Raw genomic sequence first — 72,089 nt, forward strand, 5'->3', positions numbered from 1 at the left:
TTTAAGGGAAAATGGGTTTGTAGCTGGACTAGCAGCAAGAAAGGCAGAATCAAAGAAAGTGGATAAGCACGCTAAAGCTTGCGCAGAGAACCAACATGTTTTTATCCCTTTTGCCTTTGATACTTTTGGCTCCCTAGCGCCAGAAGCCATTAACTTCTTGACGAGGGTTCAACGGGTTATCCATAGCAATTGTTCGACCCCAAGGGGGCAGGGGTTTGTGTTCGGGAGGTTGGGGTTTGCAATTCAGAAAGGGTTGGCGGCACAGCTTGTTGCCCGTCTACCTTCTGTTTTGATGTAACTTAACAAGTTTTCTGGTTATATCAATCGTTAATTACTACTTAAAAAAAAAAAAAAAAAAAAAAAAAAAAAAAAACATTGAATGAAATAGGCGCCAGCGCATCAACTTAAGGTCAGGAGCATGTCTCACACAAATCGTTATAAGGAGACATGGTAGATTTATAGGAAAACAAGCAAGAGATTTTCAAACGTTGGATAGTAAAAGGTTTCATTTTGAAAGTGTTTTATGCAAGTGTAGAGAGTTATTGTTGATAGTGGTAAGATGACATAATCTTAAGGCCATGTGTAGTCATAAAGCCCTTTTGTGGGCGTTATGCGACACGTGTCGTGCCACGTCACACAGGGGCTTTATGGGGCGTTATGTCACTAGAGCCCGTAGTCATAAAGCCCCTACCTCATCATAACCAAAGTGTAAAATGCAGGAACCAAAGTGTAAAATGCAGGGACCAAAGTGTTTTAATGCAGGGACCAAAGTGTAAAATGCAGGGACCAAAGTGGAAAATGCAAACAATCAAAACGCCGTGAAAAAACTCGCGCCCTCCCCCCATTTTCATTTATAGCGCCCTCATAAAGCCCCCCGTAATGGTGTTCAAGGGCCTTATGGGGCTTTATGAGGTGAGATGGCGCCCCACTACACAAGGGCTAATAAGTATTGAAAAAAATGCATCTAATTTAAATTGGATAAATAAAGTAGGTAGAGGAGTTTTATAAAAGAAGTATGGTTTCGTTTATCATATATAAAATAAAGGATCAACTTAAAGATTGGTGATTAAACATAGGTTTATAATACATACGATATAAATAAATTTGTGAATAAATAGTCAATGATATAATTCAAGCATGTATGTATAGACAAATGCAATGATCAAATCTTAGATGACTACTATCATAAGATTTAGTTAATGTCAGTTTAGATACCCAAAGGCCTCGGGCGGTTGTCGACCAATAGCGCTATTATCTACTACCTTAGGCTTAGTTAATGCTCATCCTAGAATTAAGATTCTAGACTTTGGCTCACATAGACATATAATGAATCACATGGTTTGAATATAAAGATTTTAAATATTGATACGCCCCAAAACATAAAAATGAAAAAAAAAGGGCTATGAATACTCACATGTAGTGAATATAACAAAATACAACTTAGCACAACTTCTAGCCTTAATATAGCCTTAATATACAAGGTTTTTTTAGGGAAAAAAAAATAATTATGAATGGTCATATAACAAGCCCAGGCCCCCACACCGACTAGACTTACAGACTTATAGTTGTGTTGAAATTAATTAGTGGGCATCTTTCACATGGACAAGAAGTCCGTTAATAATACATGTGACAAAGGAGATCCCTTGAAAGGTGTGGGTGGTCTATTATATGTTCAAAACACGGCACCCCAGTGTTTGTTTGTTGTGTATCTTTGGTCCTTAACTAATAATTAGAGATGCATCTTTCACTCATAATCTTCATTAGTGCTCTTCTTCTTCTTCTTCTACCTCCATCATATAATTCTTCCAAAACCCTGAATTATGAAAGCAGCAGGTCTTTTTTACAACATCAAAATGATTCAGTGAAGGATCATATTCTAAGGCTGGCAAATCATGTTGACTGGATAAAAAGTATAAGGAGGGAGATTCATGAGTACCCAGAACTGTAAAATGGTATAGATCTAAACAATAACAGCAATATAGCGACAAAATATGACAAAATCTTATTATTGACCCAAACCAGAAAAGTACCCAAACCAAACCCTAGATCTCAAGTAACTGAGATCTGTATGATACAAAGTACAGATTCAACAGATTATTAGATCTGTGATTGAACTCCTTCTCTCTCTTGTATTATATAGCTGGATATGACACCTGTTACAACAGCCACCTTGCACTTTCACCAGAATAACAACAATAACCCTTATAGTTACATATTAGCCCTTGAGCCCATACGGTTATAACAAGAGCCCAATAACAAACTTTATAACAAGTCCAACAACTTGTAACCAAGCAGTCCACAACAACTTGTAACCAAGCCCAACAGTTTAATGTATGAATTAATAGTAACAACCAATACCTCATTTTAACATCCCCCCATAATTCATACATTAAACATGTCAAATAGTCCTAACTTTCCACACATTTCATTGTGTTGACTGACACTAAGACCCTTAGTAAAAATGTCTGCTATCTGAATGTCAGTAGCAATTTTCTGTGGTTCAATTAAGCCTTTTACAATTTTTTCTCTCAAAAAATGTAAATCAAGTTCAAAATGTTTAGTCCTTTCATGGAAAACTGGATTGTAAGAAATAGAAATAGCTGACTTATTATCACAAAAGAGTTTAACAGGTAAAACATACTTTGATTTCAACTCTTCTAACACATTTTTAATCCACATAATTTCACATGTGGCTGAACACATAGCCCTATTGTCACACCCCCAAATTACCACCTAGGGCGTGTCCCTAATGGAGGTGTAACGATCCAACAAAGAGCCACCAATCATATCAAACACAAGTTATGATGTACTGAAATACTCAATTAAAAGAAATGTATTGTTTGAAAGTTAAACCAAAAACCAAAGTACTGAGCGGAAGCATAAAAGTATCAATGTGTAATATATCAAAAGCAAATTAAGATAACTGTTTATTATGACCACAACCACTCCAGCAGCATCAGACAGCAAGCTCCCAAGTTCCTTCAGTAATCACCTACAAGCATGTAAACAAGTGTGTCAGACTACGCTGGTGAGTTCAAGGTTTGTGTTTGTTTACCAAGTTGTGTTACCGATCAAGTGAGTAAAACAGTTTGCAAAATGATGTGTTGTTTGTTGTTATGTTGTTTGACGTTTTGATGTTGCTCATGTTAGATACCCTAGGGAGTGTGCCCATAAGTATCCGGGGAGTGGTTACCCCTTAACGACCGATTGCTATGTTGCCTTCGTTAGATACCCTAGGGAGAGTGCCCATATGTATCCGAGGAGTGTGCCTCTAACAACCATAGCCATACCCAGATAATTAGTTCACGCCCGTCCTTACGGCCCGGTGTGAGGTTTCCCACCTAATAGCGCTATCAACTAATTACCCCCATTGCCCTCCAGGCAATCCGATGATAGATCCCATGTTCAATAACCAAAACCGATTAAGTTGTTTACCCAAAGTTTCCCTTCCAAATGTTTACCAGTTGTCCCAAACCACCGGGACGCATGCTTGAGAAAAGTGCAGTGAACTCACCTTGGGTTTGCTCGGTATGATTAGTTACTTGTTTAACGGCTGATTACCCACGTCCTAACATGTTACCGGTAACAATCAGTTTTTACTCATGAATCATGTGGTCTTTATACACATCACACAAGTGGTATACAAGTAAAACACATTTCACAATGCAATTCATCACAAGAAGTCGTGCAACACATTGGTCCGATATTAGTGTACCTTTGCATAACAGATACCCATACGCTATACAAGTTCACATCACAACCCATGATTTAAACAAACACTTAGCAGTCCAAAACGTCAATCATAAAAGTGTGCAGTCTCATAAGTCTAAGGCCCATCGTTAGCGTGCGATCGAGTGGCAAGGGTGCGGTTCTAACAAGTGTGCAGGTTGTTTCTTTGCGCAACCCAAATAGCATAACTCGGTTCAATAGTTCAGTTAGTGGGCCCACAACAACACTAATCATCGATTATCATGAACACTTAACCATCGGTTTCCGTTAGCAAATAATTATTCATATACACATTCAAGTCCGGTCACAACAACTTAGAAATCGAAGGCCACAGAATCGTTAACCATTAACATATATCTCGGCCCATTTAATATGTATATATATATTACTGTGATTAATTTGCTACATAACAACTATTAATTAACACCCCAACCCAATGTTCCCATGATGGTTGCCAGCCCATCGGTCAACATTCCTTTGCTTATAACCTTAGCAACATCAAACAGTTCTAGGACCTAACAATAAATTCATATTGTTTGATTAGATTAAACCCAGCCGCCACCCCCCATTGGACCTCTAAGCAGGCATTGACTAAGCATACATATCACATGATTTAAAGTCTCATGGGATTGCATCAAAACCACAACCCCCACCTAGCCGCCATTTGTTCACCTTGAGTTATCACATCATTCAGCTTTTACTTAGTTGCATTAAATTTCATTGGACCTCCACTATAATAATTACGATTCCCATGTGCCTTACATCAATTTTAATGTAACATTAAATCATATATTATGCTATTATGTGATTGGACCAAAGATCCACTAAGCCGACCATAAATCAGTTAACATAACTATCTTGTTTGTGATAACATCATGCATCCTCTAATACTTAACCAAACATCATACAAGAATACATAACCAAACATCATGTTAATTAACCCACATAGACTCATGATTACCACAAAGTTTCCTATTCTCATGCCAAGAAACATTAACCAAGAATCGTACACATAACCATGTATAACAAATAATTTGACTCGGGCATTGATCACATACCGGGAGCAGAAGAGATACGAACAAGTGAAGGAAACCTTGATGAGACCCACTGTCGTCAGTCGTACACCCGAGGAGAAAGAGTTGGGCAATTAGGGTTAGTTTATGTGAGAGTTGTGCGATGGATATTAGATAATGGAGTCATGCAAGTTTACGTAACATATAAAGAGGAAACTTAGGTGGGGCGGTTTTGGGATTGTAGTGGGCCAAGGATACTTGAGGGGCCGGTTCCCTTTTCTTCAACAACTCGCACAAACAATAATTGGGCCAGTGGGTTTGTTTTGGCGAACATGATATATGGGCCTCACCCGTTAAAGAGTATACGAGGCTTGCACAGGCTTGCTAAAGCCCATAAAGTCCGATTGTCACATACAACAAGTGGGTCGGTTATGTGAGGTCCAACAAATGATTTCGAGTGCACGCTGAATAAATGGATTTGTAGGATCGCGAATTACGGGTTGTCACATCATCCCCAACTTGAAGGAAATTTCGTCCCGAAATTTAGCAAACAGTCACTGAGGAAGCTAGTTTTGTTAAGCGTTTTCGCGGGGTGTCACATCATCCCCAACTTGAAAGAATTTTCGTCCCGAAAATTGATCTAAAACAATGGTTTAAAGTAAGTTCCGACGAACTCGATCAATAGATACTTTACAACGCCCGGGGGCTAATCTTGTGATCAATGGAAATCACGGTATGGTGGTTAGCGTTTTGTTATATCAGTTGCCGATCAAAGAAACAGGGGATTAATGAGGTTCGTACAAAGATTCGAGCGAAATAGGGGTTCATTAAACATCCGAAGGATTTGGTCAGCAGATTTGTTGTCAAGAAGTAATTTCCAGTAGTGATGCATGGCGGCATGACACAACAGGGAGGTCCGTTACATTACAGTCGCGCGAGGGTATCATTTGTTCAAAACAGAGGTTGGGTGGGTGGTTTCAAAGCACACATACAACAAAATCACGCAAGGGTTATCGGAACATGATATGCATATAAAGCAAGATCAAGAAATCAGATTATTATCCACGACAACTAACCCTATTCACTCAATGCACAAAGATTCACATCTTATCACATGATTAATCCATCATATATGAAAATCACACCTTCAATATCACACATGAACAATACCATACAACGATGAATATTGCAGGCAAGAATCAAGAATTACTAACCAAAACCAGTCACACAATAACATTTAATAATTACTGGGCTCTATGCCCTAAAACGTTATGGTTCTCATTCATCAAGCGACATATTCACATGATATCAGAACACAAACCACGCATACACCATGTATAACACAATTAAGTATACATATCATGCGTCAATCAATAATAGTTAACTATGATGGAACACTAACCCGACAAACGACACACGGCGACCCGTTATCTCGCAAGAAAGGGTTACGACTAGGCTGGCTTATCTTGATGTTGTCGTCGACCTCAGGGGGGGGGGGGTTTGAGAGAGATGGGGCTACCGTCCAAGATCGAGAAAACTGACAAGAGTATTGCATCAACCAATAGACACCGGATAGTTCAAAGGCCAGCGAGAGATTTACCATAATTAAGGTAACTGTTTTAGAGTTAAAGGTGTGACTATTGTGGTGCGAGGGTAAAAAGAGGTAAGGTGACGACTTAGCACAAGAAATATCCCTTAAACGATAAAATAAGAAATCCATTCAAACCAAACCATATAAGTCACTACATTGAACATTTGTAAAAGTTTTTAATCACCACGATTGTTTTTACGAAAACAACTGAAAGAAAAGAAAGAAAAAAAATAACTAGATAAACGATTGAAAGACGAGTCAGTCATCCACGTCACCATCCCCGAGGTCACTACCATCATCATCGTCTCCGTCATTATCCGAGACCTCCTCTGGCTCTTCTTCCTCCTCTTCCGGATCTTCTTCCTCCTCTTCGGGTTCTTCATCAGACCCTTCCGCCTCTGGTTCGGGAGGTGCCGGGACTGGGGCTGGTTCGGGTTCAGGTACGAAGCGGGCTTCCTCCAAGTGATGGACCCTCCAATCTATCGTACCTATCTGTTGGGCCTGCGAGTTAAGCCTTTCATGATCCAATCGAGCGTCTCTCAGTATCAGACCCTGCACCTCACGCCCTTTTAGGGCTTCTGCCTTCAAGTCATTAGTCCTCCTAATAAGTTCCTGTATCTGCTTCTCTTGAGCTTCCAATCGCCCTCCTTGGGTATCAACCTTTCTTAGTAATTTCTGATTCTGCTCCATCAAGACTTGGTTTTGTTCTATTAGAATCTGGTTATAATCTCGGAGGGCCTTACTCACAGCCGCCTCGGCCTGAGCGCTGAGGGAGTTAACTGGTAGGGCATGCGTAGGTCGGGAGGACGACTCCCCGCCCTGCGCGAGTCTCTTCCTATAAGCAGCACGCGTCTCCATCTGACGCGGGGGTGGGTGAGTATCAGCGGGTGCCTTCCCTGGCGCCCGGGATTGGTCGGAAGATGCGGACGATGTAGACATACCTGTCGAGTTGACGACGTAACGCAAGTTAAACGAGAGAATGCACACTCACAACGTTTCAAAAAGAGGGTATTAACGCAGAAAGGAAAGATGACAGAAAGAGTAAGCACACAAGGTTTCAATCAATAGTTGCTACGTCCGTTTCCTCGTCCACTCATGTTTCTATATATGGGAAATGAACTAATTTAGGGGTCGAAAACGAGGAAAGTGTTCAGGTTTATCATGTTAAGAACGATTAGCTACCATGTTCATACACAAACTGGGAAGAACCCCTCTTACACTCGTTAAGCCTCATTGGGATTTGCATGCACCACGCGTTATTATTATGTGTGCACCCATGATAATAAGGCGGTTTGCATGCTCCTCTCGATGTTTCTTAACTTATGTTTGAAGTTTCTCCCACTCCAAATAATCACAAAATAAGCACTACTAACGAGATGAGAATTTACTAGATGTAAGTGTGATGTTACACTATCAACGTGTCATGATGCCTACCATGTCATATCGTGCATGCTATAAATATAGTTACGTTTACTAGGCATATAAAGCATAAGCTGAGGAGGAACAAACCTTGCAGTCTGAAGCTGAGTGTCATGGTCATCGTTTGGATCAATTCGGTTATAGTCTGGTTTTATGAAAACGTTTTAAAACCGAGTTCTCTATAACCAGTGGCTCTGATACCAAACTGTCACACCCCCAAATTACCACCTAGGGCGTGTCCCTAATGGAGGTGTAACGATCCAACAAAGAGCCACCAATCATATCAAACACAAGTTATGATGTACTGAAATACTCAATTAAAAGAAATGTATTGTTTGAAAGTTAAACCAAAAACCAAAGTACTGAGCGGAAGCATAAAAGTATCAATGTGTAATATATCAAAAGCAAATTAAGATAACTGTTTATTATGACCACAACCACTCCAGCAGCATCAGACAGCAAGCTCCCAAGTTCCTTCAGTAATCACCTACAAGCATGTAAACAAGTGTGTCAGACTACGCTGGTGAGTTCAAGGTTTGTGTTTGTTTACCAAGTTGTGTTACCGATCAAGTGAGTAAAACAGTTTGCAAAATGATGTGTTGTTTGTTGTTATGTTGTTTGACGTTTTGATGTTGCTCATGTTAGATACCCTAGGGAGTGTGCCCATAAGTATCCGGGGAGTGGTTACCCCTTAACGACCGATTGCTATGTTGCCTTCGTTAGATACCCTAGGGAGAGTGCCCATATGTATCCGAGGAGTGTGCCTCTAACAACCATAGCCATACCCAGATAATTAGTTCACGCCCGTCCTTACGGCCCGGTGTGAGGTTTCCCACCTAATAGCGCTATCAACTAATTACCCCCATTGCCCTCCAGGCAATCCGATGATAGATCCCATGTTCAATAACCAAAACCGATTAAGTTGTTTACCCAAAGTTTCCCTTCCAAATGTTTACCAGTTGTCCCAAACCACCGGGACGCATGCTTGAGAAAAGTGCAGTGAACTCACCTTGGGTTTGCTCGGTATGATTAGTTACTTGTTTAACGGCTGATTACCCACGTCCTAACATGTTACCGGTAACAATCAGTTTTTACTCATGAATCATGTGGTCTTTATACACATCACACAAGTGGTATACAAGTAAAACACATTTCACAATGCAATTCATCACAAGAAGTCGTGCAACACATTGGTCCGATATTAGTGTACCTTTGCATAACAGATACCCATACGCTATACAAGTTCACATCACAACCCATGATTTAAACAAACACTTAGCAGTCCAAAACGTCAATCATAAAAGTGTGCAGTCTCATAAGTCTAAGGCCCATCGTTAGCGTGCGATCGAGTGGCAAGGGTGCGGTTCTAACAAGTGTGCAGGTTGTTTCTTTGCGCAACCCAAATAGCATAACTCGGTTCAATAGTTCAGTTAGTGGGCCCACAACAACACTAATCATCGATTATCATGAACACTTAACCATCGGTTTCCGTTAGCAAATAATTATTCATATACACATTCAAGTCCGGTCACAACAACTTAGAAATCGAAGGCCACAGAATCGTTAACCATTAACATATATCTCGGCCCATTTAATATGTATATATATATTACTGTGATTAATTTGCTACATAACAACTATTAATTAACACCCCAACCCAATGTTCCCATGATGGTTGCCAGCCCATCGGTCAACATTCCTTTGCTTATAACCTTAGCAACATCAAACAGTTCTAGGACCTAACAATAAATTCATATTGTTTGATTAGATTAAACCCAGCCGCCACCCCCCATTGGACCTCTAAGCAGGCATTGACTAAGCATACATATCACATGATTTAAAGTCTCATGGGATTGCATCAAAACCACAACCCCCACCTAGCCGCCATTTGTTCACCTTGAGTTATCACATCATTCAGCTTTTACTTAGTTGCATTAAATTTCATTGGACCTCCACTATAATAATTACGATTCCCATGTGCCTTACATCAATTTTAATGTAACATTAAATCATATATTATGCTATTATGTGATTGGACCAAAGATCCACTAAGCCGACCATAAATCAGTTAACATAACTATCTTGTTTGTGATAACATCATGCATCCTCTAATACTTAACCAAACATCATACAAGAATACATAACCAAACATCATGTTAATTAACCCACATAGACTCATGATTACCACAAAGTTTCCTATTCTCATGCCAAGAAACATTAACCAAGAATCGTACACATAACCATGTATAACAAATAATTTGACTCGGGCATTGATCACATACCGGGAGCAGAAGAGATACGAACAAGTGAAGGAAACCTTGATGAGACCCACTGTCGTCAGTCGTACACCCGAGGAGAAAGAGTTGGGCAATTAGGGTTAGTTTATGTGAGAGTTGTGCGATGGATATTAGATAATGGAGTCATGCAAGTTTACGTAACATATAAAGAGGAAACTTAGGTGGGGCGGTTTTGGGATTGTAGTGGGCCAAGGATACTTGAGGGGCCGGTTCCCTTTTCTTCAACAACTCGCACAAACAATAATTGGGCCAGTGGGTTTGTTTTGGCGAACATGATATATGGGCCTCACCCGTTAAAGAGTATACGAGGCTTGCACAGGCTTGCTAAAGCCCATAAAGTCCGATTGTCACATACAACAAGTGGGTCGGTTATGTGAGGTCCAACAAATGATTTCGAGTGCACGCTGAATAAATGGATTTGTAGGATCGCGAATTACGGGTTGTCACACCTATACTCAGCCTCAGCTGTAGATCTAGACACAACATTCTGTTTCTTACTTTTCCATGACACAAGTGTACCACCCAGGTAAATTGCAAACCCAGTGACAGATTTTCTGGTCACAAGACATTTTCCCCAGTCAGAATCAACATAACCTGTGATATCCAGGTTATCTGTTTTCCTAAACATAATACCTTTCCCAGGAGATTGCTTTAAATATCTCAACAATCTTAAAGCAATATCCAGGTGAACTTGAGTTGGTTTATGCATAAACTGGCTTAAAAATTGAACAGAGTAGCTTATATCTGGTCTAGTTAAAGACAAATATATTAACTTACCAATAAGTTTTTGAAAACCAGTGATATTATCCAAAAACTTAGTATCTTTACTAGTTTTACTAGTAACAAGATGAGATTGTTCAATAGGTGTTCCAACAGGCTTACACCCTAAATAACCAAACTCACTAAGGAGGTCTAAACAATACTTCCTTTGTGATAAACAAACAGACCCATTGGAATACAAAACTTCTATGCCCAAAAAATACTTTAACACCCCTAGGTCTTTTATTTTGAAACTATCACTTAACCCTTGTTTCACTTTTGTTATTTCAGTCATATTATTACCAGTGATAACAATATCATCAACATAGACCAATAACACCAAAAAAACATCATTTTTACACATAACAAACAAGGAATAATCACACAAACTTTGAACAAAACCCATATCAACAAGAACAGAAGTCAACTTCTCATTCCACTGTCTAGGAGCTTGTTTAAGTCCATAGAGAGACTTTACAAGCTTGCACACCTTAGTTTTTTCATTATTAAAATAACCTTGAGGTAAGGTCATATAAACATCTTCAGACAAAGACCCATATAGAAAAGCGTTATTTACATCTAACTGATACAAAGGCCAGCCATTATTAACAGCAAGTTTAAGAACAATTCTAACAGTTACCATTTTAACAACTGGAGAAAAAGTCTCTCCAAAATCAATCCCTTCTCTTTGATTAAAACCTTTGGCTACCAACCTAGCCTTATACCTTTCAATTTCACCACTAGCCTTATATTTGATTTTATATACCCACTTGCACCCTATAGGTTTTCTACCTTTAGGCAAATCAACAACAATCCAAGTGTTATTTCTATTTAAAGCCTCCATTTCACTATTCATGGCTTCAACCCACCTAGGGTCTTTAACAGCCTCATTAAAGGAGTTAGGTTCAACAGACTTATTCAAGGATGAAACAAAACTAAAATTGTCAAAAGACAACTTAGCATAATTAACAACCTTTTCAATTCCATACCTAACTTTACCCTCAACAACATATTCATTAAACTTTTGTGGAAATAACACTTTTCTAGAAGATTTCCTAACTGTATTCTGTCCCTCAGATTGGTTGGTATCATCACTTGACCCTACAGTGTTGCCTGCCCCACCATTATTTCCCATACTACTACTACCTAACTGCTCATTTTCAGGTTGTATATCCTCAACACTTTGAGCAGCAGCAGATGTAGAGGGAGACTCTGGTTGCTGACCCTCACTATAGGGAACTTGAGCACCAGTAGTACCCTCTTCATCATTGGGAGCAGTTAGAACTTCAGACAATAGTGTTTCAGTAAAATCAAAAAAATTAATATGGTTTAGATCTGTTTTATTAAGTTGTTCTTGAGTTAAAACAGTTTTAAAAGGAAAAACACTTTCATAAAATTTGACATCTCTAGAAAAGAAAACTTTTCTATTTTCTAAACTTAATAATTTGTATCCTTTTTTCACATTAGAGTAACCAATAAAAACACACTTATCAGCATGATAAGCAAACTTATCAGTTTCATTTAAAACAGTACTAAAACACAAGCATCCAAAGTTCCTTAAGTGACTAAATGAGGGTTTAAAACCATGCACAACTTCATAAGGACATTTACCTCCTAACACAGAAGTAGGTAACCTGTTAATTAAATACACAGCAGTCAATATACAATCAGACCAATATCTAAGAGGTAAACCACTCTGAAACAATAATGCTCTAGCTGTGTTCAAGAGATGTCTATGTTTTCTTTCAACCACACCATTTTGCTGTGGTGTATAAGAACATGAGGTCTGATGTAATATACCTTTATTTTTACAAAACAAGTTCATCTGATTATTTACAAACTCAGTACCATTATCACTTCTTATAACTTTTATCTTTTTTTCAAACTGAGTTAACATAAGTTCATAAAAGCTACACAAGTTATCAAACACTTCTGTTTTATTTGTTAACAAATAACACCAAACTGTTCTTGAAAAATCATCCACTATTGTTAAAAAATATTTAAAACCCTCATAACTTGTAACTTTATATGGACCCCAAAGATCTAGATGAACTAACTCACCTACTGTTTTAGACTTATGTTCACTGATAGAAAATGGAACCCTAACCTGTTTTGACCTATGACACACATCACAAGGTCCATGTTCTATACTTTTAACACCAAACATCTCTTTTAACACAGTTAGAACTTGATCAGATGGGTGACCCAATCTGCTATGCCACAGACTTGATTTAACAAAACTATTAAAACAAACATTCACAGAATTACCATTCTTTCCCACAAAATACAACCCACTATCTTGACTACCAGTCACCAGGACTTTCCTTGATTTGGAATCCTGTAACACACAACTATCTTCATTAAACACAACACTAATGTTATTATCTTTTGCTAATCTATGAACAGATATAAGATTAACATGATAACCTGGGACATAGAACACATCTTTTAAAATAATACCATCTATTAATTTGACATTACCAATTTTTAAAACTTTAACACTTGTTCCATTAGGATGACCAACTTTAAGATCAAAATCAGAAACATCAACTATATTAAACATATCTTTATCACTATTAACCATATGTTGACTAGCCCCAGAGTCAACTATCCAACTAATTATACCTTCAAAAAACATAGAACTAGAACAACTCACACCACTAGTAACAAAACATGACTCACCTCCTACATTTGTAGACTCCAGCCCAGTACTTGACACATTAGTTGACTTTTCCCCAACTAAGGTTAACAGCTTAGCTATCTGTTCAGGTGTAAAAGGCAAACCAGCAGTAGATACACTAGAAGAAGACCCAACAGCAGCATTGGATTTACTAGTTATATTTGTTTTACCAGAAGAGTTATTAGATTTCTTTTTAAAATTTGGAGGATAACCTATCAGTTCAAAACATCTATCAACTGTGTGACCTATCATATTACAATGTGTACATTTAAAAACAGAATTAGGTCCCCTTTGATTAGATGCTTTCTTCCTTGATTCACTAGACTGATTGGACTTAGACACAAAAGAAACACTTTGGCCTTTTGACCCACTACCACTTGACATCCTATGAGACTCCTCCCTAGATACAACAGAAAAAGCAACCTTGACAGATGGAAAAACTTCTCTGGTTAAAAGATTTGTTCTAACCGGTTGATATACATCATCCAACCCCATAAGAAACTGCATTAGTTTAATTAACATTGAAAAATCATTATAGTCTTTAGCAGCCTTACATGAACATGTAGGCAGTTTGAGCATAGCATCAAACTGCTTCCACATAGTAGTAAGCCTGTTATAATACTCAGCAACAGTTGAACCATTTTGTGAAATACAATTGATCTTTTTAAACAAATCATAAACCACAGAACCATCTATCTTGTCATAGGTTTCTTTTAGATCCTCCCAAACCTCTGAGGCAAGTGTAGAAAACACTTGTCCCAAAAATAACTCCTCTGACACAGAATTCAATAACCAAGTTAACACAACAGAATTACACCTATCCCATTGACTAGCAAGAACATCATCCTCTGTGGATTTTTTACATTTACCATCAATAAAACCAAACTTATTCTTGGCTTCTAAAGCCAATTTCATAGAAGTAGACCACACAGAATAGTTTTCAGTACCCTTCAATTTAACACTAACAATAGTAAGAGCACTAGAATCACTAGGGTGTAGATACAGTGGATCTCCTATATCCAACTTACTTATTAAGGTCTGAGACGTGCTAGCATTTGGCTCTGGCAGAACCATGATAGCAAAACACACAAAAGACACAAACAAATAAACACAGAAAAACAAACAAGAAATAACCAAGATCACAGATATACACACAACCTAGGGCGAAGCTGTATCAGTGTCCAGATTCCAGGTTCATCACTTATAGTGCCTGGACAGGTCTTAATACAGGAGCCAAACTATGTAAGTCAATACACTCTCAACAGCCAATAACCAAACACCAAATAGCCAACAACAGATAGAAAAACAAACACTCAACACAATAACAAGCATACAACAGATAAACCACAAAACAAGTAATGTGCCGGTCCTCACTACCCCGACTTCAACTAATCAACCAACCAAGAAAAACAGTAACAAGAATGAGAAGAAGATATCCTCACAGTGGGTGCAACAGCTTCCAGAATATTGTAACCTTCTAGGGTTACAAATACAAAAAACCTTAAACTGGTTAGTTTGCCCTGAACCTTCTTGGGTTCAGAGACCAACACAGCCTTCAAACAACCAGATCTACACCGTAATACTCCCAAGATCAAAGACAACACCAGATCTACAACAAAGAAACTAAATCAGTACACAAGAATCACAACCAGAAACAAACAGCGGAAGACTTAGATCTGATGTTCAGAGCCTAATATGCTCTGATACCATGTAAAATGGTATAGATCTAAACAATAACAGCAATATAGCGACAAAACATGACAAAATCTTATTATTGACCCAAACCAGAAAAGTACCCAAACCAAACCCTAGATCTCAAGTAACTGAGATCTGTATGATACAAAGTACAGATTCAACAGATTATTAGATCTGTTGAATATGAAAAACAAAATACAAACAATACAAGAAAAGAAACAGAGATCAATATGATCTCAAACACAAACAATGATCTCTAAACAGAGATCTACAACACTGGAGAATGAAGACTCTTCAAGCACCAGTCGAACTGAACAACTGATCAACTGATCAGTAGAACGAACAAGATGAACACGGAGATGAACAGATGAAACCCTAAGAAATATCTGGAGTGAATGATTGAACTCCTTCTCTCTCTTGTATTATATAGCTGGATATGACACCTGTTACAACAGCCACCTTGCACTTTCACCAGAATAACAACAATAACCCTTATAGTTACATATTAGCCCTTGAGCCCATACGGTTATAACAAGAGCCCAATAACAAACTTTATAACAAGTCCAACAACTTGTAACCAAGCAGTCCACAACAACTTGTAACCAAGCCCAACAGTTTAATGTATGAATTAATAGTAACAACCAATACCTCATTTTAACAAGAACTCGCTTTCCAAGAGACGAGAACAAGTTCAGTTATCCGGCGAGAACTTGAGAAGATGGGTATTGGGTACAGGTGGCCTGTCGCCAAGACCGGAGTAGTCGCAGAGGTTGGCTCTGGATTACCGCCTTTTGTTGCACTTAGAGCAGACATGGATGCTTTACCCATTCAGGTTAACATTTGAAATTAATTACATCTCTGTTGGTGATGTCATAATTCTTCTATAGTAGGCATGTAGTAGGGGCCAGTCTTTTAAGAAATTCTTCTAAGTATAACAAATTGTTCTCTGACATAGTTTTAGAACATAAGTTATAAGGTGTACGTTGAGATGTAGGAACTGGTTGATTGGGAGCACAAAAGCAAAATTGATGGCAAGATGCATGCTTGTGGACATGATGCTCATGTTGCAATGCTTCTCGGCGCTGCAAAAATCTTGAAACAACTGGAAAAACAATTACAGGTAATTATATACTAGCTAAGCTAGGGTTTCTTCATAAGTAGATAATTAATCAAGGGATGCCGATGGTCAGGGAACGGTGGTGTTGATATTTCAACCAGCGGAAGAACAAGGCGAAGGAGCAAAAGCGATGATCAAAGAAGGTGTTTTGGAGAACGTGGAGGCCATTTTCGGTCTACATTTAGTCCTGAGCTCTGATTCTGGTGTGGTTGCAACCCGGCCAGGCGAATTTCTGGCGGGATGTGGTACTTTCAAGGCCAAGATCCACGGCAAAGGAGGTCATGCCGCACTCCCTCAAGATTCTATTGATCCCATTTTGGCTGTTTCAGCATCCATAATTAGCTTGCAACATATTGTTTCTCGAGAAGCCGATCCCTTGGATAGTCCAGTACGAAACCTGACATATATAACTGTCATTTTCATCTTTGTGGTTTGTCCAATTATGTCAGTCCAAGCCAAATTTCAAATTTCAAATTTGCACCATTTCCTCCCAAGACATTCTTGAAACATGTCAGCTTAATCCAAAAAGTTCATAGCCATTAACTTGGACTGTTAAATGAGGGGTAAAAAAGGTAACTTTGATTGTTGGATGTGGTCGGAAAATTACCTTTTTACTCCTCATTCAACAGTCAAAGTTCGGGCTAAAAATTGAAAAAGCAAATAAAAATGAAAAATTACCTTTTTACCCCTCATTTAACAATCAAAGTTAACGAGCGTTAACTTTTGGATTGAACTAGCATGTTTTAAGAATGTCAGGATGGAAACGGTACAAATTTGAAATTTGATTTGGACTAGCATAACTAGACAAACCACAGGGACGAAAATTAGCAATTCACTCATACATATATAAAGTTAGCCCCTATTTAGTTTGATGAATGATTAGTTATATATGAAAAATGATGTTTTGGCATGCAGGTGGTTTCGGTGGGGATGGTGGATGGTGGAAGTCAGCTTAATGTGATTCCTGACTCGGTTTCCATTGCTGGTACTTATAGAGCTTTTAGCAAAAAGACCTTCTATGCACTTGGAGAAAGAATACAGGAGGTAACTATTAACTAATTAACTCTACTTTGTGTGTTTTGATCGTATAAAATAACATTGAATGTATGTATGTATGTATGTGTTAGTAGGTTATAGAAGCACAGGCGTCAGTATATCGTTGTTCTAGCTCGTTTGAGGTTGATTTAGAAGGAAGTGAGTACTATCCTTGTGTGCCCCCAACTGTGAATGACGAGAGGATATACAAGCACGTGGTGAAAGTCTCGAATATGATGGTTGGAAAAAGTAATATGAATATGGGAGCTGGTCCTTTCATGGGGAGTGAAGATTTCGCGTTTTACTTGGACATGATTCCGGGGACGCTTGCTTTTCTTGGCATGAGAAATGTGAAGAAAGGGTGTGTCCATTCACCGCATAGTCCTTACTACACGGTTGATGAAGACGTGCTTCCAACTGGATCTGCGCTTCATGCTGCTTTCGCCTATACATACCTGCTACCTAATTGGCACGTACATTAATTAGCGTTTCTAAGCACCACACACTTTGAAAACCTTCCATCAATGCTAAGATATTTGTGGATGTCATTCTTTATACATCTATTCTCTATATTTGGATGTCGACATAATCAATATCTACAATCAAGGCCATATATATACATTAACACTAACATACATAGGCTTATATACCTACATTTTTAAACAAGCATGCAAATTAGATCTTGAAATAAAAAAACAAAGGCGGGAAACAGCCTGTTGATTAAGAAGGATGACGTGAGTGAGAAGGGAGAAAATGGCAGTGGTGGTTGTGGTTGTGGTGGTTAAGCATCGAGATCGTTAAGAGGGATGACGGGAATGAGAAGGGAGAGTGATCAAAAAGGCAGTGTTAGCTGCGGTTGTGAGTCGATAGTGGGGGTGGTTGGGCAACAGTGGAAGTGAGAAGGGAGAGTGGGGGAAAAGGGAGTGATATAGGAGAGTGAGTGAGAGACCAACTGCTTATTAAAGTCATCCAAAATACTGACATAATTTACCAACGGATATATCCATCGCAAATGTAATGCACTCCGTAATCCTTCAGCAATCACTAATCACCAATGGATCTTGTTACATACCCAGATTCGAATGATACAAAAAATAACATACTAATTGTTAGTCTGTCCTATAAAATTTCAGCAAATGAATCAATCATACAGAAGGGACCATCTATAATCTATTAGTCTGTTTGTCAAAATCTTGTTCTCACTGAGCATATAAAACGTGAGCAACTAACTATGTCTTAGTCAATGGCACTTTACCCAACCACTGACTATCATTAAGTAATGACAAGTTGTAGTGCGTCATGACTTATAATTGGGGTTGAATAATCCATCCAGACTCTGATTAGAACAATTTGGTAAGTGAATAGGAGCCACTAGAAAAGAAAAGAAAAGAGGCTGAGCGTTGCGAAAAAAGTATTGCGGTTGTTCTAAGAGGTTGTTATCGTTCAACACAAGACACTCTTACCAAAGCTGTAACATTGTTAGGAGGCTCATTACTACACTTGTTTTAAAAATAATCCGGGTGATGACTTGAGAAGAAAATGAATGACATTCTGCGTGCCTGTCTTCTCTGATTGCATGCTTTCAGGTCATGAATTATTAATGTTAACAAATTAGTTAAATTTATACTCATTAGTAAATAGAGTTGATTATTATGAATGCTTGTTGATGAAGATGCAACTTGGGAGTTTGAAGATCATATAAATAGTTTTGTAGGAAGAAAGGAGCATACCTTTCTGGCAGGCGCAGGCCTTCCAATTTCTATTACAAATAACAAGATGTTCCTGCAACACCAAATATTGTTATTAGAAGAGCAGTGCTACTGAGTTGGTTGGTGGAAATAACAAGAAATTTAGAAGCTACCTGTTATAATAGATAGATAGATAGAAGAGCAGTGCTTGACGTTCTCGTCATCTTCATCTGTGTCATTTTTGTGTACCGGATCCATCAATCACCTTTACCGATTTGTCTCTGAAAATACTGTTGATCAGGATCTACTGAATTACTCTCCTATCCTAAGTGCAAAAACATACATATATACGTACCAATTTCTTTTCTTCAATCCTGGATTAAAATTAATAGTTATCCTATGGGGCTTGCTTGACATACTCATAAAAAGCAAATTGTGAGTTTATGAAATCAAAATCCGATTCCAATTTTACCTTTTTTTATTTATTAAATAAATAAAAGAAGATCTAGCAAAATTAACCCTGTAACTTTTATCCTAATTCACTACTCTACTCTCAATCTAGTAAAGTAAAAAAGTTGTATAATTTCTTTTCAAGAACAATTTTAGTGAGATAATCAACCATGTGTTCATATTCATAAATTGCTTTAAGAGAGCTGAAGCTTGGTGCAACAAACCTACCATTTATTTTGCAATCCCTCCCAACCTCTGAATTTCATTAAATACATTAACCTAAGGTCATGAATCAATGTACGTAACAAACAAACATTAGAAAAATATAAATTTTTAACAAAAATGTTCCCCTCAATCACTAGATTTGCCTCCATATTTTGAAAATACACCAGAGAGCAGAGCCTTCTCCTTCATCTTCAACCTGCATCCATCATCAGTAGCATCCATCATCAGTAGCATACACACACTGTTAACCACACACATACATTAATTATGAAACTAAAAACAAAAACAAAAATTAATATTAACCTGTTTGCAGATCCAGGAATAGTGAGTTTAGGTGTAGTCTCTACTTTCTTCTTGGCCCTTGTTGTCTTCTTCCCCTTTTCCATAACCACCTTCTGTTTCTTTAATGACTCTGAACTCACTTCAGCTTCATGTTTTTTTTCAACCACATTTCCAAAACTGTTGTCATTGTCATCATCGGTTGCTGATACAAGGTCATCATCACCAATTTTCAACTTATCAAAAGCGGCCTGTTCAACTTCAAGAGATGGGTCAAGTGGTGTTTGAGTAACAGGAGGAGCCATAGTGGCACTGAAAACTGGCAGAGGGCTTTCTTTTCTATCAACAACCGATGGCATTATTTCACATCTGATTTGCTTCTGAACCTTACCAAAAGTGATGGGCTGTGTTGAAACTATATCCACAAATCTGCAAAAATACTTACTTAGTTGAGCATCAAGACGTACTAAGTTTGACTTTTGAGAGGTCAAAATGACTAGTTCTCTCTCTCTCAACTGAAGTGTTTGGGTTTGAGAAAAGTTTCATTAAGCTCTATAAACGAATAGTATTCAAGAAATGAGGTGAGGTAGGTAACCTGTTAGCCTCTTTGTGAGACTTGAAATGAAGAAAGGCAAAGCCTTTACAAACAGGGTCTCTGGTCTTTTGGTTACCGGAAACGGCTGGAATGATGTGTGTAATTCCAGTAAAGGGTTTAAAAGCTGCTTGCAAGTCTCTGTGGATGTTCTTTTTCTTTGGAAGATTAAACAAACGTACACGAATTCCACTTGGAACCACTTCTGAAATAATAAAATTAAAAAAGGTTTATGATTTTGCAAATGAGACTGACTGACTGACTAGAGAGAGAGAGAACCTTTGGTTTGGGGAAGGGGGTTGGGGTTGGGGTTGTTCTTGAGGTTATTGATATTGACAAGTTGAGCGGCCCTACTCTGCTCCAGCTCTTGCAATAACTTATCTTCGAGGGTGGTGTCATAGACTTTGTCTTCACCAAAGCCTCTGGGCTTGTTTCGAGTCCACTGCCTCATGTTACTCAACGGAACATATACATCTTCCTCTTCTTCTTCTTCTTCTTCTTCATCTTCATCTTCGTCGAATTCGTCATCTTCTTGGAAATCGAATGTTGCGGGGGTAGGGGTTTTAGAGGAGGATGATGGTAATTTGAGATGAAAGGATTTGTTGTGTTTGGGAAGTTGGAGTGAGAATAAGAAGGAATGAGATGTTGTTTGGTTGGAGTGGTGGATAAAGAGAGAACCGAAGAGAGTATTGGTGGTGGTTTTTAGGAGGTTCATTGTTTGCTTGCTTGCTTGCTGCTTCTATGGAGGCTTTTTTGTTTTGGATAGAATACAAGAAGAAGAGAAGCGATACGATATCCATCCCAACCTTCCACTTTTATACCTTCAAATCGTCAAATCTACTCCTTGTGCTTTACCAAATTTCCACACTTAAACAAAATAAACTAACAGAGTTAACTATATAGATGGACCCTTTGTTCCTTAAACCAGATTACACAACTAAAAGCTCTTGTTAATCTAGTTAAATATGAGATAAATTATATCATCTGCCGCTTTCTAAGAGAATCAAGATTCTTTGTGGGAAATCAGATCATTCCAAGCTTTACACAACAACCAAATAGATAATGTTTCAAGCAAACCATGACTTTTTTTCAACCACAATAATCCTTAACACTAGGGGTGCTCACCAAAGAAGACACCACCACCCGCCACCACATCAACTACCCGCCGTAACCAAGGGTGCTCACTGATTGGGTATCCACACTCACAACTCTCTATCTCCTCTGCAAAGCATACACACCCTCTCTCTCCCCACTCCTAAATCAATAACAACCACCTGATCTTCATACGCGAACCGCCAGCAAGGAGAAACCGATCACAGTACCCTATGTTCCCTGGGTAGCCTAAAGGTATAGAACAATTGAGGAAAAGCTTGATTTACATTCACTTCTATTTGCCTTATATAGCATTAGTGTATACAAATCAACGTATGAGAAAGTTACAACTTTGACTATACAAATCAACCTATTTATTTAAAATTCAAATAGACAATTGACTTGGTTGTGTTGAGCCATTATCCTTAATACGTCCTCGCAAGATGGAGGGTCCTTTGGAGACTCCAATTTTGGAGCGAAAAAATTTTAGAAAAATGTGCCCGAGGTAACGTAACGACTTTGTTAACATGTCGGCAGTCTAATCTTTTAAGTTAATGCGTCCGTAGATATTGTGGTCTAATAAAAAACAAGTTTATTTTGTTCACTTAAATACCTATATGAGTACAGGTAAGTAAAGTCATTTTCACAGGGAATATGTAGAAGGTGTTGAATTAATCATTCAAATACTAAAGCAAATTTGACTCTTTTATTTATTTTTAGAATTTTGATTAATTGTCTCTACAAAAGTTATCAATTTAATAAAAAAAAAGAGTAAAATGCACGGATAGTCCCTGTGGTTTGCTGAAATTTCACCTTTTGTCCCCAACTTTTTAAAATTACACTCTTAGTCCATGTTGTTTGATAAGTTGTTACTCGGATGGTCCCCAAAGCGGATGGAGGTTAGTTTTTCTGGTTAAGTGGGTGTAAAATGACAAGGACTATCCGAGTAACAGCTTGTCAAACCACAGGGACTATCCGAGTAACAATTTGTCAAACCACAGAGACTATCTGAGTAACCTTCATCCGCTTTGGGGACTATCCGAGTAACAACTTGTCAAACCACAGGGACTAAGAGTGTAATTTTAAAAAGTTGGGAACTAAAGGTGAAATTTCACCAAACCTCAGGGACTATCCGTGCATTTTACTCTAAAAAAAAAGTAACCCCCTTTTAGGTTATAGGTTTTACACAACACTTGTTTAGTTAATTATCCCCAATGTATGATATTTTTTTTTCAAAAATAAACATAACTAACTGGATTGGTTAACCAACTACTAACTCAAAATCATCAACAATCATATTACCAACCATAATCATGTTTTCCCTAAATAAAATTCCCAACCACATTATTCCAAACACATAATTGTTCAACAACCAGACACATCCCAAACCTCCTCATGACCATCCCACAAATACAGTGTTTAACAAACCACATCAAAAGATGTATTCATAACATATTTTGCATGAGACGCCCTGGGGTCATAAGTCGTCGCTGGTGTGTATTGGTACGATGTATTCATAACCTATTTTGCATATTTGTTATTGTGTTTCTCTAAGAATTACTTATTGAAAATTAGATGATTTGTTGTTTTGTTGATTTTTTTTTTTTTTTTTTTTTTTTTTTTTTGCAATGGAAACTGACTGGTGGGTACTAGGTAAGGTAAAGAGGGGTGTTTCATATGATATGATGTGAGGTGGATGATGGTGGTGGTGGTGATGGTAGATGGTGGATAGTGGTGGTAAATGGGGGAGAGAGGTAAGAGATATATCTCATTTTTTATTTTTTATTTTTTAATGGATAGGTATTTAATTTATTTACACAACTAGTCTTTGAGAAGTGAAATAACAATAATACCCTTATGTGCAAGTCACATGACAAAATTTAACAGAAAAATCTAACTGGGTTAGGGCTAAAAGACATAACGTGCAAGATTTTAAAATATTAGAGTTAATTGCCATTTTAGTCCCTGTGGTTTGGGTCATTTTGCAAGTTTAGTCCAAAGGTTTCATTTTTAACATCTGGATCCAAAAAGGTTTCATCGTTGTCATTTTGGTCCAACTGACTTAACTCCATCCATATCTGTTAAGTCTGCCAAGGGCATTTTAGTCATTTCATTTTTCTTTTTATCAACCCTTTATTCTTTATTGTTTTTTCTTTTAGTTAAAGCTTTATTGTTTATTGTCTTGCTATAAATAACAGTCACCTCCTACATATATCTGGTATGAGGAACCGACAGATCGGACAGATCACAGATTGGAAAGATAATGGTGGTGGTGAACGGTTCTCTCTCTCTCTCTTCTCGGTTCTCTTCAGATTTGACCTAAATTTCATCTGAATCTAACCTGCTATCTTCTTCAAATTCATTTAACGACAATCAAACAACAAAATCTACATAGAAATTTCATGATAATATGATGCAATTCATATATAAGCAGTTCAATTGAAACAATGCAAGTGATTTGAAGAATTTAGGATGAACATATCAATTTTGAACTAAAATATATTCAAATCTTACTGGCGATCGTCTTCAAATTCATTTAAGCATCGATTAAAACAACAAAATCTTCATAAGTTCATAGAATTTCAAGATAAGATGACGCAACTGTTCTTGATGTTCATGGTGTGTACCCTTCAACCGCTTTCTGGAATGAGATGGATGACGGTTTGATGGTGGTGGCAGTGGATAGTGGATAGTGAAGGACGGCGATGGCAAGGGATGGTGACGGACGGCCGAGAGTGGTGGCGCAGCCAAAGAGAGTGGCGGTTGGTGGATGACGGTGAACTAGCGGTGGAGTACCAGTTTGATTCGATCTCTCCTTCTCAAGTTGTGTTTGTGGGTTTGAGAAAAATGGGGGTTAGGGTAAAGCTTTAATAAAAAAAGCACCCTTGAAATGACAAAAATACCCCTTGACTAACTAACAAATATGGATGGGGTTAAGTCAATTGGATCAAAATGGCAACGATGAAACCTTTTTGGATCCAGATGTTAAAAATGAAACATTTAGACTAAACCGACAAAGTGGCCCAAACCACAGGGACTAAAATGACAATTAACTCAAAATATTAAGTACAAGACTTGTCATTTTGAAAAATAAAGGACATCATCTAAAATTCACTGTAAAAATAAAGGAAAAAAATTGAAATTCAGTCAAAACTTAAAGAGTAAACTGCCATTTTGGTCCCTGAGGTTTGGTTACTTTTGCCACTTTAGTCCAAAACTCAAACCTTTTGCATCTGGGTCCCTGTGGTTTCAGTTTTATTGCCATTTTGGTCTAAAAATGAAATCAGGTCATACTTGTCTTATAAAAGCCTGCAATTTTGTCATTTTCTTCAGGGGCAAATCAGGTCATATTTGTCTTATAAAATATGGTATTTATTTATAAAAAATAAATGATCATTTTGCCCCTGCGAAAAATGACAAAATAACAGGATTTTATAAGACAAATATGACCTGATTTCATTTTTGGACCAAAATGGCAATAAAACTGAAACCACAGGGACCTAGATGCAAAAAGTTTGAGTTTTGAACTAAAGTGGCAAAATTGACCAAACCACAGGGACCAAAATGGCAGTTTACTCAAACTTAAAAAAAACAAAGATTAGGGACATGTAAAGGAGCATAAACCATATCGGGCCTCGACCCGAACCATCTATCTATCCATCTAAATCACAAATTCACAACGCCATCTCCATCTTTCGTCTCTTTCTTTCTTTCTTTCTGGTGTGCTTTCTTTCTTCCTGTTCGTTTATATTAAAATTCCGATATAATAAACCAGAGCCCTAATCGCCGTATGGAGCATCAGTCGTTCCACAATCTCTTCGAACGCCGCCCATTCATCAAGTCCAAAACTCCTGCTGTTAAGTGGTTCAAAGAATGGTACTAAACTAAACCCTCTTTCTTTCTTTCTATATTTACAAGCCCTAATTCATACCTTTAGGAGACTTCGATCTTCGTAGCTTAAGTTAATTACTCCTGTTTCCTTATTTCTGTGTACAATTCTTACTTTTTTATATCATGTTGTTGTATCCCCTTTCTTACCTCTAATCTAATCTAGGATATGCAAATTGCTCAACTTCTATGTGTCTTGTTGTTTGTCTGATTATTGATCAAACAAGCATAATTGGATAGTTTTTCTAATGTTCTGGTTTAACCTCCAGGGTGCCCCAGGATGTTGTAGCCACAGGTGGTAAATGCTTGGTTTTGAAATGGGTCACAGGTACAGAATGAAATATTACATTACATGCATTCTCAACAACAACATTAACTAACATAACTCTTTTCTTTCTCAGAAGATCAAATCAAGGCCCTGCAAGACAAGACAGAAAATCCCGTGACTTTAGTAGAACCTGAACCTGAACCAACTACTGAAGTTCTTTTCCTCTGCAGCTATGAAGGTTGTGGCAAGACCTTTATTGATGCTGGAGCTTTAAGAAAGCATTCTCACATTCACGGCGAAAGGCAGTATGTTTGCCATTATGAGAATTGCGGCAAGGTTCCTCTTTTCTCTATAATATATTATCAACACCGGCAAGTATATATATGGTTTTCTGTGGTTTTTTCATCAAGGCAGGCAGTGAATTCTTTTTGCAGAAATTTTTGGATAGCTCAAAGTTAAAGAGGCATTTTCTAATCCACACGGGTGAAAGAGATTTTGTATGTCCACATGAAGGTTGTGGTAAGGTAATTACTCTTACCTTCCCCCATTTGTTACTCATTTTCAGAAATTGATTTTAAGTAACCATTAAAGGACATAAACATTATTTTCTGGGATAAATACACAAGAATAAAAAAGCGACTCACTTTCACAGTTTATCTTTTATAAATAATAGCAATGAACCAGTGGAAAGAAAGGTGGGGTTTTCCACATCCAGTGGAAAGAAAGGTGGGGTTTTCCACATCCAGTTGAAAGAAAGGTGGGGTTACCCCCCGCTTACGATATGCTCATATAATGTATATATGTGTGGGCGCTCGGGGGGCAAAAGTGAAAGTGCACTAATTTTAACGTTATTTTACTAATTTCGTGAAAGTAACGTTAAAAGATGGGATGGTTAATCATGCATCATGTGGTGGCGTTGATAGCCAAAAGACAAAGGGGTACATGCACTAATCGGCATTTGTCTTAGACTCTCAGTTGCTGAGTGTTATGTGCCTTATGTCCAAGGCTTGATGCAAAACTACAATCGAGCCGGGGGTCTCATTGGAAGCAGCCTCTCTATTCCTACGGGGTAGAGGTAAGGCTGTCTACATCTCACCCTCCTCAGACCCTACCTTAGCTTTGCTATTGGTGGGATATACCGAGTATGATGATGATGATGATTCGCACTTTCAAATCGTTGCTGTAATTGGTGAAAAAAAATGAAATTTTGTTGTTATTTCTAATGATTTTCAAAATTGTACAGTTCAAGTGTAAAAGTTTGTTGTTATCTTAGGGACGGTTATCCTTGTCTTATAAATACCAATTAGACGATTTTAATATATTTTTATTTTGGAGTTAATTACTGTTTTCGTCCCTGAGGTTTGTCAAAAATAACGGTTTCAGTCCATTAGTTTAAAAATTGCGATTTCAGTCCGTTAGTTTCATTTTCGTAACCATTTCAGTCCACTAACTTAACTCCATCCATTTATTTTGTTAACTTTGAGTTAACTAACTAATTCAGGGACGGTTTGCGTCAGTTTTAGAAACACAGGGACTTAAGTGTAAACTCTAAAACATTAAAACAAAAAAATAGTAAATTCCAAAAAATTAAAAAAAAAATCCAAAAAAACCAAACAAATTCCAAAAAATTCTAAAAAATTCTAAAAAATCCAAAAAATCCGTTTCGGCGCGAACTGTTTCGAACCCGAACCGTTTCGAGCTTAACCGTTTCGACGCGAACCGTTTCGACCCGTACCGTTTCGACCCGAACCGTTTCGAGCTGAACCGTCCGTACCGTTTCGAGCTGAACCGTTTCGACGCGAACCGTTTCGACCCGTACCGTTTCGAAGCCGAACCGTTTCGAGCTGAACCGTTTCGAACCGAACCGTTTCGACCCGTACCGTTTCGAAGCCGAACCGTTTCAAGCCGTACCGTTTCGAACCGAACCGTTTCGAGCTGAACCGTTTCGAACCGAACCGTGCCGTATCGAACCGAACCGTTTCAAGCTGTACCGTTTCGACGCGAACCGTGCCGTATCGAACCGAAATGGTTCGGCTTCGAAACGGTACGGCTTCGAAACAGTTCGGGTCACGGTTCGATACGGTTCAGCTCGAAACGGTTCGGTTCGATACGGCACGGTTCGGTTCGAAACGGTTCAGCTCGAAACGGTTCGGTTCGAAACGGTACGGCTTGAAACGGTTCGGCTTCGAAACGGTACGGGTCGAAACGGTTCGGTTCGAAACGGTTCAGCTCGAAACGGTTCGGCTTCGAAACAGTACGGGTCGAAACGGTTCGGCTCGAAACGGTACGGACGGTTCAGCTCGAAACGGTTCGGGTTCGAAACAGTTTGCGCCGAAACGGATTTTTTAGAATTTTTTAGAACTTTTATGATTTTTTAGAATTTTTATTATTTTTTAGAATTTTTTGGAATTTGTTTGGTTTTTTGGAATTTTTTTGATTTTTTGGAATTTACTTTTTTTTTGTTTTAGTGTTTTAGAGTTTACACTTAAGTCCCTGTGTTTCTAAAACTGAGGCAAACCGTCCCTGAATTAGTTAGTTAACTCAAAGTTAACAAAATAAATGGTTGGAGTTAAGTTAGTGGACTGAAATGGTTACGAAAATGAAACTAATGGATTGAAATCGCAATTTTTAAACTAATGGACTGAAACCGTTATTTTTGACAAACCTCAGGGACGACGAAAACAGTAATTAACTCTTTATTTTGATATCCGATAATCTATTGCAGGCATTCTCATTAGATTTTAACCTGAGGTCACACATGAAGACTCATTCGCAGGAGAACTATCATATCTGCCCATTTCAAGAATGTGGCAAGAGATATGCTCATGAATATAAACTTAAGAATCACATTCTGTCTCACCATGAAAAGGTTTCATCCTACTTTATCTTCATATTTAATCAATTGCTGAACATTAATATTGTGTTTAGTTTGACCTTTTGACTATCGGAATTTCAGCAGAATTTGAATAACTTGTCTGAATTTCCGCCCAAGTACGTCCAAGTCCAACATGTGGAAAAACAGCCACCCAATACCAAGCCGCCAAAGGTGGCTGCATCCAGCACTTACGCCACAGCATCATCTGATCGCCCTTACGCTTGTCCTTATGAAGGATGTGATAAGGCTTACATTCATGAATACAAGCTTAACCTCCATTTAAGAAGAGAGCACCCCGGTCATCTCCCTGAAGAATATCCAAAAAACGCCCCACGTAACAAAAACAACACAGATGCTGACATGGATGCTGGTAGTGACCATGATGGTCAATATGCGGTAAAACGTGGGAACACCAAAAGCCAGAAACCGAGCCGCCCAAAACCCAACATAAAGCTTCCTCCCACGAAAGCTGTGAAGCGTAAGGCACCACCTGCTGCTGCAGGCAAAAAGCAGCCATGGCCTGTGGTGGTTAAGGCCGTGCAAGAAGAAGAAGAAGACAGTGAAGAGACGGAAGAAGATAGAGACAACGGTGAGGATGGATGGAGGTATGGTGGTGGTGGCGTTGATAATGATGACGATGACGATGAAGAGACCGAAGACGAGGATTAGTCTGGGGGAAAATGTGTTTGGTCCATGTATGTTTTTGGTTAGATTTTATTATTTTGTAAATGCTAAATAAGTGTCATCCCCCCTTTGTATTAGAAACCTTTTTTCGATATAAGAATCGTACACTTGTATTTTAGGATTTTTTTTTTTTTTTTTTTTTTTTGACATGGCTCATAAATTTTGTATGCATGGTGAAGACTATGGTATAGAGAAGTTAATGTGTGTCATATGATATGAGCAAGCAATTAGGTAACAAGGTAGGAGTGTAGTTTGGAGATGTCTTGTTTTCACAATAATGATGACCAGTTTCATCAACTCCTAACAAAGCCACTGATTTGAAAATATTAAAAATTTATAGAATAGTTTAAATATATAGCATTCTAGATAACAGTTAGATAATTTTGGCACCATAATTTCTTAAAAGAATTAAATTATCTATATGTTTGGAAGAAATGAGGTATATACACAAAATAAGTATTGTGTTTTTTTTTTTTTTTTTTTATGTGGAAATTATCTTAAAATGTCATATTGAGTAACAATATGATCATAATATTTCGTATTGCTTTTTGGTGCATAACTTAGTAGCTGTTTAACTAAACAAACCTTTTAAATGTTGTGCTAAACTAAACAAATATATAATATATGTTTTAAAAGCAGCATTTGAATTTTAAACAAAGTTTGGATAACCTATTTCAAAATTAACAAGCTTAAGAAAACATTTAAACCTCGTTTACAAATTAAGTAATTTGGAAAAGTGGGTTTTTTATCTATAAACTCCAACAAATGATACTACTGTTATTTGTTTAGTAGAGACATACATGAATAAATCAATGAGGCTAGCTTAGCTTATATATCACATCATTGCTGGTCTTTTCCTTTAATTATGTTTTAAAAAGATATACTGATCATCTTTGGCAATTAATTAGATAATATACAGATCTTGAATTCGAGCTTAAAAATCTTTCAAGGTAATAAGACACATTCAAGAAATCCGCTTGAAAAAGTTGATCTAGATTCGAAATAGAATGCATAAAGATGAGAGAATCAAACTGAAGGGAAAAACTTGTTGAGATTAAAGGGCAACGAGTAGAATTCTTCGCTTCTTGAATCTGTTTTAAAGGATCTGTATTTGTCCCACCAATGCATGCCTCTGTCCTTTCTTGTTGCAGGATCGTTGTGGCTTAATGTTACATCTAGCAGCATAGCCAATAATCCGCCCACAAAGGCCTCTGAAGAGAATGGTACATTGACCATATCATTCCACCATCTAGCTTTTGTGTGAACAGGACCATAACCCTTGAGAGCAGTGTGCTCATTGAAGTACTGAGGTATCGATAACCCCATGAAAATTGAGAATCCAAGTATAAATTTCACCCTGAAACTGTTTAGGTTACAAAACTGTAGAAACCCAAGTCCTGCTGACCCTGTTTCCATTGTCACTTATTATCAACAAACACATTGGTGGAACCAAAAGCAACTAAAAATAAAAAGAGTTTTTAATTCATGCATGCATACCCACGTAGGCGAAGAACAAACAATACAAGGCTGCAACAATAGGTGCTGGAATTGATGCAAATATTGCCCCAAATTTTCCTGCAGATCAAAATTGTTTATCAAGAGAAAGTGTGTTGAGTCACAAGCATGTGTGTGTATGTAGAAGAGAATAGTATTTGACAAGTAAGTACCAAGAATGGAAAAGAATATCATGAACCCAGCAGATATCTGCACAACCCTTCTGCTACCAACTCGTGTTAAACCCAGCAAACCAGCATTTTCACTGTCATACATTCACGATTAGAATCCTCAAAAGAAATCTTCATAACTTTTTTCAAACAGAGTAGAGGTGGCAATTTACCGATGAGCACGTTTGGGTTATGGTTTATCCTTAACGGGTCAAATCAAAAAGTTAAATGAAAGGCAAACAAATCTATACTATGTCTAAAGTGTACCCTTTAAGCTTACAACCTCCTAATCTGTGTTATTTCACAGAATTAGGTTATAATTGTAATAACATATTTTTGCACTCATAGTTGACACGTTGAATAATACTTGCAAAATGGAACTAAAGTTGTTTGTGCATTAACCTGACCCGCACTGAAAACAACTCATTTCAACTTGCACCCGTTTTAACCCTCTAACCAACCACATGAATCGCCCGTTTGGCCACCTCTAAATCAAATCATAAGTATAGCTTACACGGATACAGATGAACCATTTCCTGTCCCAAAGATTCCCGAAAATAGAATGCCAACTCCCTTAAAGAAAGAAAAATGAGTCAGTTACGAAGCAAAACAATATAAAATCATAGTGTAAGTAAAACCACAAGTACCTGCCAACCAATGCCACGGCTAAGAACAGAAGGTGGCATAGGAGTTGCACTTGCATACCTAGCTACTGCAATAAATCCACCAGTAGACTGGCGAATAATAAATAAAAAAAGTTAAGAGAACAGTTATCTCGTGAAATAAGAACATTAAACATCTAACCTCAACGAGAGAAACAAACGAAGCAACCATCATAGCAAAAGCTTCTCCAGCATCAAAAGTAGGAGCTCCCCATTGAAACGGATAAGGAACACGTATCCTACACAATAATTGTTTTCTTAGAAATATTGTAGAGTGTAAAGAATGTAAAAACAACAAAAGACAGACAACAGATACCAAGGAGCACCGGCTATGATTCCAGCACGATCAGTTCTACAGCTTAATTGAGTTGTGTCAGATTTGTTCTTGTAGACCCCACTAACAGTGAGTAAATGAGCGTATATCCACACGATTACCACCGAGAATAAGACAGAAAAACGGTCAAATATATGACTTTTCCCCTTCATAAGATGGGGAATGTACTGCAACAAACATTATCATAGTTTAACATTAGACTATTAGTATCTCTTGCACATGAACATATTTCTTGGAAAATACTAAAGGTGGCAAAATGGGCAGGTTGGGTAATGATCAGAATGGGTAAATTTTAGTGTGGGTCGGGTCAAGGTGGCCTACAACCACTTTTTCTTTCTTCTTTTCTCAAGTTCTATGTACGCACTTTGGGTGACTTTCAACCCACTTGACCCATTCAACCAGTTTTTTTATTTTAGCTTCTTTTTTTTCAAAATCACCCATTTGACCCGTAAGAGACAAGGTACAGCCCGAATTCACCTGCTTTTTCTCCTTTACTTGAGTATTGTAATTATAAATAACTAATGTGTAAAATATGGTTAAAAGGTATATTATCATTACAATAACAAACATAATTTTGACATATAATAAATTAGGGGCTTTTACTAGTTTTGTAGTATACAAACACTTTGTGCAACATTTTTAAATCAATTATCACTTTGATCTGTTTGTGACAAGTAGAACCTGAATCGACCAGTTTACCTAAAATGGATTATAAATTTGCTACACGTAGACATCACCTGTGAGAAAATTAGCAGAAAAACGATCTGTGGGAGTCCAATCTCGATACATTTTGCAACCTATGAAAATCATGCAATTATATAAAACCAATATTATATGCATAATTAGCAACATTCTATATAAGGATTTCTTTATAAGTTTACCAAGGGAAAACCAAACTCATATAGTCCAAATCCAGTTAACGCCACCAAAGGAACCGCAGACAACGGACTCATGAACCTGAAATTGAAAAAAAATAATACATTTTGTAAATAGTTTTAGATATAATAAAAAAAGCCTAAAGTTGAGAACTAACCTGGTGATATTACGCCAAAGGCCACTAAAACCAAGCACAATTTGAAAAGTTGAAGCAACGATAAGAGCACCTTGAGTCCCTCTCATAATCCGCTCAAATTTCTATATAAATCATCAACATTTGGAGATTAAAATGGATCAGAAAGTTATTTCATAAAATGTTTGGAATGATACCTCTTGAGGATCCAAGATGCCACTATATCGACCGGACAATATGATTGAAATTGTAGCAGGCACAAAAGTATATGATCCCCCAATGACAGCTGGCAAGCGTGTCCCAAAGAGTGTTTGTGTTAATGTATTCAGACCAGCAACAAAGAGTAGTGTTTGGATCATCTTTGCCTTTTCTTCCTAAGAGAAAACAAAGCAACGAATGAATGAAGTCAAGAAGAAGAGTTAGTTTGTGATTGAAAGATGGTGAAAAGAGTTAGTTAGTTACATGGCCTCCACCCATTTGAGGAACGAGAGTTGTAGGAATGAGAACTGTTGTTCCAAGCATGACAATATAATGTTGGAAGCCTAACAGAATTGCCTCAGCTGCATGCATCATAATAATTAATAATTAAAAGGAAGGAAGGAAGGAAGCCTTTAGAAAATACTAATGGGCATTTAACAAAATCAAGGATCAAGAAAAGTAAAACAGATTGAACAAATAATAAAAATAATTACGCCATGGTGGTGGACTTGTGCAGCAATAAGAGACATTTGGAAGCTGATCTTTAGCAGGGTGTGGCTGCTGATCATCTTGTTTAGGTGCTGCTGCTGCTGCTGCCATTCTCTTTCAGAAAAACACAACTACTGCTCAATAATTCAGCTGGCTCAATGATCATAAAAGAAGAATGCACATTTTGATTCTAAGTTGTAAGCATAAGGAAGGAGGGAGGGAGGGTTTGAGTGAAAGACAAGAAGAAGAAGAAGACTTAATGACGAATTAAATGAAGAAAGAAAGGAAAAGAAGGTGTGAAAGAGGTTCAAGGAAAATCAAAATGTTATATTTATTTCACTTTTGGTTAAAGGAGGGAAATTAAAGTTCTTTATCTGCTTGCTTTCCCACTGTCATCTCTGCACTTTGTACAGTCATGCACAAGCAAGCCATTAATATGAATCACCCTTCCCTTCCTTCAAAATGCTTACATACTTCATAATCCTCTCTTTATTTGTCAATAATAATACTACTACTTCCTTTGCCCTCAAAGAATTGATTCGCCCTGTATTTATTAAAAAAAGTAAGTAAAACGTATTAGCATGAATAAACGACACCAAAACCCATCTATTACCCAACCCAACCGAAGAAAGTAAATTTGACCGTAACAATTCCAATTCATATTTCTAAATCATTAATTTTTTTCTTCTTCTCATTTTTGCAAATAAAATATGGTTATCTTTCTGAGTCTGGAGGGACAGACAGACAGACAGACAGGGAGGGAGCATATTTAGAATTTCGAAAACAGAATAATAAAAAAGATTCAAAGCAAAAAAGATTTGGACTGCTTTTCCTTAGGGACCAAGGAGTAAGGACGGACCAATCACTTCATCTCATCTCTAGTTTATCCTTTCTTCTTCTTCTCTACACATAATTAAAATGTTAATATATTATTCTACCCTATTAAATTATATTTTTATATACTTTTTTTTGGAAGGAATTAATGTTTTTCTGGGCTTTTTCACTTGTAAAATATTACCAACTAGGATTAAGACCCGCCCGTGTTGCGGCGCGAGTACATCATAAACATTGAATGGATTGGTCCAAACGTTATATGATGTATTAACCATATGAAAACACACATTTCGACGTATCCAGTTGAACTCAATGTAACATGTATAAGCATTGTGATTGGATCAAACGTAAAGTAAATCAAATTCATATCGAACAATCATAACGTATTATATGTGACCCAACTCATACATAGAAAACGTAACGGGTATGAAAGGGATTAATTAGAGCTTTCGAACAAAGGGATTAATTAGAGCTTTCGAAAAAATGGGAGAAAAAGAAACCATAATTTGACTCCACTCGGTTCGAAACAAACTTTACGAAACATACATAAAATAAATACGAAAAATATTATATTTCACCTGAATCATTTCCCAAAAAAGTTGACGTCGAGACGTAGAACAACTTGAATTTATACCAAAAAGTACATAAAAATATGCACGTAAAAATGGTTTCTTTAAACGAAAACGTATTATATTTGACCTGACTCGTCTTTAAGCGTCTTTAAACGAAAACGTATTATATTTCATCAAAGCTACCTCACAATTTAGTTTTTGTTTTTGTATATAAACTGATGTTGTTTACTATTTTCGTCATTCTATAATATAATGTGTTATAAAATTTCCGTATAAACTGTAGTGACATGCTTAATTTATCTACATTCGATAAGAGTTTCATTTAAAATCGAATGAGTCAAATATAATTGATTTTCTTATTTTTTTACTGTAACAAACCGAAAGTCCCAACATCGGTACCGATATTTGTTTTTATGGTTTCTTGACATTCTGGCATATATCGTTGAAAATGAAGTTGTATTACCGGTATTCATTTTCTTTTAATTTTTTTGGTTGCTATAACGAGTTGTTCATATCGCACCGTACTGTAACGAACTGCACCAATATCGATCAAAAGCTCTGCTACTAATTACCAGAAATCCCACTAGTTGTATATAACTAAAAAAACATTTACATAAGAGTTTCGGTGGTTTAACATGTATTTTATTACTTAGGAAACAATAAATTGTTTCAATATATGTGGATATGTAACGAAGCGTGAGATGAATGAAAGCACTTTTCCATATCAATAAAAGTATTACGATTTAGAACTAACAATTATTCAAAGAAAATCACACTTTAATATTTTACAGAGTATAATTTTAGGCAACGTTTCTCATAAATAAAATGTGCTTATAAAAAAGTAAATAGCTCTCAAATTTCTTATTATAAAGATTTCAGTGTCTGACCTAATCATTTTCTCTAGTGTAACGTGATCCATGTATACGGGCTGTTTTCACGTGGGCTATGGCACGAGACTCAATGGGCCAACTGTTATTCAAATATAAGGTTAAACTAGAATTGAGACCCGCCGCAATGCGGCGGGGATTCTTTAGTTATAACTAAGTCAACCTAGGACCCGCACGTTATGTTAAACCTGTCAAACAGGAGAAAAATAGACGATGTAAAAACGTTCACCCATACACGCACGTTGCGTCGTGTTAACTCGCAAAATTTAGAACGAAACGTAAAAATGTTAAACCAAAGACGCACGTTGCGATGTGTCACTGTCAAGTCACAAAATTTAGAACCAAGCATAAAGCGGAAAATTTGCGGAAAATGAAAACTATAAAGGATCAAAGTTGAAAGTAAAAAAAGTTGTGAGGATAGATTGCAAAAGATAAAAAGTTTTGGGTTAAAAGTAAAAAAAAAAATAGTTTTGGGTTAAAAGTAATTTATGAAATACTTTTTGGTGAAAAGTAAAAAAATCATTTTTTTTGGAAAACCCCTAAAGTCAAGGTTACGACAACCATATGCATAGCTATTTTTTCTTTGGAAAACCCACAAAGCACAACCCACGTTGCGGCGGGGCATAAAACGGTGTCAAATAGTACTGATGTCACACGACCGTGATCGACCACCAATACTGACTCGACCTAGGATCTGCGTGTTGCGACGAACCTGTCAAACATGAAAAAATAAAGGTAAAAACGTTGAACCACATATGAACGTTGCGCCGTGTTAACTTGCAAAATTTGAAACAAAACATAAAAAAGTTGAACCACACTCGTATGTTGCGTCGTATTAACTCGAAAAATTTAGAACTATACGTAACGAAACGTAAAAACGTTAAACCAAAGACGAAAAGTATAATTGACAAAAGTTGTGAAGTTAAATTGCAAATAATGAAAAGTTTTGAGTTAAAGTTAAAAAAATAAATTTTGTAGGGTTAAAATTGGAAAAGGTAAAAACATTTGGGTTAAAACTAAAAAAATCAAGTTTTTTTTTTGAAAAATTCCCAAAGCACAAGTTACAAGTGTTTATGCATGAAAATGTTACTTATTTATATATGAAATAATATTCATAAGGAGGGTGGATACACTTGTCTAATATAATTGGGTTTTGGATTTTTTATATTATATAGAGTGAAGTGATTATAAGTAAAGGATAAAATAAATATTATTGTTTATCAGCAAATTGGTAAGAGTAGCTTTGAGTTGGTAATTATGTGGGTAATAAACCCTTAAAAGGGTACTCTCTGATTCCCACTCTAACTAGGTCAATTGTCGGGTCAAAGTTCATTATAAAAAGTCAACAGAAAGCTAATTTTCAATTAAACACATAATTAGTAATGTAGAAGTCATGCAACCTGTTTTATCACTCATATAACTTGGTAATTAATGTAAGAACATGTCTAAACATGTTCAACCCGACAATTTTCAGTTTAAGCTCGGTTCGGAACCGAAAGTCGCATAAGTGGACTTTTGCTTTGACTTTCAGTTCTGACCCATTAGAGCATAGTTTAGAAATGCCTTAGAGCTTTATTAGGACCAGGTTACATGTTAGTATAACCCTCTGTGATTATACAGCTTGGTTCATTAGTTATCCGATTCATGTGCATGTTTCCGTTATATGCCTAAATGTTGACCGTTATGCCCTTTTGACCTTAAAATGATAATTTTGAAAATGTGAAAGAATAGAAACCTTTATTACTAAAATATAAATGTGTCCCTAAATTTTCACACCAGTTTGAGATCTAGATTGGGAGTTATGCTCAATAGCGTAATTAGAAAGCTTTTTATTAATTAAACGGCATAATTAGCATATAGCCTATTTAAACCCAAATGTTTATACCAAACTTTTTATCTACTAATAATATTTTGGGATTTTTAAATATTTTTATTTATTTTTAGGCTTAGCATAACATAGGGTTATAGCTTTAATTCGGTAATTGTCGGTTTTGCCCTTTTGGTCTATAAAATGAGTTTTACATTACATTTTGACCCCAAACCTTTTGCTACTGATTTTATATGATAAATAAAACATTTTAAGCTTTCTGGAATGATAAAAATATCAGCTTTTCATATAAAACCCGGAAATCGCTTAAAATCGCCTTTTTACGCGTTTTTAACGCATAGTATAAGTTAAAACTATTTTTAACATATAAGGTTTGATACCTACTGATATTTTTAGCAAATTTTTATACTTTAACAGTAAGCAAAAGTTTTAAACTCAGATTTCCAGATTTGACCTTTTAAGCTTATGTGAAATTACCAAAATGCCCCTAAAGTGCATAGTTTGGTTATAAATGATAAATTTCACATATATGTAATACCCTACTGTTATGACTTATAAAAATAAATGTTTTTACTGATTATATCAGACCTGAAACTCAGATTTATAATTAATCTCTTTTATGAGCTTTAAAATGACCAAAATACCCCTACGGAGCATAATTTGAGTTTAAATTCATTTTGGGCATAATGGAAGGTATCCCACTGATATCACAACATATTTAAGGCATATTAACTTAGGAAACCTGTTCATGACTCATATGGTTACCCGTTACGCACTTTTCGCGTTCGGATCGGTTTATGTAACTAGTTTGCATAAATTAGCCGAAACGGGTCAAACCTTATCATTTTTGTCTCAAAATCCAGAATGTGTTTAGTTTACCCATATTAAACAAGTATGCAAGCTTGTCGGGTCTAAACCACATTCTAATCCGGTATTCGCTTAATCGTGCGTTTTGAACCGTACCTTTCTTTAAAACTAACCGGTCTAAGTTTAGGCTTAATTAAAGACCCGTTAGGAATCTAATAGGTTATTAAAAACCTTCGTTCCAGATTAGGAGCCCGGTAAAAGCTACGTGCACTTGCTGTTTGTGATTTATACTTGCTCAGGTAAATACTTTTAACTTATTTTCCCTATACGGGCTTGGGATACGGTATTATAATAATAACGCTTGGTCGGGTGTGTAGTCATTTAAATCGGATTGTGATTAATGCATTTACATAACCTGTTTTATTCTGTATTATTTGGTGTATGGCCTTTGGGGGTTAAATGACCATGTCCCGGATATCCCATGCATCATTCAAAGAAATGGCCACGACCTAAGCACGGGGTGTAGGCATACACCTGACAGTTGCATTATGTAAAAACTGGTAATCCACTTAAAGGAACCAACCTTGTGGGCATTATACCTGTGGCGTGTCAGTTAATCTTAACCGGCTCTTCTAACCGGTACTAACGGACGACAAATAAGTAAAACTGTATACAAGATTATTTTTAAATAATTGTCCCAAGTTATAAAAGATATTTTGTGCCTTGTGCATTCAAATCAATTTTCTAAAACATTTTCAAAATGAGTCAGTTAATTGTATTTACCAGTGTAAACTGACGTATTTTCCAAAAAGGCTAACTGCAGGTACTAGAAGAAATCAACTGGCTACTCCTGGCATCATTACTCAAGTCTTGCAAGCTTTAGATGTTAAAGTCTGTTGAACAATAATCTTTTTATCTTTCGATCCTCCTGTGGATCCATTACAGTCCGTTGTGATACTTTGATATTACTATTTATTCGGTTTGTAATGTGATTCATCTTTTGCTTCCGCTGCGCATTTAAAATTGTGTTGTTTGACTATGATGATATCAACTACGTCACGATACTCCCCACCGGGCCCACTGGTAATACGTGGAAATATCAGGGTGTGACATCCCTCTATGAGCATACCCTCGGATCATCACGTTTACTAGTTAAACTGATAAGTCGAGCATGTTATGTAAAAGTCAAACTTTTACTAAAACTTTATAAATGGTATAAATGATTTATAAAACTTTTAAATCAATTTCTTGACATATGTACAAGTTATACAACTTATATAAACTGATATTAACATGCTTTACTCGTCTAATTCAGTTTGGAACCTCATTCTATGTCACAAGTCAAGCAGTTTGACTTCTGTTTTGACTTTTGATTCTGACCCGTTTGGTCAACGTTAAGACATGTTTTAAATTTATTTTGAGACCATATTATTGTTGAGTATAGCTCTCTGAAGTTATACCATATGGTCATTCCGTTTGATGGATTAATTGACAAGTACTAAAAATATTGTTAAAAAAGACCACAATGACATATGTGGTCAAAATAACTAATTAAATGGTTTTAATCTAAACTGAGCTATAATCTGACTTTGGAACAGAATATATATTAACCAAAGATATATATTTTAATACTTGGACTTGTCATAAACCCATCTGACCTTCCGAACCCGCCTTTACGCATATAACTAGTTATGCGAACTTAGTTCGCATAAACTAGGCGTAACGGGTCAAAATCTCTCAAAACATTTCAAAATCAGAATGTTGGTCTAATGAACCTTTATCCAATGAGTCCTTACACTCGGATAGTTATAAACCACATTTTATCCGGTCTACGCTTAATCTAGAGAACCAGTCCTATTTTTAAGTAACGGGTCGTGTCTAAGGAACTAACCTATGACCCATATACATTCTAACAAATAACTAATTTTGTTCACTTCGGACTATAGAACCCCCCAGATATTCGGACTTGAGTTTTAATACTTTGACTTGCGGCTTTTGCTATATTAAAACCGTTATCGGTTGGAAGCTAGCAAAAAGGTAAATATTCTTAATTTATTTTAGTTTTAAAACTTGGGGTATGTCGAATACGCCACTTGGAGCAGGTATTATATAAATGAGTCGCCTATGATTGCTCATAAATATAACAACTCGGTTTAATCCGTTTTACTTGATAACTGAAATAATTGGGGGTTATTGGTACCGTGTCCGGGCGTCTCGACTCATGAACTATTATGGCCATACGGAATAACGTGTTGGGATAGGCATACTGACTGTAAGACACGTTATTCAACTTTGGTGTGTACCTTAATCATTATAGCACTGAAAATGACCGGCTTTGATCTCTGGTTCCCAATGTATGACAAGTATGTAAATCTAGTGACAAGATAAAATCCAAAGAAATATTAAATGATTACCTACAAGTTTTCTCTGTGTGTAAAAATCCTTTTTGAAAAACTATTTTCAAAATGAGTCAGTTAATTGTGTTTACCAGCGAAAGCTGACGTATTTTCAAAAGATTGAACTGCAGGTACCGAACCTTGCTATTAGGCTGAGAATCTGGTCGGCTATGATAAAGGCTATGGAATTTGCAACTTCTAGCTTAAGGCCTATGATGTATAAAGCTCTTTTTATTAGATCCCGCCTGTGGGCTTATACTCGAACACTTGTATAAATTTTATTTGTATATTCAGACTTTTATTAAAAGAATATTTTTACTCCAATACTTCCGCTGCATTGTAACACCCCAAAAACGAGTTTGGTAATCAAGCCACGTTAATAGTGACGACGGGTAAAATACCGTTAGTGGTAAAAATTAACCCGGTAAATATTAGGTTTTTAAATAAATTATCCTAATATTAAATAAAATTTATACAAAGGCTTATGGATAAATAAAGTGTTTAAAAGGCCCGAGTTGACGGGACCTAAAATAAACTTAATCATAAATATTCCCGAACCCGCTAAGCTAACTAGGAATGTTTGACCCGGTTAATAAGAGGGAATATGGATTGTAAATAAGTAGGTTATAACCTACTTAATAATTAACGAAACAAGAGGGACCAAAGTTAGATATTTGAAAAAGTTTAGTTAATTAAAACAAATAATAAAACACAACACACACACTAAGAGTGTGTGTGTGTGCGTACGACCAGGGGAAGCTCCCCATGGAGCCAAACCCTAAACTTCAACAAATCTACCAAATTGAAGGTCAATCCAAGACCCAAATCGATGCCTGAACGTGTAGAAACGATCACCAAGTCATGGGGATCACAAGGTATGTCATAAAACCTAGATTGGTTGAAGTTGAAATTCGAGACAAGTAGGTTACTTGCAAATAAATTGATGGATTATGATCCAATGATGAAATTAGGAATGATTTTATGTCTAGGAGTAAACCCTAGACATTTACTTGTTGAATTGAGGTTCACAATTGTGAATTTCATGATATTCCATTTATGTGTTAAATGGGTTTTGTAGAAGTAAGATGAACCCTAGAATTATGACTATTAAAATGGTGTTAATTGATTTCCATGAGATGAATCTGAGAATGGTATGCATGCTAGACATAATAGAATTGAAATTATGTTTATGTTTATGTTTAGTAGAAATAACTAGTTATGAACTAGTTGTAAAATGTGTAAAAACAATGTATGCACATTAGGTGTTTGTTAAAATGCCTAAATGAAAACTAAAGTGTTGAAATTAGAGTGAAAATGTGCAATGAATAAGTTGATAAGTCGATTGACTTTAAAAAGTCAAATCGACCAAGTGTATGATCGGATGGTAAATTCGATATAAGAAGAGTAGGATGGAATAGTCGTAAATGATTATGACTAACCTAACCATCTTACAATTAAAATGATAGTTTGACGCTTGGCAAGCTAGGTGAAGGCTTGGGGAAGGAAGCGGGTCAAACGAAGCAAGAATGACGGAAAAGCATAATTCGGATGCAAGGTAAGTATAACTTACCCTAGTCTTATATTTCAGAATATTCTCTTATCGTATTAGTTACGAATAAGATAAATACAAAATCGAGGTATGATGTTCCGGCGTGTAGACGTACGGAACAAGATAGTCGAGCATAATAAGAAACCATGTTGATGGTTTAAAAGGAGTTAAATCGGTAATTCGATCTTTTTATGACAAATGGAAAAATTGAACTTTTGGAATGGTTACCTTATAGGGTAAACCAAAACAAACAATAAGGGTAAAACCAGTGTTGTAAAAGTCGCTAGGCGGTTCCTAGTCGGCCGACTGGGGAGTTGGGAGTAATCGGAGTACTCGGAGAGTACTCGGGGAGTACGCGGACATGGTAAATATAAATAAAATTAATTGTTATATATTATTTATGTGTTAAAATAAGCATAATTCATGTCAACTAGGTATAATTTAAAATGAAACATGTTTAAAGTTCAAATATTCTGAATAAAAGTCCGACTAGTCTGAGTACAAGGCCGAGTAGTCCGAGTACAAGGCCGAGTAGGCCGATTTTGACCGATTAAAAGTCAACAAACCACGTTGACCGCCTAGACCGACTAGGCCTACTAGGCTCCGACTAGGCCGACTAGGCTCCGACTAGGCCGACTAGGCGCCGACTAGGACCGAGTACTCCCGAGGCCGACTAGTTGAGACCGCCTAGGAGGAAGTCGCCAAGGTGGAGGTCCGAGGACCGAGTACTCGCCGAGTACTCGGCCGAGGAATCCGACTTTTGCAACACTGGGTAAAACGGTAAATTGGTCATGCGTTGACCATAACTATTGGTTTTAAAAGACACGGTAGGACGTAAGCCATGATAGACTAAAAATCGTTAAGAAACGATTAATAAGTGAAATGACCGCACGGTGTAAACCAGAGCGAGTCATGTAGATGAGATGGTAATAAATATCATCTCGCCAACAAAATCGGTCACTTAGACCAAATGGGTCAAAAGGTGAAGGTATCACCTTTAGACAATAACTACTAATGATTATTGTCGAGTTATACTATTTCAGTAGTAAATGTCAAATGGATATTCGCAACGCTAAGAATTTGCAATTATAAAAGCAAGGTATTAAAAACGGGTCAATATATTGGTCCGCGCCAGGTACGTGAAATAGTGTAACACTCATTTAGAACATGTGGTTCAAGGAGTGTTAAAAGTAGTCAACATAGACATTTGGTTACTTGATAAGTAAACCGAATGTTTTGTTATAATGAACATTGCGTTTGGAAAGCTTAATGACTTTTCAAACAATATCATAAGTTAAAAGAGGGTTTATGGGTCAAATATACTTTCAAAAGTCCTTCATCGTAAATGATTGGCTAAATGGACTAAAACGCCCTTATAAGCTAATTTCGACAAACGACCTTTAAAGGTAGTTTTGAAACGAGTTTTATGATCAAATAAATAATTGGAATAAGTGTAAGAAGCGAAAAATGTAAATCTTCGGTCAAATGACTCTATATGAATCTTTGTCGTAAATTAGCAATCCGACGAGAAAAACTCGGATTATATAGATCACCTCATTAAGTCCACCACAAATATAGTTGTGGTGGAAGATTACTTGATAAGAAATGTTGTATAATAACGCTAGAAACGAATGAAAGCGTTTCATGCTCAAAATATGTCTAAATACCCTTAACGGGTCAAAATACGCAAATGAGCATAAACGGGTTTATGATACGTAAGAGACCCGTGACTTAAACCTAATATGATAGGAATTATTGAAATTATGAATATCATGAGAATAAGGATCAAATAAACATGTTTGTTTGATAAAATCGCGAACGGGTCAAAATTTGGTAAAAATGGTAATAAGCCGAAGACTTAAAAGTCTTAAATTTTGTTAATCCGGATGTTGGATTTTGGCTCCATATAATGAAGGGTCAAATTACAATCATGTAGGAAGAAACGGTGGGTCAAACGGATAAGCGGATTGAAAGATACGAAAGTTTTCGTGTCAATAAACGGCAAAATGGAAAGCTGGAATGCAGAGGCCACCGTAACTTACGGTGCCACCGTAAGTTACGGGGGAGCTGAAAAGTTTTATGGCAGCCCCCTACTGGTTTACGGTAGAGGCATGTCAAACCAGGGGCCACCGTAACTTACGGTGCCACCGTAAGTTATGGTGGAGGCCAGTTGGAAATCTTTGTTTTTAGATCAAGAGTTTAACGTTGGGATTCTTTTTCCTTCCACTATCATTACCGGATTTGTTTAGACACATTTTAAATCCCCGTATGACTAAAGCATTTCATGTTTATGAAATGTAGGTACATTTGGAATGCCGAAAGACGACCAAGCTCATCGAAGAACCGAACACGATATAGATTCATGCTTCCGCACTTGGTCACGTTGTAAATTTTTAAACGACGAATTTGCTCACATTATGTTGAATGACTTATGATTGTAAAAGTTTTAATAAACCCGTATTTCCAAATGTTTATGTAATCTTAATTACATGTTTGTTTTTCGTAAAATATACGTTAAACCTTGAATAATAAGAACGGGTGTTACAAGTTGGTATCAGAGCCTTGGTTTAAGAGATTCGAGTATGGTGGGGAGGGACCATGCTTGGACTTAAACCTTATGCTCTTGACAAATAATAGTGTTCGGTTCGAGGCTTGATCGCAAATCCGGTAAGTGCATGTATGCTAATGGTCTAGCGTATTAAAGTGTTGTAGACAACACATAGGGTTACCGTGTAATACACGTTACCCCAATTAAATGATTGATATAGTTGACAAAAATACGCGCGTTGACGTGCATAGTAGAAAAAGCCTTGTATTATAATACAGGCGATTATTGAAGTTGATATTACTAACTTTTGTGAATATCTTGATTGAAGGACACTTGCATTTAAATATGACAAGAGTTGAACAAATTAAGGATATGATAGAGGAACGGTCCGAAGTATGACGATAGGAGCATGCTCACTAAGGACTAAATCGCGTAACGACCGCGAACAAGGTTAATGGCAAGAAACGCCCGTCGGGGCAAGCATTACCAGGTGCGTGTTTTTAAATATAATCGCACAATTAGCAATATGCAACAAACATGTAGAGAATGATCGTTGCATAGGTAAATTAGAAACTTGGAAAAACCTGAACAGAAATACATATCCAGGATATAATTTCCAAGAAAACTGAATAGAGGCGTTACTTACATAGGGCGTAATGTGAAAACTATAAAAAGGTCGTGTATGTCATGTGTTAAATCGCTTACTCTGGCCAAGTAAGTAGTGGCATATGATACCACGAGTTTCTTATAGCGGACACATTTACATCCGATGTAGTAAGGGCGGAGTGAATGGGACTAATTAAAAAGTACCCAAATGAATCAGATAAGCAAAATGTTTGATAATAATGTAAACGCACAACCGAGTGACGGAAGCGTATTACATCAGGATAATGAGCCCGAATGAAGGGACAAAGAAGCATGTAAAATGATTTAGACAAGTATTGGGAGGGAGTGTACTTACACTCGAACCCAGAAAACGCAAGCATGTAAAATGATTTAGACAAGTATTGGGAGGGAGTGTACTTACACTCGAACCCAGAAAACGCAAGCATGTAAAATGATTTAGACAAGTATTGGGAGGGAGTGTACTTACACTCGAACCCAGAAAACGCAAGCATGAAAAGTGATTTAGACAAGTATTGGGAGGGAGTTTACTTACACTCGAACCCAGAAAACGCAAGCATGTAAAATGATTTAGACAAGTATTGGGAGGGAGTGTACTTACACTCGAACCCAGAAAACACAAGCATGAAAAGTGATTTAGACAAGTATTGGGAGGGAGTGTACTTACACTCGAACCCAGAAAACGCAAGCATGTAAAATGATTTAGACAAGCATTGGGAGGGAGTGTACTTACACTCGAACCCGGAAAATGCAAATATGTCCCTTAATGGGTCGTTTTTGTAAAACGTCAAACTTAAAGACAAAGTCGGAATATAAAAATGAAGCGAGGTCTTAATGCATACCGGGAGGGTTGCAATAATAACGACTTCGGTAAAACACCCGGTGGATGGGTAAGAATTAAACACATGCGTAAACCAAGAGACGTGAACGCGGGTTGAAAAATCAAAGTAACTTGGATTACGAGTTATGACTATAAAATCTCGTATATAGAAATTGTGAGTAAATATGTTCAACTATTCGAAGTCGAATGGGTTGAATAAAGAATAAAGTTGATTGTTTATAAGTGATGGATTTCACATTAATAGGTCAAACATGTTGAATACAATATAACGCCGAATGGCACAAATGAGCGCTAGCCAGATAAAGGTAGCGTTAAATGCAAGAGAATAATGAGCCCGGTAATGGGATATAACCAAATAAGAATAAATTATGGACTGTCAATATCCTGGTATGGATAATTGACAAAAGTTAAAGAGAAGATCCTAAAACTAAAACTTCGGTTTTAGTAAGAAATAATGTTTTTACAAACATAAATTCTGATAGGAATTTAAATAGTAAGCATGAAAGATACAAGTCTTGACATTGATAGGCGCAAGACGATATATTCGAAAAGTGATATTTTCGAAAATGAAATTTTGATATAAATTAAACATGATGTAACATAATCACGGTCAAGAAATGTAATGTGAAGTAGAATCACATTATAACCAAGCAAGCGGTAAAAAGTAACTGGACTAATAAGTCTAATTAGTGAGACCCGTCAAGGTCATTTAAATAAATTTGGTTTGCTTGTAAGCGGTGGATTCGGTATAAATGAACCGAATAAATAAAATTGAAAACAAAAGAAATCGTTGCGAAAAGTGACAGATTTCATTAAAGACCTTTAAATGGGCCAAAGTAACGGATTCATAAAGAATTCGAGAATATATGAAAGCGATGGGAATCGCTAATTTAACTAAACTAGTGGAAATAACGAGATTACGTTGTTTCGAGGTGCACTATGATGTATGAGATACATACACAATTAGTAACCAGAAAGATGTTACCATATTTTTCTGGTAATACTAACAATCAGTTAAAGTTGGAGTAATGCTTAAAAGATTACTCAGGTCAAATGCATTGAGTTTAAAACTCGATGAGCTATGTAAGAAAGGTTTCGAGGACGAAACCTCTTTAAGGGGGGTAGACTTGTAACACCCCAAAAACGAGTTTGGTAATCAAGCCACGTTAATAGTGACGACGGGTAAAATACCGTTAGTGGTAAAAATTAACCCGGTAAATATTAGGTTTTTAAATAAATTATCCTAATATTAAATAAAAGTTATACAAAGGCTTATGGATAAATAAAGTGTTTAAAAGGCCCGAGTTGACGGGACCTAAAATAAACTTAATCATAAATATTCCCGAACCCGCTAAGCTAACTAGGAATGTTTGACCCGGTTAATAAGAGGGAATATGGATTGTAAATAAGTAGGTTATAACCTACTTAATAATTAACGAAACAAGAGGGACCAAAGTTAGATATTTGGCAAAGTTTAGTTAATTAAAACAAATAATAAAACACAACACACACACTAAGAGTGTGTGTGTGTGCGTACGACCAGGGGAAGCTCCCCATGGAGCCAAACCCTAACCTTCAACAAATCTACCAAATTGAAGGTCAATCCAAGACCCAAATCGATGCATGAACGCGTAGAAACGATCACCAAGTCATGGGGATCACAAGGTATGTCATAAAACCTAGATTGGTTGAAGTTGAAATTCGAGACAAGTAGGTTACTTGCAAATAAATTGATGGATTATGATCCAATGATGAAATTAGGAATGATTTTATGTCTAGGAGTAAACCCTAGACATTTACTTGTTGAATTGAGGTTCACAATTGTGAATTTCATGATATTCCATTTATGTGTTAAATGGGTTTTGTAGAAGTAAGATGAACCCTAGAATTATGACTATTAAAATGGTGTTAATTGATTTCCATGAGATGAATCTGAGAATGGTATGCATGCTAGACATAATAGAATTGAAATTATGTTTATGTTTATGTTTAGTAGAAATAACTAGTTATGAACTAGTTGTAAAATGTGTAAAAACAATGTATGCACATTAGGTGTTTGTTAAAATGCCTAAATGAAAACTAAAGTGTTGAAATTAGAGTGAAAATGTGCAATGAATAAGTTGATAAGTCGATTGACTTTAAAAAGTCAAATCGACCAAGTGTATGATCGGATGGTAAATTCGATATAAGAAGAGTAGGATGGAATAGTCGTAAATGATTATGACTAACCTAACCATCTTACAATTAAAATGATAGTTTGACGCTTGGCAAGCTAGGTGAAGGCTTGGGGAAGGAAGCGGGTCAAACGAAGCAAGAATGACGGAAAAGCATAATTCGGATGCAAGGTAAGTATAACTTACCCTAGTCTTATATTTCAGAATATTCTCTTATCGTATTAGTTACGAATAAGATAAATACAAAATCGAGGTATGATGTTCCGGCGTGTAGACGTACGGAACAAGATAGTCGAGCATAATAAGAAACCATGTTGATGGTTTAAAAGGAGTTAAATCGGTAATTCGATCTTTTTATGACAAATGGAAAAAATGAACTTTTGGAATGGTTACCTTATAGGATAAACCAAAACAAACAATAAGGGTAAAACGGTAAATTGGTCATGCGTTGACCATAACTATTGGTTTTGAAAGACACGGTAGGACGTAAGCCATGATAGACTAAAAATCGTTAAGAAATGATTAATAAGTGAAATGACCGCACGGTGTAAACCAGAGCGAGTCATGTAGATGAGATGGTAATAAATATCATCTCGCCAACAAAATCGGTCACTTAGACCAAATGGGTCAAAAGGTGAAGGTATCACCTTTTGACAATAACGACTAATGATTATTGTCGAGTTATATTATTTCAGGAGTAAATGTCAAATGGATATTCGCAACGCTAAGAATTTGCAATTATAAAAGCAAGGTATTAAAAACGGGTCAATATATTGGTCTGCGCCAGGTACGTGAAATAGTGTAACACTTATTTAGAACATGTGGTTCAAGGAGTGTTAAAAGTAGTCAACATAGACATTTGGTTACTTGATAAGTAAACCGAATGTTTTGTTATAATGAACATTGCGTTTGGAAAGCTTAATGACTTTTCAAACAATATCATAAGTTAAAAGAGGGTTTATGGGTCAAATATACTTTCAAAAGTCCTTCATCGTAAATGATTGGCTAAATAGACTAAAACACCCTTATAAGCTAATTTCGACAAACGACCTTTAAAGGTAGTTTTGAAACGAGTTTTATGATCAAATAAATAATTGGAATAAGTGTAAGAAGCGAAAGATGTAAATCTTCGGTCAAATGACTCTATGAATCTTTGTCGTAAATTAGCAATCCGACGAGAAAAACTCGGATTATAGAGATCACCTCATTAAGTCCACCACAAATATAGTTGTCGTGGAAGATTACTTGATAAGAAATGTTGTATAATAACGCTAGAAACGAATGAAAGCGTTTCATGCTCAAAATATGTCTAAATACCCTTAACGGGTCAAAATACGCAAATGAGCATAATCGGGTTTATGATACGTAAGAGACCCGTGACTTAAACCTAATATGATAGGAATTATTGAAATTATGAATATCATGAGAATAAGGATCAAATAAACATGTTTGTTTGATAAAATCGCGAACGGGTCAAAATTTGGTAAAAATGGTAATAAGCCGAAGACTTAAAAATCTTAAATTTTGTTAATCCGGATGTTGGATTTTGACTCCATATAATGAAGGGTCAAATTACAATCATGTAGGAAGAAACGGTGGGTCAAACGGATAAGCGGATTGAAAGATACGAAAGTTTTCGTGTCAATAAACGGCAAAATGGAAAGCTGGAATGCAGAGGCCACCGTAACTTATGGTTCCACCATAAGTTACGGTGGAGCTGAAAAGTTTTACGGCAGCCCCCTACTGGTTTACGGTAGGGGCATGTCAAACCAGGGGCCACCGTAACTTACGGTGCCACCGTAAGTTACGGTGGAGGCCAGTTGGAAATCTTTGTTTTTAGATCAAGAGTTTAACGTTGGGATTCTTTTTCCTTCCACTATCATTACCGGATTTGTTTAGACACATTTTAAATCCCCGTATGACTAAAGCATTTCATGTTTATGAAATGTAGGTACATTTAGAATGCTGAAAGACGACCAAGCTCATCGAAGAACCGAACACGATATAGATTCATGCTTCCGCACTTGGTCACGTTGTAAATTTTTAAACGACGAATTTGCTCACGTTATGTTGAATGACTTATGATTGTAAAAGTTTTAATAAACCCGTATTTCCAAATGTTTATGTAATCTTAATTACATGATTGTTTTTCGTAAAATATACGTTAAACCTTGAATAATAAGAACGGGTGTTACATGCATATTAAATTGTGATAATGTTAATCAGTCGTCACGCTTAAACCCTACCCTTCCGGGCCCACCGAAAATTAGGGTGTGACAGGTTAATCCCTTCTTTCCTCGATCGATGGCTGGATGATCTTGTAATCTGTTACCTGCGCTATGAAACACCGTGACTCGCAACAAGGAGAATGAGGTGGGGGTTGCTCTTTGTTACCACCCTCCGCCGTGAGAATCAGTTTTTGCTTAGGAAGCAAGATAAGTGATTAAGTAGTAAGTGCGAGAGAGCATATTAGCATTACCACTAACCTGGTTTGAAGTCTGTTATTTATAGCTGAAGAGCGAAGGAGAGGGCCTGGGTTGTTTGATGGGCCTTGGGCCTGACTGACAACTTGCAGCTTATCCACTGGCCTGGCAGGTGTACAGGCTGCAGAAGTGTCAGACGCACGGTGGAGGTGTCGCCGCGTGTCCTGCTGTGCCAGGCGCACGAAGGAGCGGCCGCTACGTGGCCTGTTAGCTTTGGTTGTCAGTCTGTTTATTAGCTTTATGCAAGTGGAAGCTCTGTTAGTGGACCGGGTACTCGCGTATTGCACGGTCAGCTGACCGTTGTTGTCAGTGTCAGGGCGTGCCACTTGCTGGTTGGTCATAGAAGTCAAAGTTACGGTTCCACTTGTATCGTAATAAGATGTTGCCCTTGGGCGTGCGCCATTTAGGCCTGCGCAAGACCATAGTATGTGCTGGATACAAAACAACACATCCTCATTAACTACTCTGCACTTGTTAAGAGAAGGTTCCCTCGTCACCACCGAGTCTCAACTACCATCTTTAGTAGCAACCACCATATTCTGTGTATGCTGTCTAAAACACCCATTTTCATACACAAGATGAGAATCCGCGCACGCTCGCGCGGTATTAAAGCATGTTTTTAGTCGAGTGGCAAAGTAAACAAGGTGATAGTCACTTACGCCTAAGCCTGACGCAAAATTCGGGACTATACCTCTTTAACATGTGAGGTTGCCAATAAAAAAATATGCGGTGGTGATATCGGGCCGACAAGACCAACAATTCCCCGTTAAGTTACAATTAAAGACTGCATTTGACAAATGTCAAAAGTACAAGGTCAACAACATTAACTAGTTCAACTATTTAATATTCATGAAGTGCAACCAGTACAAGAATAATAAGATATAGATATACGGCTTCAATCAAGGTGATATTGCCCCACACAAAATTAGTCACAAACGTGGTTATTCTGTTCGAGATCGCGGATCTTGACCAAAATGAAAGAATATTTAAAATTTAGCTGTAAACGACGGATCTCAAAAAAAAATTCCAGTTTCATGCTTGGGACAAACTTTTTTATAGCAATAAATAAGCTGGGTGATACATTTAGTTAATCATAACTTGTTTAAAAAATTAGGTGTTGTTTCTAGACGCACAATAAACCATTTTTATGGCACATGTTATAATTTATACCTGTAAAGTATAATTATGTAATAAAGGGTCATTTTTTAAACACTTTAAAAAGTATTAATTAATTTTTTCTACATGAACACATAAATAAATAAATACATAATAAATAAAAAATAAAAGATAATGAAATAAATACATAATTAAAAAAAAGAGTAAAATGCACGGATAGTCCCTGTGGTTTTGTAAAGTAACATTTATAGTCCCCAACTTTTGAAAATTACACTCTTGCTCCCTGTGGTTTGCTCAGTTGTTACTCGGATAGTCACTGGAGTTGATGACCGTTAGTTTTCTCTGTTAAGTCTATGCGAAATTACTCAACTACCCTTGCTACAAAAATATTAATTAAATAGTTAAAAGTATTCGTCAACTTTGTAGTTGGTGGATGTGATGGAGATGACCGATAATGGTGCGGTGTACATCGCGGCGGAGGTGGTCGTGTTTGCCGGCTGAAGTGGGTGGGTAGAGTGGTGGTGTCGGGTGGTTGGTTGCAGGCGGAGTGGGTGGGTAGAGTAGTGGTGTCGGGTGGATGGTTGCGGCTGATGTGGTCGTGTTTGCAGATTGAAGTGGGTGTGTAGAGTGGTGGTGTCGGGTCATCAACGTTACAATTCTCTTGTTGTTTTGTGTTATTACAAAAGCCCTCATATTTATCCCTAAATCAATGGATTCAATTACATAAGTTTTAAGATAAACCCTACTTCATGTTTGTGGGTTTTATGAGTGTGATTTAACTATTACATTGGGTTGATTGCAACTTTTTTATGTGAGTTTAAGGGTGGAGGTTGTTGTTCGTGGTGGAGGATGTTGATGATTATGGGTGATCTTTGAAATAGATGAGAAGTTAGAATTAGTGTATTTGTCATTTAAATGGACTTAATAGAGAAAACTAACGATCATTCATTTTAGGGACTATCCAAGTAACAACTGAGTAAATCACAGGAAGTAAGAATATAATTTTAAAAGTTAGAAATTATACATGTTATTTTACAAAACCACTATTTGTGTATTTTAATAAACAAAAAAAGAAAGATAATAGATTTTTGCAAATTGCCGATGTCAATTTTCTTGGTAAAGGAAATAAACAATAAACAAGTAGGTGGTACACTGTACACATTGTCTAACGTGCACATGATGACAACTTTGCCTCACCACCAATCCGATGGCTTCCATTTTCCACAACTTCCTTCCTTCCTTATATAATGGGAAATGCACTCTTGACCCAATCTACACCATAGCATAAACCCTACCATTCAAAATCAAAACTTTGACCCACATCCTAAGATTCAGATCAGAGCAACAACAAGAAGAAACAAACCTCAAAGCTGGCCCTCCCTCCTCTTATCAGAAATGGGCATTAAAGATCACCATCCCCATTCTCTTAGAAGAAAACTGATTCCTTATGCTCTCTATGCTCTGCTTTTCATTGCCATCTTTCGCTTATATTTCTTCCCTACCCCTGCCTCCCTGCCCTCCACCACCACCACCACCTCTGTTGACCCTCCTCCTTCCACAGGTACAATCTTTATACATATACTCATGTTATTTGTCTCTAAATACTCAACCCTTTATTATTTCTGTGATAAAGTTCCTATCTTTTTACTAAATAGTCCATCTTGTTGGATAAAGTTCCTATCTTTTAACTAATTGAAACTATTAATTACAAATTCTTGATCTTTATATTACATGGGTAAAGGGTTTTACTTTTTTTTTTTTTTTTTTTTTTTAACTCAGGTGTTGTAGAAGAACAAGAAGAGAGCAGTTGTGACTACACCAATGGCAGATGGGTCCATGACAAGATGGGCCCAATGTACAACTCAACTGCATGTGGTACAATCAAAGATGGTCAAAACTGTGCTGCCCATGGCAGGCCAGACACTGGCTATCTCTATTGGAGATGGAAGCCCAACAAGTGTCATCTCCCCAGGTTTGACCCCAACACCTTCCTCCAGCTAACCAAAGATAGACACGTGGCATTTGTGGGTGACTCCCTTGCTAGGAATCAGTTGGAGTCTCTTTTGTGTATGCTTGCTACTGTCTCTCTTCCTAACTTGATTTACACTAATGGTGAAGATAACAAGTTTAGGAAATGGCATTTTGCATCCCATAATGTTACTGTTTCAGTTTATTGGTCACCTTTTCTTGTCAAGGGTACTGAGAAATCAGAACAAGTGCCTTACAACAGGCTCTATTTGGATTCTGTTAATGATGTTTGGGCGAAAGATCTAGACGGAATCGATATGGTGGTTTTGTCGATTGGTCATTGGTATCTTCATCCGGCGGTGTTTTACTACGGCGATTCGGTACTAGGTTGTCACTCTTGTAATGATAAGAACCATACTGAGGTTGGATTCTATGATGTTTATGGGATGGCATTCAACACTACCCTTAAGGCGTTAGTCAATAGAGGAACTGATGTGATTGTAACTACTTTTTCGCCCGCCCATTTTGAAGGCGATTGGGATTCATTAGATGCTTGTTCAAAGACGAAACCTTTCGAGGAAAACGAGAAGAATCTAGAAGGAATGGATTATGAAATGAGAAAGCAAGAGATTGAACAAGTGATTTCTGCTAAGCAATCCAAAAGTTTTCGTTTAGAGGCATTGGATGTGACTAAATTGGCATTAATGAGACCAGATGGGCACCCGGGGCCTTACATGTATCCGTTTCCTTTCGCAGATGGGAAACGGGAGAGGGTTCCAAACGATTGCGTTCATTGGTGCTTGCCCGGGCCTATAGATACATGGAATGAGATCATGTTAGATATAATGAAAAGATGGAATCATTAAATAGAAGGTTGTAGGGAACTTGTGATACATGGAGCTTCAACATTGAGAAACTAGGTAGAGGAAACAATCAAGTAACATTGATGAAGAACATGGCAGGGGATGGTGCTCCAAGAAATAGTTTTTATCCATGTACAGATGGATTACTTAATATTTTATACTCTTAAAGGTAAATCACATACAACACCATGTTACATATGAAAAGAAGGCCAGCATACATTTGTCTTTTTGAACATTGATCTTGTTTGTTTATGTTGTTTTTCTTGGCTTGTTTAGATACCAACAGTTGTATTGTTATTAAAATAGTCTATAGAAAGTCAATTACACTTAAATTAATATTATCATTGTTTAAGCAACTGGCATATACTCATATGATGATAGATGATTGATCACATGAAGTTGATGAGAAAAGGTCATGTGCAATTTTCTTTTTAGTACTTTATTTAAACCACAATAAAAGGTGGATCCAATGAATCCCCTTTGAAACTTTGACAAAATTATTAACCCATTTAATTATCATTGTGTTTGAATTAGGTGTGCATTTTTTTGTTTAACCTTAAGTTTTATTAATTAAATATTAAAATTACACCTTATAAACTGAATTATTATTTGCTTCTTAGGTCAAATGAAAACATGAAAGTAGATGATAATAGTTTTTTTCCCGGTTAGTGTTTAAGCAACTGACATATTCTATACAAACGTTGAGATAAATACATATATTGTAATGGATATAAAATGTACTTGGGTTCATTTCCTTTATGAATAAAAAAGTTTTGCATAATTGACATCTTGCCGCAACGTGTGGGTTAGCTTCAACTCGTTAATAAACAACAGACAAATACTTTTTTAAGAGTCGCAATGTACATACTATGAATTCAAATTTACATCAGCTCCACTTGATAGTCCTGTCTCTATCATCTTTGTTGAATACTTTCAAACACACTAACCGGGAAAAAAAACTATTATCATCTACTTCTTGTGATCAATCATCTATTATCATATGAGTATATGCCAGTTGCTATGCATTTTTAAGCCATGAAACTGTATATTTAAATATAAGTTGTTTAATTAGCTACAACTATTCTATTAGTGACAATTTAGGCTTCAAATCATAATAACGATGACCTTAGATGGGCCTATTAATAAAACCTTTCATCGGTTGAATAGTTAATGAACACCGGTTCCCTCTCCATCTAGTTCTGCCGATGTTGTCCCACCTCAAAACTCAGACACATAATTTATGGCGAGTTTACGAATTCAGAGAAATCGATGCAGTCTATTGTAGTTTTTCACTGAGTTGTTTGATAATATGTGAGTTGAAACAAAAGTTCTGACTTGATGCTGTGCATATCTAGGAGAATTTCAGAAATATAGGGCATGTTTGGGTAAGCTTATTGAAACAACTTATTAACTTATTGGCTTCTTGGAAAAGTCAGGATTTCGTGACTTATTGACTTATTGGCTTTTCCCCCTCACATACACCCTCTTTGCCAAACATCATTTTAGAGCTTATGACTTTTCAGAAAGTCAATAAGTCAATAAGTTGTTTCAAAAAGCTTACCCAAACATGCCCATAGTATGATTATCATCGGCGGATGTTGTTTATCATTGTTTTTTTTATTAACTTGTTTGATAATCTGTTTATCATCGGTGATCGGGAGAAGATGAGGGTGGGCCTATGGGTTTTTTGAGAGAGAGAGAGAGAGAGAGAGAGAGAAAGAAAAGGAGGAAGAAGATGAGGGTGAGCCATCTTTATTTTTTATTTTTTTTATTGTTCAGGGGTAATCTAGTCATTTTACATACATTTAACTGAGAAAATTAACATGGGTTAGTGATAAGGATTACCGAGTGCAAAATTTGCAACCACTGAGACCAACTCTGTACTTAGTAAATCATTGAGACCAAATCTACAATATTTACAAACCACAGGGACCAACTAGACATTTAACTCTTTCTTTTCCAAACACCTCCCATCAAAAGAAACTTTAATAATTCATGCATGTCAACCATTAAACTTCTTTCCATTTCATATATTTCTTCTTCTTTAATTCCTTTTTCATGCACCCTAGATCACCAGGCAGTCCCACTACTCATAGCTACAAAACACATGGTTATTAGCCGGGGCACCATCCTTCACCGTGGTCACCCGTGTCTAAACCTGTACATAACGACAATGCTTTTGCATTTGCATAAATTAACCCGTTGTTAAAACACCCATTTATATAAATTTACCCAATTGCTATATATAATTAATGACCGTAGCCATTTACACATAAGACCATGTGTAGTGGTTAAACAAAATAATGCCCCTACCATGGGGCATTATTTGACACGTGGCAGTCCAGTCAGCATGAGAAATTATTGCAAAAGTGGCGTAGTAGAAATAATGCCTCATAATGCCCCTTCCAATCATTAAAAAAAAAAAAAAGCAAACTACTATCATTGGCCAGTCAAACCTTATCCACTCCCATTGGCACTCCCATTGGCCCATGCAATTCCTTTTCAGCGTTATCATAAGACCATGTATAGTGGTAAATCAATATAATGCCCCTACCATGGGGCGTTTTGCGACACGTGTCATCCCAGTCAGCATGGGGCATTATAGCATAAAGTGGTTGATGAAACAATTGTTAACCGGGCAGGGTTAACTCACTGGTCTCGTCAAGAAGGGTTAATCCCTTCCTCTCGAGGATCGCTGGCTGGATCACCGGTGGGTTGATCTCCTGCACAAGGAAACAAACCGTGACTCGTAACAAGGAGGATGGGGTGGGGGGTGCTCCTTGTTACCACTCTCCGGCGTGAGAATCAGTAATTTGCTTAGGAAGCAAAGTAAGATAGTAGTAGTAGTGAGAGAGTTGTGATACCTCAAACCTGGTTTGGGGTTGGTATTTATAGCCGAGGAGTGAAGGAGGAGGATGACGGACGGACTGACGACGTGCTGCACCTTTGCAGGTGTGTCAGGCTTGTCGGTTGTGGATGTTACGCCACGTCAGTCCGTTGCTTACGTAGCCCTGACAGGTGACTGCCATTGGTGCCACTTGCACTGTGGTGTCAGTCCCACTTGTTGGGCGTATAGGATGCGGTGCGAGCCGCATCGCTGCCTGCGGTAACATCTGATGTTATCGCGTCTCTTGCTTGTGATCAAGAAATACGCGAGATGCGGTGCTGGCCGCATCGTCGCCTGTGGTGACTGTTGCTGTTATCCAGCTTCCTTGTATTGATAGAAGTGTTCACTGGACGCGGTGCGAGGCCGCATCGCTGTGAATACTTCCGTTTTCATACACCAGATGTGATGCTATGTCGCATCACTCTACCGTTCTCACGTTCCAGGTAAGTCCTCCTCCATCACTAGACAGATTGGATTCAACCCTTGTGTCGATGCGTCCTCGCATGAGCACAAGTAGGTTGTTGGCTAGTGGGGGTTTTGATAAGGGTAATGGTCACTCGCGGTCGATGCTGACGCGAGATCTGAGACCATACCCCTTCAAGTCCCCCCAGTCTAGTGTTGCTGCCATGTGCAAGTTGCATGTGGGAGGAGTACTGGACTATGGTGTTTAGAAGGTAGTTTGGAGTCTGGAGAAGATCCTAGACCATGTGGATGGTCTTTTTTGTTTGTAAATCAAGCTGGAGGTCTGGAAGGGTCATTTGACGCCTCTTCCGTACCAGTGAAAATGTTTCGTCTGATGCGAAATTCTCAGCCTTTGGCTGGTTGCCACCTGTTGGTGTGCCGAACCAATTGTGGGAATTAGTTGGAGGAAGTGTACAAACTTCGAACCAATCTCTGAGACGGTGGTTGAAGGTGTGCACAAACTTCGAACCAACCTTTGAGGTGGTGAACGAAGAAGAGAGCGTGCTGCTCCCATGATTGGATATCTAATGATGATTCCTTTCGTGGGGTGTTCATGTTCTTCCCATTAGCTCTCAAGTAACCGCACGTCCTTTGCGGTTACCTCGTTGCTTGACATTGTTGGCCACGGTTGTGGGAACAACGTTGGGTACTTGCGTCATTGTTGGCCATGTTTGGTCGAACAATGTGATTCTGGATAACGGTCAAATAAACATGGTCATAGGCATGGTAATGCCTACCATTGTTTATTCTATCCAACTTACAAGTAGGGTAACAAAGTCATAAGCAGACTTGTTACCGCTTGTTCGATCGTTTGTTGTTCGACAAGGGCTCGTATGATCATTGGGGATCTCTTCCGCATCTCTTCCTTAGGCACCTTCCTTCACGCTCCAATACCGAGGAGTTTTCCTTGGAGTAGGTTCGTTCCTCGATGTAGAGTTAGTTGTGGCTCTTCCGTAGCAACCATTTGCGGAAGCTATGGTTATGTCTGCAGCGACTCATGAGTGTATGCGGTTTTTCATTCCCATATTCGCTCGAAACGGGTGTGTTGCTCGGATGTGGCTCTTGAAGGTTCAGGAGTCAGGGTTGCTGATGTGCGCGCGCGTACATTCCCTTCCTTCTTCTTGTTAAAGAAGGTGTTCATGCACCCTCTGTGGTTGTGAACCGGACATGAGGGATTTGAAGCTTGAAGAGAATGAAGGCAATGCGGTTTACCTGTTTCTGAGATGCGGTTAAGTCCAAAGAACAACGCTGGTTCTGAGTATCTGACACACCTGAACGGGCTCGTGTGTGTCATTTCCGCATATTCCACGTGTGCTCGTGGGTAGTGCGGACAGGTATTATACCCCCTTATAATGTGGAGATATATATTTTTGCCTATTTTTAGGGGTATGTAAAAAAAAACGACATGCGGTATGGGTTATGGTGCGGTACCAGAGAAACCGCATGCCGCTTGTAATTGGATAAGGTAGTCGCTTTTTGTTGCAGACGTGGCTGATCTCACGTGTGAGTTGGTGGAAGTTGGTGAGATCATTCTGGCATGTGCTGAAATGAAAGGACATTTGCACTGCCCGAGGCATTAAATGCACTGTAGCAAGGAGTGTAAAGGTCTCTCTTGTCAGGCGCGTGGGCGGCCACGCGCGCGTGATAACCGTCAGCGGAAACGGCGCTTGACACGTGGTGTCGCGTAATTCGTTCTTTTTGAACGTGATGATTCGTTTTCTCCCTCCGCATTAATTGCGATGGGTATATAAGGGGAAACCGTTCGTGGTTTCCCCTCACTCGTTTGAAATTTCAAAAATTTGCCGGTGAGAGAAACCTTTTCTTTGTCTTCTCCGACGATATTTCTTGAACTTCCGGTGAGGTTGATTTGAGTTTCTCGAACTAGTTCTTTCTGTTGTTCATATTTCTGATGGCGGAACCCTCGAATGTACACAATGTGGAGGGTGAAAACCCTGAACAGCCGGTAGTGGCGGCTGATGAAGACGAAGACGATGATGTTGATGTTTCCGGTGGTGGGTTACCGGTGTTGAAATGGTCGAAGGGTGGTTTTAAAATCCTGATAACCACCGTTCAAATGGCCGACGAGTGGGATGCTACTTACCCACAAGAGGGGGATACCGGTGCCGATGCTCCGGCCGGTTATATTACTTTGTGGGCTGATTTTTTCACCGAAGGCAACCTTAGGTTGTCGGTGACGGTGTTTGTTGCGGAGGTGTTGGAGTATTACCATCTCCATATCTCCCAACTTAGTCCCTTTGAGATGTTCCGAATCAGGAACTTTGAATATACTTTCCGTGCCCATGGCTTGCCTATTACTGTTGAAAATTTCCGGCGATTCTACCAGTTGACGGTGAACACTGTTTTTTCTCTTTTACTCAACGGCATGGGAGTTTAAAGTTGATGACGCCTCCTAAGGGTGTGACCGGCTGGAAGAAGAAATTCTTCTATGTTAAGGCCTGTGCGGTCTATGCCAATATGTCCTTCCGGAATGTCAATGTTGGCGTTACTGATGAGGATATTCCTGTTGCCACTACAAAGACTGTGGATTGGTTCTCTAGGCTGCGGCCTATTGAACTTAAGAAGTTAGATAACAACCAGCTGTGAGTGTTGCGGATGATGCTTACTAGGCCGGATAGGAAGGCAAGACCCGTTCTGCGGGAAAAGAGTGGTGGTAAGCCTGTTACTCTTTTTTGCTTTTCTTGCTTCATTATCCTTGTAGTAATATGCATGCATGTGTTGTATCAGCGGATGTGGTTGGCTTGTGGAGGATGTTTGAGCCCGATTTCGAGGGCCAAGTTGAGTTGATTCCAGTTGAGTTACGGCAAGGTTTCAATCTAGAAATTGTGGGTAACTTCCGTGTACCCAAACGTGATGTGGTGCAGGCACCTGTGCCAGAAGGTGCAAAAGGTATTTTCTTAGTTGTACTTGTTTTCCCAGTTCATCTTTGTAATTTGTTTACTTGATTTCTCCCATGCAGCTATTCTTGCGGACTTGGGGAAGTTTAAAAAGCACATCCCTAAGAAGCACGTAGAGAAGAAGCAGGTGAAGAAAACCACGCGGGGTCGTGGTAAGGGGAGGGCTGAAGGCTCAGTTGTCCCTCCTTCAGTGTCTCAGGCCGCAGGTACCTATCGATTCCGTTATCGCAGATATACCGATTATGTGGTAGTATCTGATACCCTTGAGGGTTTGGGTGTTCTAGTTAGTGGTGCGGCTGCAAGTAGAACTGCTGCGGGTCCCCCCGTTGATGGTGAGAAGAGAGAACCAGAGCAAAAGGATGTTGGTGGTAGTGAACTGAAACGTCGGAAGCTGCAGTCTAAAAGGGCTGCTCCGGCGCAAAAGAAACCTGCGGTTGCTGCTGGTGAGTATAACTTTTTTCATTGTTTTGCATGCACAACGTATTGGATTAACAGTTATTGCTTTTTGTATTGCAGAATCCCAAGAGGCAGGTCTTTCATTTTTTGATTTCCCTTCGTCTCCCGTGCATACCGCTGCTGCGGACGCGGAGGTGCCGACGGATCCTGCGGTGCCCAAGGAACCTGTGGCACCCTTTGTTCGCAATCCCACCGTGCAGGTGGAGAAGACGGTGGAGAAGACTGCTTCCCAGATTTTTGATACTGTGGATTCCTCTGACAATCTAATCTCTCCCAATGAGGGTGATGGATTGGACTTGAGGTTTTCAGATGCTGGGAAACACAAATCTGATGCTGAGGTGCGGCAGCATGGTACTGAGCCGCAGAAATCTTCTGCTGGTGAGAAGGTTACCGGTTCTTCTTCCGGTGGTGCGGGTTACGAAGGACCTCCGATTCAGCCTGGAGAGTCTGAATTGGAGTACTATTACCGCACCTACACACAGGATCGAAGTACAGCTTATCATCGACCCCCTGGTCTGTTATGCAAGAGGATGATATTTCGAACGATCCTTCCGCGTGCAGGGAGATTTTGGGTGGTCTGGGCACCCCCTTTGAAGTTGAACGTGCCCGTGCCGCACCCCGTGAGCTGCGCATCAACCAACTTTCTACCATGCTAGTAGGAAGTTCCATAGTGGCGAACGCTATTTTGGAAGACTACAAGGTGTTAGGCCGCAGGGAGGAGGAAGCTGCTCGCTTGCGGGCTGAAGCGGAAGAGTTGGTTAAGGCTGCTCGTGCGGGTGCGGAGCAGCTTGAGAGGGATAGAGTTGCTTTTGAGAAGCAGAAACAGACCTCGGAGTGGGCTGCCACTGCTCAGCTGAAACAGGTTCGTACTCTTGCCAAACTCCTTTCTGATGAACGCAAGAGTTGGAACGAAAAGTTTTCCAATGAGCGCAAGAAGTGAAATGAATCTTGGGCTAAGCAGAATGACAATCTGTTTCGTGCTCGTCAGGAGTTGACGAATGCCAAGGCAGCGAACGTTGCCTTGAGCAAAGAGAAAGCTGCAGCTGAGGTGATTGCGGTTAAAGCGCAGCAGGCGGAGGCCGGGGCCGTAAAGGCGCTTGAAGAGGCCAAGGAAGCGGGGGCGCGTGCTGCGAAGGCCCTTGAGGAGGCCAAAGAGAGGGAGAGCCGCTCTTCTAAGGCTCTTGAAGAGGCGAATGCTGAGCGCACCCGTTTGGATAAAGTTGTTGCCAGCCTTCAGGTATGATTCGTTACCTCTGTTTGTATATTTCTCTGCCTTTTGAGAATGTTTATTGAGTAAACTGTTTTCTGCTATTTGAAAGGCTGAAGTTAAGGCCCGGGAGGTCGCGGTTACAGACCTCACAGCCCGCGTGACTGCAGCGGAAGAACGGGTTAATGCTGCTGTTGAGGCCAGAGATGCTCTGACCTCTTCGTTTAACCAACTGGAGGTTGACCGTGAATGGATGCGGAGTCACGGTATCGCGCATGTAAGTATCCCTTGCCTTTATATTTGCTTGGATTAGTATCCGAGTCTTATCATCCTGTTATTGCACATTGTTCAGGCTATCATGGATGCACCTGAGACCGCAACTGGTTTGGACTTGGTCAAGGAACGTGCCCGCGATGCCGGTTTTAAAGCTGGTTATAGCCGCTGTGTCAGTCATATGAACGTCTTGTCTGAAGGCGGTTTTACCGCAGAGCGATCCGGGTTTCGTGATGTGGACACCGAATGTCGCCTTAACGCGGTTGTAGCCTCCTTTTATGATACGTCCCTCTCGTGTGTGGAGAAGTTGGACGAATGTTTAGAGGCTGCGGATTACGTTAACCGGTTGCGGATGCTGTATGCCGATGCAGAAGAGGAAAATCCCGCTGGCGGCGGCCAAGATGACGCGGGTACCAGTGGTACAAAATAGGGTTTAGGTTGGCTAGTGTGCCCCCTTTTTTGCTTTCCTTTTGTAAATGTGGGAAACTCTATGTAAATCCATTAAGCATCGCGTGGGTGCTTGAATTTTTTGAATATAAAGTTTGTTGTTCAATTTGTACAAGTGTTTTTAATTCTTGCATGTTTGAACGTATATATGCGGAATTTTACCCATTTGTGAATGGGGTCAAGTATACTCCATACCTTTGTCGTATGAGTACGCGTTAATTCCCTTATTTACCTTTTTAGGGTTTAGGAATTGTGTAAGTTTTGTAAAAACTTGTCTATCCAGCCGGATAGACACTTGATATTCTGCCTTTTGCTGGCCTAGTACAATATTTATGTGTGGTTGACACTTTGTGTGGGTATCGCGAATGAAGATTTTGTCAATCTGTTTTTGCGGATACCGCAAAGTGGAACACGCATTTGTAATAGTAGTAACAAACAATATTGCATTGAATCGTTCGTTTATTTAATTGTAAATGGCCTGCGGCCCGATAGGTTACATGAAAATGTAAAAACATGGCTTACATGTAACAGCGTCTGAGCTGTTGTGCGTTCCATGTACGTGCGATAGGTTCGCCTTCTAACGTTTGCAATTTGTACGCGCCTTTTCCCAAGACCTCATTGATGAGGTAGGGTTCTTCCCACTTGTGGGGCAAGTTTTCCTGGGCGTTCAGCATTAGATGCTTCATTGTCACGGAGGACGTAGTCTCCCGGGTTGAAAGTACAAATGCGAACACGCGAGTTGTAGTACTTTTCCAGTTTGGATTTGTACTTAGCCTCATCGATGGCAGCGTTTTCGCGCCTTTCTTCCAAAAGGTCTAAGTCGATCCTGCGTTCCATACTGTTGTCTATTTTTTCAATAGCCAACATTCTGGGTGAAGGGAGGCCTACTTCCGCGGGGATCACCGCTTCTGAGCCATAGACTAGGCTGAAGGGTGTTTCCCCATTGCTTGTTTTTGGGCTTGTGCGGTGAGCCCATAGGATACTTGGGAGTTCATCGACCCAGCCACGCCTGGCTGTTCCCAACCTTGCTTTGATGCCCTCGACTAGACTTTTGTTGATACTCTCAACTTGGCCGTTTCCTTGCGTATGTGCCACGGATGAGAATATATGTTCAATGTGTAGTTCTGCTAGCCATTTTTGAAATTCGTTAGCAGCAAAGTTGGTGCCGTTATCGGTAACGATGCACATTGGTAGACTGAAACGGCAGATGATGTGTTTCCATATGAATTTTCTTGTTATCATAGCAGTGGTTGAGGCGAGCGGTTTTGCCTCTACCCATTTTGTGAAGTAATCAACCGCTACTATGATAAATTTGACTGCACCTGGTGCGTCAGGGAAATGTCCCACAATGTCGATTGCCCATTTCTGTAAGGGCCATGCGGTGGTGAACGGGACCAAGTTGTTTTTGGGGCGCAAAGTTTTTGGAGCATGTCGTTGACAGTTGATACATTTACGCAGCTCTTTGACGGCGTCCAGGTGCATGCCGGGCCAGTAATACAAAGCATTCATGATTTTGGCCACTACCATGCGTGGTCCTGCGTGTATGCCGCACATACCCTCGTGTATCTCTTTGATGAGCTATGTGGCATCCTGGGGGTTGACGCATCGTAGTAGTGGCCCTAGGTATGATTTGCGGTATAAGATACCGTCTCCCATTTGATAATGGCACGCTTTGTATTGTAGCTTGCGTGCCTCCGATTTGCTTTCGAGAGTCACACCTGATTGCAAATATGCAATAATTGGTGTCATCCACGACGTTGTCCCGTATTGGATGACGTTGACCTGGCGCAGGGGTACTGAAGGATTTTGTAGAATTTCGATACGTATTTCCTTTGCCAGGTGTTGGAAGCTGGTGGATGCAAGTTTGGAGAGTGCATCCGCGGATTTGTTTTCACTCCTGTTAATATGTCGGATATTAAACGAAGTGAACTTTGATGTTAGTTGCAGGGCTTGCTCGAGGTAGAGGATCATGATATCCCCCTTTGCGGCATAGTCGTCGCGTATCTGTCCTGCAACTAACAAAGAGTCGACGTGTGCTTACAGGTGTTGCACGCTGAGTTTAACTGCTAAACGTAGTCCTGCCAGTAGGGCTTCATATTCGGCCTCGTTGTTTGTGCTTTTGAAATCGAGGCGGATTGCATACGTAAGCTCTTGACCATCGGGGCTGACGAGTCGCAGACCTGCGCCCGCTCCTTCCTCGTTGGAGGCACCATCGATGAATAGTGCCCAGGTTTCTGAGGAAGATGGCGTTGGTGCAGGGTTTTATGCTTCTTCGCATTCTTGGATGCGATTCACCGGTACTTCGGCGGCGAAATCAGCTAAGATTTGGCCTTTAATTGCGGGGCGCGTTTTGTAGTTCAGCGTGTGCGCGCCCAGCTCTATCGCCCATTTTGCTAATCTCCCAGAGATGTCAGGTTTGGATAGGATCGGGCCGATCCTGTATAGCACTATGATGACATGATTTGCGAAGTAGCGTCGCAACCGCCTTGATGCGTGCACTAGTGCTAATACCAAATTTTCCATTATTGAGTACCTTGTTTCTGGGTCGTTGAGCATCTTGCTGATGTAATAGATGGGTGTTTGAACCCCCTCCCGCTCCACTATCAATACCGCACCCACCGCGTTGTCCGCGGCGGATAGGTATAATATAAGTGGCTCATCCTTGCGTGGTGCGGTTAAAGTTGGGAGTTGTATCAAACACTCCTTCATTTCCCGAAAAGCGTTTTCGGCCTCTGCGGTCCACTGGAATTGTTCTTTCTTTAAACAGTTCGCAGGGTCTTGATGAAAGGATAAGACTTAGCTGCATGGTTGGCTAAGAATCTGTTGAGTGCTGCTAGCCTGCCGACCAGTCGTTGCATATCTTTCATCGTTGAAGGCGATGGCATGCGCTCGATCGCCTGAACTTTCTCCGGATTCACCTTGAATCCATCTTTAGTCACGATGAATCCAAGGAATTTGCTTTCTTCCAATCCAAACGAGCATTTCACTGGATTAAGCTTTATGTTAACGCTTCGCAGAGTCTGGAATGTTCTGTCAATGTCTGTGAGCATGGTATCCTCTTCCATGCTCATGACGACTAGGTCGTCCATGTAGATTTCGACACTTTTGCTTATTTGCCCGCGGAAAGTGTCATTCATCAGTTTTTGATAGGTTGCGCCCGCGTTGCGCAACCCAAGCGGCATTTTTGTATAACAGTAATTCCCGGTGGGAGTGCGGAATGCCGTTTTGTCTTCATCTTCGATCGCCATTTGTACCTGATGGTACCCTTTGTAGCAATCGAGTGAACACTTCCATCTGAATGGTGCGAGGTTATCGACCTTTTCGTCGATTTCCGGAAGTGCGTAACAATCCTTGGGGCAGGCTTTGTTAAGGTCTTTGTAATCGACGCACATGCGCCAGCCCCCGGATGGTTTTTCTACCATGACCGGGTTGGATAACCAAGTCTGGTATTTTACTTCCCGCAGGATGCCCGCGGAGAGCAGTTCTTCGACCTGCTCTTGAATCGCCAGATTTTTAGCGGACCCAATGTGGCGTTGGCCTTAGATCACCGGCTTGATACCTGGTGAGGTATTCAAGTGATGTTGCGCGATATCACGTGGGACCCCTGTCATGTCTGCGGGTGTCCACGCGAAAATGTCTTGGTTCCTGAAGAGAAGTTGCTTCAGGTGCGCTTTTGTGGTCAGGGACAAGGCGTGACCCAATGTAACCTTTTGTTCTGGGTATCTCGCGTTGAGAACCCATTTCTCTGATTGGTTGTTGGGGGTGGGTCTTGCGACCTTGGTCGGACTTAGCTCGTCCGTCATCATGACGTCTCTTCGTGCGTAGATTATCGCGACCCCCGATTCGGTTGGAAAACCGACAACAGAGTGGGGGACGGATGTACTCATATTGAAATCTCCTTGGGATTCTCTCCCAAGGAGTACGTCATATCTGGAGGTATGAGGTAAAACCATGAAATTTACCTCTTCTGTTCTTGTGTGCCTTCCGCTGGTAAGACGCACAGGAAAAGTGATCTGTCACAGGGGAAAGACAGTTTCCCCTGCGAACCCAGCCAATGGGTAATCTACTGCTTGCAACCGATCTTTGTCCTCCTGGTCAAACTGGTTGAAGCATTGTTCGTAGATTATGTCAGAAGTACTGCCCGGGTCGATGAATAGACGCTCGGTGCAGTAGTGTGCCAGTTGGCCTGTAATAACGACGGCGCGCCTATCGCGCGGTCCGACTCAGACTTTTGGAAAGACGACTTGCTCGTCTTTCCAGTCATTGTCCGGCCTTCTCACCGCTTTGCGCGGCCTACCTTTACCTCCGTTGATCATGTGGGTGGAGGCCACGTACATGGTTTTCTTTCCGGAGGAGGTACCTTCGCCATGAGGGGTGATGCGCTTGGTGGGTTTTTGTACACCTGGCAAAAGATGTTGCAGTTTCCCCTCTTTTAAGGCTCGCTCAATCTCCAGCCGGAGACTGATGCAGTTGTTGGTGGTGTGGCCCGAGTCCTTGTGATACTCACAGTAGAGTGTGAGATCCTGATTTTTCTTGGACTTCATTGGTTGGGCCGGTCGCAGAAATTGCGGGTCCGCAAGAAGGACCTCGCTTGGCGACATAGTGATCTCGGTCCAGTTGCGGTCCCGAGAATCTTTCTTTGACGCCCGGTTGTCCCGTTGGGCGTTATGGTTTATTGGGTCAAACGGGTTGGTTCGCGGGAAGTATGGTTTAGAAATACCGTCGCGATTTCCCGCGTCCCTGTTGCGTTTGTTGTTACGCTTGGACCCTTGGTAGGAGGTTTCGGCTTGGGGCTGTGCCTTTGCCAGGTGCGGTTCAAGAGACCGCTGCGTCTGGGCATATGTCTTGACCGCGGTCATGACATCTTCCCATTTTTTAGGCAAGCCCTCCTTGCCAAAGATGGTCATGACCATCTGCTTGTCCCTGACGGCCTTGATGAATTGGTTACGTGCCATTTGGTCTGCCACGTCACCTATCTCCAGGCACTCTTTATTGTAACGGACGACGAATGCTTCGATAGATTCGCCGTCCCTATGCCAGATATTCATGACGTCCATCGAATCACGTTCGTGGCGTCGTTGCTGGCTAAAATGGGCGAGGAACTTGGCGTGCAAGTCCTCGAATGATTCCAGTGATCCTACTGGCAAAGAATCGAACCATGCCCTGGCCAGGCCCGTGAGGGTCTGGGGGAAAAAATTACACCAAGTGGGTTCATCCCACTGGCCATTGCACCCCGCAACCATGAAAATGTTTATGTGGTCGTCCGGGTCGGTCGAACCACTGTATTTCCCAACATTGAATGGGAACTTTGTTGTAGTGACATGGGCGCGGGCAATCCGCGGGGCGATTGGAGTTTTCGGCCGCAGCCTTTGGTCAGTAGGGTTTATTCTCAGGGCGCTTTGCAGCCCTGAGGTATGTACTGCGGGGGTGAGTGGGAGGAACATAGTTGCGTCCTCCCGGTCTGCTGCAGGTGTCATGCGAATCCCCACAATATGTACGGTCGTCCGGGTCGGTACGACCATACCCCTCGGTGTATGGCTGTGGGCCCAACCGGCTCTGAATTCCAGAGCCATGTCGGGATGCGGATCGTTGCCTGTCCTCAACGTAGGGACCTAGGCGGGTATGCACTGGTCCCCTGGTGTGGGACCCGTATGCGGAATCATACTCGTTTATTGTGTGAACCGAACAGTAAGATGATCCGCGGTCTTCACGTCGGCTTCTCGAAGCTGGACGTGAATGTGCCCTGCCTGCGTATTGTAAAATACGATCGGCGCGGGTGTGCGGTGCTGGGGTAGGCCCAGCTTGTATCTGCGCTTCCGCACAAGCGCGGTTGTATGTTGCTGTCAGCAAGGCTGCCTGCTGGTCGTACCAGGCGTGAACGTCCATGCCTGGTGGGATCACAGATGCGTACTGTGATAAGTCATGTCCAAACGTAAGGGAGGGACCCCTTTGTGTGGACGTGCCGATGTGTCCGGGTTGCGATGTTGAGGGATTGACCTCTACCGGACTTGGATTTGTGGGATTTTGGTTATCCCCAGTGTTGTTTTGGTGATCGGTCATGATCGTGAGAGAGGGAAAAGGATGGTTTGAAAAGTGCTAAGAGTAGCGGTGGGCGCCAATGATGAAACAATGGTTAACCGGGCAGGGTTAACTCACTGGTCTCGTCAAGAAGGGTTAATCCCTTCCTCTCGAGGATCGCTGGCTGGATCACCGGTGGGTTGATCTCCTGCACAAGGAAACAAACTGTGACTCGTAACAAGGAGGATGGGGTGGGGGGGTGCTCCTTGTTACCACTCTCCGGCGTGAGAATCAGTAATTTGCTTGGGAAGCAAAGTAAGATAGTAGTAGTAGTGAGAGAGTTGTGAAGAGATACCTCAAACCTGGTTTGGGGTTGGTATTTATAGCCGAGGAGTGAAGGAGGAGGATGACGGACGGACTGACGACGTGCTGCACCTTTGCAGGTGTGTCAGGCTTGTCGGTTGTGGATGTTACGCCACGTCAGTCCGTTGCTTATGTAGCCCTGACAGGTGACTGCCATTGGTGCCACTTGCATTGTGGTGTCAGTCCCACTTGTTGGGCGTATAGGATGCGGTGCGAGCCGCTGCCTGCGGTAACATCTGATGTTATCGCGTCTCTTGCTTGTGATCAAGAAATACGCGAGATGCGGTGCTGGCCGCATCGTCGCCTGTGGTGATTGTTGTTGTTATCCAGCTTCCTTGTATTGATAGAAGTGTTCACTGGACGCGGTGCGAGGCCGCATCGCTGTGAATACTTCCGTTTTCATACACCAGATGTGATGCTATGTCGCATCACTCTACCGTTCTCACGTTCCAGGTAAGTCCTCCTCCATCACTAGACAGATTGGATTCAACCCTTGTGTCGATGCGTTCTCGCATGAGCACAAGTAGGTTGTTGGCTAGTGGGGGTTTTGATAAGGGTAATGGTCACTCGCGGTCGATGCTGACGCGAGATCTGGGACCATACCCCTTCAGTGGTGTAGTGGGGCATTATTCCAATAACGCCCATGCAATCATTTCCCAATTATTTTTTTTAATTTAAAACATAAAAAAATACAATACTAAAAAATTAAAAACAGAAAATAAAAATAAAGAAAATAAAATACAGAAAATTAAAAAAATACAATACTAAAAAATTACTTTAGGGCCTAACGTGTCAAAACAGAAAATAATAAAGTTTAAAAGTATAGGGGCCTAAGTGTCAATATCAAAGTTTTAAAAAAAAACCTTTCTTCTTCTTCTTCTTCATGCCCTTCTGCAAACCCATAAAATCCGGCCAAAAATCCGGCCAAAAATCTGACAAAAAATCCGGCCACAACCCCATCTCTCTCTCTAAACCCACATGTCCTCAATTGATTGGGCATTCAAACCATGGTTCAGCGTTTTAATAAACACGCCGGAGCCATTTTTTTTCAAAAAAAACGCTCGGTAACGCCGCATGTAATGGAGGTGCGGGCGTTTTCCGGCGTTTTTTTTGAAATTTAAAAAAAAAAACGCCCCATTACAGGGGGACTAAAAACACCAAACTCAACTTTGTGAATTTTTTTTTATAAAAAAACGCCCCATGTAATGATGGTGGGGGCGTTTCCAGGTATTTTTTTCAATTTTTTTTTAAAAATAACGTCCCATTACGGATTTTCTAACAATGCATCTGTAAACTCATCTACCATCAGATATTCACACTTACGTTAATAACATGATCACTCACATAACCATGCCATGTTGCATCACGTGTATCATAATCATTGTTCCATTTTCAAACCCATCCCCATAACACGATTCTCCCACATGCACATAATAATAAAGAAATTCATTAAAATAACACATTTGGTTATTCATTTACATACACTCAATACACACATTTGGTTCCATTATTTCCCAACCATACATATGTATCCATCACCAAACCCTTCATTATACACGTAGACATAATAATCACATAAAATATTAACAACACACGTGTCATGCTTCACATCACCTTTAGCCCATAACATAACATACATTTTTTTCACAATTTATAGCTGTTGCAAGACATTATCAAACTAGTCCCTTTACCCACATAATTAATTAATTGTCTTTACACAAAAAGTAGGTTAATTATTTCATTAAAAGATGTCACCTTAAAACCCTTTCGAAACAACATTTGGTTCCTTATGTGCATCCAACGTTAGGTGGTTTGAACCCTTTTCAAAACACTCTACTT

General features: G+C 39.1%; 5 protein-coding genes across 7 annotated transcripts; 3 read left to right on the top strand and 2 right to left on the bottom strand.

Annotated features, from left to right (window-relative positions):
• Positions 1–15,841: 15,841 nt before the first annotated feature.
• Positions 15,842–17,935, top strand: LOC110871716 (IAA-amino acid hydrolase ILR1-like 4; the record flags this gene model as incomplete). The annotated part of the gene is made up of 5 exons (XM_022120436.2): positions 15,842–16,015; positions 16,178–16,303; positions 16,374–16,688; positions 17,216–17,344; positions 17,431–17,935. Coding segments are annotated over 5 exons (1,131 nt in total), but the record flags the coding sequence as incomplete, so codon positions are not given.
• A 1,748-nt stretch (positions 17,936–19,683) lies between these two features.
• Positions 19,684–21,359, bottom strand: LOC110871717. The gene is made up of 4 exons (XM_022120438.2): positions 20,849–21,359; positions 20,573–20,774; positions 20,002–20,406; positions 19,684–19,894 (listed from the first exon to the last, which is right to left on the bottom strand). The coding sequence occupies exons 1-4, from the start codon at positions 21,282–21,284 to the stop codon at positions 19,825–19,827; spliced, it is 1,113 nt and encodes a 370-aa protein (XP_021976130.1). The 5' UTR covers positions 21,285–21,359; the 3' UTR covers positions 19,684–19,824.
• A 3,959-nt stretch (positions 21,360–25,318) lies between these two features.
• On the top strand, positions 25,319–29,497 carry LOC110871715 (zinc finger transcription factor YY1). Of its 3 annotated transcripts, none has more exons than XM_022120435.2 (6): positions 25,319–25,537; positions 25,819–25,877; positions 25,954–26,153; positions 26,252–26,341; positions 28,543–28,686; positions 28,774–29,497. In XM_022120435.2, the coding sequence occupies exons 1-6, from the start codon at positions 25,452–25,454 to the stop codon at positions 29,359–29,361; spliced, it is 1,167 nt and encodes a 388-aa protein (XP_021976127.1). In that variant the 5' UTR covers positions 25,319–25,451; the 3' UTR covers positions 29,362–29,497. The 3 variants fall into 3 exon arrangements, with proteins under 3 accessions (XP_021976127.1, XP_021976126.1, XP_021976125.1); XM_022120434.2 differs by having other exon boundaries at positions 25,321–25,537; positions 25,951–26,153; positions 28,777–29,497; XM_022120433.2 differs by having other exon boundaries at positions 25,322–25,537; positions 25,951–26,153.
• Positions 29,498–30,239: 742 nt separating this feature from the next.
• Positions 30,240–34,484, bottom strand: LOC110871714 (nucleobase-ascorbate transporter 6). Its single transcript, XM_022120432.2, has 13 exons — positions 33,738–34,484; positions 33,508–33,605; positions 33,243–33,419; positions 33,070–33,170; positions 32,918–32,993; positions 32,774–32,833; positions 32,019–32,203; positions 31,845–31,941; positions 31,688–31,774; positions 31,555–31,613; positions 31,044–31,135; positions 30,874–30,951; positions 30,240–30,782 (listed from the first exon to the last, which is right to left on the bottom strand). The coding sequence occupies exons 1-13, from the start codon at positions 33,841–33,843 to the stop codon at positions 30,403–30,405; spliced, it is 1,596 nt and encodes a 531-aa protein (XP_021976124.1). The 5' UTR covers positions 33,844–34,484; the 3' UTR covers positions 30,240–30,402.
• Positions 34,485–53,638: 19,154 nt separating this feature from the next.
• LOC110871713 (protein ALTERED XYLOGLUCAN 4) lies at positions 53,639–55,558 on the top strand. Its single transcript, XM_022120431.2, has 2 exons — positions 53,639–53,952; positions 54,171–55,558. Exons 1-2 carry the CDS (start codon positions 53,787–53,789, stop codon positions 55,223–55,225), a joined length of 1,221 nt encoding a protein of 406 aa, XP_021976123.1. The 5' UTR covers positions 53,639–53,786; the 3' UTR covers positions 55,226–55,558.
• Positions 55,559–72,089: the final 16,531 nt, after the last annotated feature.

This window comes from Helianthus annuus, chromosome 8 (genome assembly GCF_002127325.2).
Source record: "Helianthus annuus cultivar XRQ/B chromosome 8, HanXRQr2.0-SUNRISE, whole genome shotgun sequence".
Taxonomy (NCBI): domain Eukaryota; kingdom Viridiplantae; phylum Streptophyta; class Magnoliopsida; order Asterales; family Asteraceae; genus Helianthus; species Helianthus annuus.

Coding starts and splice junctions, on each gene's coding strand:
- LOC110871717 (XM_022120438.2), bottom strand. CDS start 21,284: ATGAACCTCCTAAAAACCACCACCAATACTCTCTTCGGTTCTCTCTTT. Junction 20,775..20,848: donor CCCCCTTCCCCAAACCAAAG/GTTCTCTCTCTC, acceptor TTATTATTTCAG/AAGTGGTTCCAAGTGGAATT. Junction 19,895..20,001: donor ATTCCTGGATCTGCAAACAG/GTTAATATTAAT, acceptor TGATGGATGCAG/GTTGAAGATGAAGGAGAAGG.
- LOC110871715 (XM_022120433.2), top strand. CDS start 25,452: ATGGAGCATCAGTCGTTCCACAATCTCTTCGAACGCCGCCCATTCATC. Junction 25,878..25,950: donor GGTTTTGAAATGGGTCACAG/GTACAGAATGAA, acceptor TTTCTTTCTCAG/AAGATCAAATCAAGGCCCTG. Junction 26,154..26,251: donor ATTATGAGAATTGCGGCAAG/GTTCCTCTTTTC, acceptor TTCTTTTTGCAG/AAATTTTTGGATAGCTCAAA.
- LOC110871713 (XM_022120431.2), top strand. CDS start 53,787: ATGGGCATTAAAGATCACCATCCCCATTCTCTTAGAAGAAAACTGATT. Junction 53,953..54,170: donor TGACCCTCCTCCTTCCACAG/GTACAATCTTTA, acceptor TTTTTAACTCAG/GTGTTGTAGAAGAACAAGAA.
- LOC110871714 (XM_022120432.2), bottom strand. CDS start 33,843: ATGGCAGCAGCAGCAGCAGCACCTAAACAAGATGATCAGCAGCCACAC. Junction 32,834..32,917: donor ATGAGTTTGGTTTTCCCTTG/GTAAACTTATAA, acceptor TGATTTTCATAG/GTTGCAAAATGTATCGAGAT. Junction 32,204..32,773: donor TTCTGCTAATTTTCTCACAG/GTGATGTCTACG, acceptor TGTTTGTTGCAG/TACATTCCCCATCTTATGAA.